Source organism: Mustela erminea, chromosome 6 (assembly GCF_009829155.1).
Source record: "Mustela erminea isolate mMusErm1 chromosome 6, mMusErm1.Pri, whole genome shotgun sequence".
In the NCBI taxonomy this organism is placed as follows: domain Eukaryota; kingdom Metazoa; phylum Chordata; class Mammalia; order Carnivora; family Mustelidae; genus Mustela; species Mustela erminea.
This window is the reverse complement of record NC_045619.1, coordinates 89,906,085-89,978,173: the sequence shown is the minus strand read 5'-3', so window position 1 is coordinate 89,978,173 and position 72,089 is coordinate 89,906,085. Positions and strand designations below refer to the sequence as shown.

Sequence of the window (72,089 nt, the reverse complement as noted above, 5' to 3'; positions counted from 1 at the left end):
TTTTCTTGTTCTGTAGATTTTTTCTACACCTTCTTCTACATTTTCAACTATTCCTTCCCAGTTTGCAGTATTTTATACTTAGCCTTTTCTTAAATTTTAGACTGTTGGCTTTAGCCTATGTTACTATGTTATTAAAATCCATTCAAATATATTTGGGGATCCTCTGATGTTAGTAGGTTCTTCATGTTTTTAGACATACAGAGGCTATATCCTATAGCCTTCTAAGTTTCCACTGACATAATTTTGGGGCAGAAATAATTCAAAATAGCTTGAGAAAGACTCCCTAAGGTTTATGAAGATCTGTTTATACTTGTTAAATCACTGTAAATCCAGCCTCTTTTTCACAAAGACTCTAAAATGGCTCATTAAAATAAAGATACATTATATGGTAATCTTCTGAATATTACTTTACTCTGAAAAGATTTCAATTCACTTTTCATCTTTCTGGAGTCATCAAATACCTTTAAAAAATCTAAGAAGAGGGGTGGATCAGTCAGTTAAGTGTTGGACTCTTCATTTCAGCTCAGATCATGATCTCAGGACCTTGGGATCCAGCCCCACACTGGGTTCTGTGCTCAGCATGAAGTCTTCTTGTCCTCCCTCTGCTGTTCCCTGCTTTCTCACTCTCATGTGCTCTCTTTCTCTCTCTCAAATAAATAAATAAATAAAATCTTCTTAAAAATCTAAGAAGATATCAGGGGAAATTATCAAATATATTCCAACTCTTATGTATACATAACTACAAAATTAATATGTAAAATAACCTTCTCTGCATTAGTCATTTTGTCTGTGGATAGACTAAATTATCATCTCAGAAACCACTCATATGTGTAAGCCAAATTTTGTGGTCCTAATTCATAAAGCAGAGAATCCAGACAATTCAATGAGCTTTTCACAATCTAAGCCACTTATAAACTTCTTATAATCTGGCTCCATAACAGGTATTTCCAACTTCAAGTCTGACCCCTTCATCTCCTTCAATTTGTACCCAACTTACACTACTCCCACTGCCTGAATGGATCTTGGAGTTTCTTGACTCCCTATTGTTATTCATGCCTATTTTATTGACCTGGGTATCTTTCCTACCTCTTTATTTTCACTTCTGTACAGGAATTACTTAATAATACCATCATCAATATGCCTAAACTCTTACCATCATGTTTTCACTTACCACTGTATCAAAATGTAACCTTAATATGAATTTCATTCTATAGAATTTAAAACCCAGGTACTTAGCTAGATGTCCTATTAGCATTTTGAACAGCATCATGCCCACCACTCTTGCCCCCACCCCTGTTTAATACTGATTTCATGGCACTGAAATGAATATGAAAGAGAAGAAGAAAACAAAGACTAATTGTTTCCCCCAAAGTAATGTATTTTCATCCATCTAAGACTTCGTATTGACATGATGACCATTGAGAAAAATCATGAAAAAAAAATTTAGGTTGCATAGGATAAAACCAAGAAGTCATCCTGATGGCAATATTAGTGATGAGATAATAAACCTGTGCAAAAGATGAAAAGATGTTACTCTCATGTGCTCACTCCCATCTATCAAACAATCAGGCATAGCCCCCATTCTCTGCCTCCCTCTCAACACACAGACACGCACACACACACACAGAGTCTGCATTAACTAATGGTGACAGCTTTTAATGAGCTCTTATCCTAATTATAAAATTACTATAAATAATAGCACAATATTTTCTATTATACAGGAATATATTTTTAATGCAGTTCTTAAAATCATCATCAAGTTCATCCTTTTAAGAAATGTGATTGTCCAGATTTGGAACCCCTCACCTTAACTTGAATATGACAAAAACAAAAACTACATAATTATCTTCTTCTCCTGAATGTTCATATTATTAAAGTTTCCAGATTTGTTTTTCTACAATGTTATTTTAATCATTTCATTTTTTTCTTTTTTTGTTTTTGGGTTTTTTTGGGGGGGTTGTAAAAAAATTTTATTTAAATTCCAGTTAGTTAACATACAGTGTAATATTAGTTTCAGGTATACAGTACAGTGATTCAATACTTCCCTGTATCACCCTGTGCTCATCACAACAAGCATACTTCTTAATCCCCATCACCTATTTCACCCAATCCCCCACCCACCTCCTCTTTGGTAGGCATCAGTTTGTTCTCTATAGTTAAGGGTCTGTTTCCTGGTTTGCATCTAGCTCTCTTTTTTCCCCCTTTGCTCATTTGTTCTGTATCTTAAATTCCACATATGAGTGATATCATATGATATTTGTCCTTCTCTGAGGGACTTATTTCACTTAGCTCCCTGCTCAACAGGAAGTCTGCTTCTCCCTCTCCCTCTGCCCAGGCCCTCTCTCTCTCACACAGTCTCTCTCAAATAAATAAAAACAATCTTCAAAAAATAGTGGGCATCCCTATCTTGTTTCTGACTGTAGAGGAAAATCTCTCAGTTGTTCTGTACTGAGGATGATATTAGCTGTGTGTCTTTCATATATGGCCTTTATGATGTAGAGGTATGTTCCCTCCATCCCTACTTTGTTGAGGGTTTTTATCAAGAATGGATGCTGTTAACAAATAGCATGGAGGACATGGGGACTTAGAGTGGAGAAGGGAGTTGGGGGAAATTGGAAGGGGAGGTGAACCATGAGAGACTATGGACTCTGAAAAACAATCTGAGGGTTTTGAAGGGACGGGGGGTGGGAGGTTGGGGTACCAGGTGGTGGGTATTATAGAGGGCACGGATTGCATGGAGCACAGGGTGTGGTGCAAAAATAATGAATACTGTTATGCTGGAAATAAAATAAATAAATAAATAAATAAATTAAAAAAAAAAAAAAAAGAATGGATGCTGTACTTTGTCAAATACTTTTTCTGCATATACTGAGAGGATTATATGGTTCTTATCTTTTCTTTATTAATGCATTGTATCACATTGATTGATTTGAAAATATTGAACCACCCTTAAAGCTCAGGAATTAAACCCTTGATTGTGGTGAATAATTCTTTCAATGTACTCTTGAATTTTATTTGCTAGTATCTTGCTGAGAATATTTGTATCCATCTTCAGCAGGGATGTTGGCCTGGAATTCTCCTTTTTAATAGGATCTCTGTCTGGTTTGGAACCGAGGTAATGCTGGCCTAGTAAAATGAGTTTGGGAGTTTTTCTTCCATTTCTATGTTTTTTTTGGGGGGGGGGGACAATTTGGGAAGAAACTTTTTTTTAAATGTTTGGTAGAATCGCCCTGTGAAGTCATCTGGCCCTGGACTTTTATTTGTGGGGAACTACTTGATTACTGATTCAATTTCTTTGTTGGTTATGGGTCTACTTAAATTTCCTATTGCTTCCTCTAGTTTACATATTTCTAGGAATTTAGGCATATCTTCCAGATTGCCCAATTTTTTGGCATGTAAGTGTTCATAATATTCGCATAGTTATTTATATTTTCTATGGTGTTGGTTGTATTTCTCCCCTCTCATTCATAATTTATTTATTTGGGTCTTTTCTCTTCTCTTTCTGGTAAGTCTGGCTCAGGGGTTATCAATTTTATCAACTCCATCAAAGAACCATGTCCTAGTTTCTTTGATCTGTTCTACTGCTTCTTGTTTGTTTGTTTCTATATCATTTATTTCTTTTTTTATTAATTTATTTTCAGCATAACAGTATTATTTTTTCACCACACCCAGTGCTCCATGCAATCCTTGCCCTCTATAATACCCACCACCTGGTACCATAACCTCCCACCCCCCTGAAACTTCAAACCCCTCAGGTTGTTTTTCAGAGTCCATAGTCTCTCATGGTCCACCTCCCCTTCCAATTGACCCCAACTCCCTTCTCCTCTCTAATTCCCCATGTCCTCCATGCTATTTGTTATGCTCCACAAATAAGTGAAACTGTATGATGATTGACTCTCTCTGCTTGTCTTATTTCACTCAGCATAATCTCTTCCAGTCCCATCCATGTTGCTTCAAAAGTTGGGTATTCATCCTTTCTGATGGAGGCATAATATTCCATAGTGTATATGGACCACATTTTCCTTATCCATTCGTTCGTTGAAGGGCATCTTGGTTCTTTCCATAGTTTGGCAACCATGGCCATTGCTGCTATAAACATTGGGGTACAGATGGCCCTTCTTTTCACGACATCTATATCTTTGGGGTAAAAACCCAGGAGTGCAATGGCAGGGTCATAAGGAAGTTCTATTTTTAATTTCTTGAGGAATCTCCACACTGTTCTCCAAAGAGGCTGCACCAACTTGCATTCCCACAAACAGTGTAAGAGGGTGCCTCTTTATCCACATCCCCTACAACACATGTTGTTTCTTGTCATGTTAATTTTGGCCATTCTAATGAGAATGAAGACACTTCAGTCCAAAACCTATGGGATAGAGCAAAGGAAGTATTAAGGAGGGAATTCACAGCCATCCAAGCCTCCCACAAAAAAATTGAAAAATCCAGAACACAGCAGCTGTCTCTACACCTTAAAGAGCTGGAGAATCAACAACAAATCAAACCAACTCCACACATTAGAAGGGAAATAATCAAGATTAGAGCTGAGATCAATGAGTTAGAAACCAGAGATACAGTAGAACATATCAATAAAACTAGAAGCTGGTTTTTTGAAAGAATCAATAAGATCAATAAACCAGGAGGAGTCAAGATGGTGGAGAAGTAGCAGGCTGAGACTACTTCAGCTAGCAGGAGATCAGCTAGATAGCTTAGCTAAAGATTGCAAACACCTGCAAATCCATCAGCAGATCAAAGAGAAGAAGAACAGCAAATCTAGAAACAGAAAAACAACCACTTTCTAGAAGGTAGGACTGGCGGAGAAGTGAATCCAAAGCAATGGGAAGATAGACCCCAGGGGGAGGGGCCGGCTCCCGGCAATCAGCGGAGCAACGGAGCACAAAATCAAACTTTTAAAAGTCTGTTCCGCTGAGGGACATCGCTCCAGAGGCTAAACCGGGGCAAAGCCCACGCGGGGTCAGCGTGGCCTCAAGTCCCGCAGGGTCACAGAAGGATCGGGGGTGTCTGAGTGTCACAGAGATTGCGGGTATTGGAATGGGGAAGCCGGCTACAGAGACAGAGCCGACAGTAAGCTCACAGCTCGGTGTTACCTTGAACCGGTCGCAGGCTTGGTGAGCTTGGAGCACGGCCAGAGGTCAGGCAGACGGGAGTTACTGGGCGCTGTTCTCTGAGGGCGCACTGAGGAGTGGGGCCCCGGGCTCTCGGCTCCAGCTCCTCCGGTCCAAGACCAGGAGGCCGCCATTTGTATTCCCGCCCTCCAGAAGTCTACGGAAAGCGCTCAGGGAACAAAAGCTCCTGAAAGCAAACCCGAGCGGATTACTCAGCCCGGCCCCTGGTAAGGGTGGTGCAATTCCGCCTGGGGCAAAAACACTTGAGAATCACTACAACAGGAACCTCCCCCAAGAGATCAACAAGAAATCCAGCCGAGACCAAGTTCACCTACCAAGGAGTGCAGTTTCAACACCAAGATGAGCAGCAGAATTCCAGAGGAGGAGAAAGCAAAGCACGGAACTCATGGCTTTCTCCCTGTGATTCTTTAGTATTGCAGCTAATTTAATTTTTTTTTCTTTTTCAATTTTTTTTCTTCTTCTGCTAAAATTTTTTTAACTTTTACCCTTTTCTTTTTTAATGTTTTTTAACTAGTTTATCTAATATATATTGCTTTTTCTTTTTTATACTTTTAATTATTAATTTTCATTTTTTAATTCTTATCTTTTCTTTTTTTCTTATTTTTTTCTTTTTCTTTCTTCTCTCTGAACCTCTTTTTATCCCCTTTCTCCCCCCTCACGATTTGGGATCTCTTCTGATTTGGTTAAAGCATATTTTCCTGGGGTTGTTGCCACCCTTTTAGTATTTTACTTGCTCCTTCATATACTCTTATCTGGACAAAATGACAAGGCAGAAAAATTCACCACAAAAAAAAGAACAAGAGGCAGTACCAAAGGCTAGGGACCTAATCAATACAGACATTGGTAATATGTCAGATCTAGAGTTCAGAATGACAATTCTCAAGGTTGAGCCAGGATAGAAAAAGTCATGGAAGATATTAGAGAAACCCTCTTGGGAGATATAAAAGCCCTTTCTGGAGAAGTAAAAGAACTAAAATCTAACCAAGTTAAATCAAAAAAGCTGTTAATGTGGTGCAATCAAAAATGGAGGCTCTCACTGCTAGGATAAATGAGGCAGAAGAAAGAATTAGCGATATAGAAGACAAAAATGACAGAGAATAAAGAAGCTGAGCAAAAGAGGGACAAACAGCTACTGGACCACGAGGGGAGAAATCGAGAGATAAGTAACACCATAAGACGACACAACATTAGAATAACTGGGATTCCAGAAGAAGAAGAAAGAGAGAGGGGAGCAGAAGGTATACTGGAGAGAATTATTGGGGAGAATTTCCCCAATATGGCAAAGGGAACAAGCATCAAAATTCATGAGGTTCAGAGAATGCCCCTCAAAATCAGTAAGAATAGGCCCACAACACGTCACCTAATAGTAAAATTTACAAGCCTTGGTGACAAAGAGAAAATCCTGAAAGCAGGCTGGGGAAAAAAGTCGGTAACATACAATGGGAAAAATATTAGATTGGCAGCAGACTTATCCACAGAGACCTGGCAGGCCAGAAAGAGCTGGCATGATATTTTCAGAGCACTAAACGAGAAAAACATGCAGCCAAGAATACTGTATCCAGTTAGGCTATCATTGAAAATAGAAGGAGAGATTAAAAGCTTCCAGGACAAACAAAAACTGAAAGAATTTGCAAACACCAAACCAGCTCTACAGGAAATATTGAAAGGGGTCCTCTAAGCAAAGAGAGAGCCTACAAGTGGTAGATCAGAAAGGAACAGAGACCATATACAGTAACAGTCACCTTACAGGCAATACAATGGCACTAAATTCATATCTCTCCATAGTTACCCTGAATGTTAATGGGCTAAATGTCCCTGTCAAAAGACACAGGGTGTCAGAATGGATAAAAAAACATAACCCATCATATGTTGCCTCCAAGAAACTCATTTAAGCCCGAAGACACCTCCAGACTTAAAGTGAGGGGTGGAAAAAAATTTACCATGCTAATGGATATCAGAAGAAAGCAGGAGTGGCAATCCTTATATCACATCAATTAGATTTTAAGCCAAAAACTATAATAAGAGATGAGGAAGGACACTATATCATACTCAAAGGGTCTGTCCAACAAGAAGATCTAACAATTTTAAATATCTATGCCCCCAACGTGGGAGCAGCCAACTATATAAACCAATTAATAAGAAAATCAAAGAAACACATCAACAATAATACAATAATAGTAGGGCACTTTAACACTCCCCTCGCTGAAATGGAGAGATCATCCAAGCAAAAGATCAGCAAGGAAATAAAGGCCTTAAATGACACACTGGACCAGATGGACATCACAGATATATTCAGAACTTTTCATCCCAAAGCTACAGAATACACATTCTTCTCTAGTGCACATGGAACATTCTCCAGAATAGACCAAATCCTCCGTCCTAAATCAGGTCTCAGCCAATATCAAAATACTGGGATCATTCCCTGCATATTTTCAGACCACAATGCTCTGAAGCTAGAACTCAACCGTAAGAGGAAGTTGGAAAGAACCCAAATACATGGAGACCAAACAGTATCCTTCTAAAGAATGAATGGGTCAACCGGGAAATTAAAGAAGAATTGAAAAAAATCATGGAAACAAATGATAATGAAAATACAATGGTTCAAAATCTGTGGCACCAAACAAAGGCAGTCCTGAGAGGAAAATATATAGCGGTACAAGCCTTTCTCAAGAAACAAGAAAGGTCTCAGGTACACAACCTAACCCTACACCTAAAGGAGATGGAGAAAGAACAAGAAAGAAACCCTAAACCCAGCAGGAGAAGAGAAATCATAAAGATCAGAGCAGAAATCAATGAAATAGAAACGAAAAAAAAAAAACACACACACAATAGAACAAATCAACGAAACTAGGAGCTGGTTCTTTGAAAGAATTAATAAAATTGATAAACCCCTGGCCAGACTTATCAAAAAGAAAAGAGAAAGGACCCAAATAAATAAAATCATGAGTGAAAGAGGAGAGATCACAACAACAAAGAAATACAAACTATTATAAGAACATACTATGAGCAACTCTACGCCAACAAATTTGACAATCTGGAAGAAATGGATGCATTCCTAGAAACATATAAACTACCACAACTGAACCATGAAGAAATAGAAAGCCTGAACAGACCCATAACCAGTAAGGAGATTGAAACAGTCATTAAAAATCTCCAAACAAATAAAAGCCCAGGGCCAGACGGCTTCCCGGGGGAATTCTACCAAACATTTAAAGAAGAACTAATTCCTATTCTCCTGAAACTGTTCCAAAAAATAGAAATGGAAGGAAAACTTCCAAACTCATTTTATGAGGCCAGCATCACCTTGATCCCAAAACCAGACAAGGATCCCATCAAAAAAGAGAGCTATAGACCAATATCCTTGATGAACACAGATGCGAAAATTCTCACCAAAATACTAGCCAATAGGATTTGACAGTATATTAAAAGGATTATTTACCATGACCAAGTGGGAATTATTCCAGGGCTGCAATGTTGATTCAACATCTGCAAATCAGTCAATGTGATACAACACATCAATAAAAGAAAGAACAAGAACCATATGATACTCTCAATAGATGCTGAAAAAACATTTGACAAAGTACAGCATCCCTTCCTGATCAAAACTCTTCAAAGTGTAGGGATAGAGGGCACATACCTCAATATCATCAAAGCCATCTATGAAAAACCCACCGCAAATATCATTCTCAATGGAGAAAAACTGAAAGTTTTTCCGCTAAGGTCAGGAACATGGCAGGGATGTCCATTATCACCACTGCTATTCAACATAGTACTAGAAGTCCTAGCCTCAGCAATTGGACGGCAAAAAGAAATTAAAGGCATCCAAATCGACAAAGAGGAAGTCAAACTATCACTCTTCGCAGATGATGTGATACTCTATGTGGAAAACCCAAAAGACTCCACTCCAAAACTGCTAGAACTTGTACAGGAATTCAGTGAAGTGTCAGGATATAAAATCAATGCACAGAAATCAGTTGCATTTCTCTACACCAACAACAAGACAGAAGAAAGAGAAATTAAGGAGTCAATCCCATTTACAATTGCACCCCAAACCATAAGATACATAGGAATAAACCTAGCCAAAGAGGCAAAGAATCTATACGCAGAGAACAATAAAGTACTCATGAAAGAAATTGAGGAAGACAAAAAGAAATGGAAATATGTTCCATGCTCCTGGATTGTAAGAATAAATATTGTGAAAATGTCTATGCTACCTAAAGCAATCTACACATTTAATGCAATTCCTATCAGAGTACCATCATCTTTTTCAAAGAAATGGAACAAATAATCCTAAAATTTATATGGAACCAGAAAAGACCTCAAATAGCCAAAGGGATATTGAAAAAGAAAGCTAAAGTTGATGGCATCACAATTCCAGACTTCAACTCCATTACAAAGCTTTCATCATCAAGACAGCATGGTACTGGCACAAACACAGACACATAGATCAATGGAACAGAATAGAGAGCCCAGAAATAGACCCTCAACTCTATTGTCAACTAATCTTTGACAAAGCAGGAAAGAATGTCCAATGGAAAAAAGACAGCCTCTTCAATAAATGGTGTTGGGAAAATTGGACAGCCACATGCAGAAAAATGAAATTGGACCATTTCCTTACACCACACACAAAAATAGACTCAAAATGTAGGTAGGACCTCAATGTGAGAAAGAACTCCATCAAAATCCTTGAGGAGAACACAGGCAGCAACCTCTTCGACCTCAGCCGCAGCAACATCTTCCTAGGAACATCACCAAAGGCAAGGGAAGCAAGGGCAAAACTGAACTATTGGGATTTTATCAAATCAAAAGCTTTTGCACAGCAAAGGAAACAGTTAACAAAACCAAAAGACAACTGACAGAATGGGAGAAGATATTTGCAAATGACCTATCAGATAAAGGACTAGTGTCCAAAATCTATAAAGAATTTAGCAAACTCAACACCCAAAGAACAAATAATCCAATCAAAAAATGGGCAGAGGACATGAACAGATATTTCTGCAAAGAAGACATCCAGATGGCCAACAGGCACATGAAAAAGTGCTCCATATCACTCAGCATCAGGGAAATACAAAGCAAAACCACAATGAGATATCACCTCACACCAGTCAGAATGGCTAAAATTAACAAGTCAGGAAATGACAGATGCTGGCGAGGATGCGGAGAAAGGGGAACCCTCCTACACTGTTGGTCGGAATGCAAGCTGGTGCAACCACTCTGGAAAACAGCATGGAGGTTCCTCAAAATGTTGAAAATAGAACTGCCCTATGACCCAGCAATTGCACTACTGGGTATTTACCCTAAAGATATAAACGTTGTGATCCAAAGGGGCACGTGCACCCGTATGTTTATAGCAGCAATGTCCACAATAGCCAAACTATGGAAAGAACCTAGATGTCCATCAACAGATGAATGGATAAAGAAGAGGTGGTATCTAAGAGGTGGTATCTATACACAATAGAATACTATGCAGCCATCAAAAAGAAATGAAATCTTGCCATTTGTGGCAAACTGGATGGAACTAGAGCATATCATGCTTAGCAAAATAAGTCAAGCAGAGAAAGACAACTATCATATGATATCCCTGATAGGAGGAAGTGGTGATGCAACATGGGGGCTTAAGTGAGTAGGAGAAGAATCAATGAAACAAGATGGGATTGGGAGGGAGACAAAGCATAAGTGACTCTTAATCTCACAAAACAAACTGAGGCTTGCTGGGGGGAGGGGTTTGGGAGAAGGGGGTTGGGGTTATGGACATTGGGGAGGGTATGTGCTTAGGTGAGTGCTGTGAAGTGTGTAAACCTGGCGATTCACAGACCTGTACCCCTGGGGATAAAAATATATGTTTATAAAAAATAAAAAATTTAATTTAAAAAGAAAAAAGATCAATAAACCACTGGCCACACTAATCCAAAGGAAAAGAGAGAAAGCCCAAATTAATAAAATTATGAATGAAAAGGGAGAGATCACAACTAACACCAAGGAAGTAGAAACAATCATCAGAAGTTATTATCAACAGTTATATTCCATAAAGCTTAGCAACCTAGATGAAATGGATGCATTCCTGGAAAACTATAAACTCCCAAAATTGAGCCAGAAAGAAATCGACAACCTGAATAGACCGATATCTAGTAACAAGATTGAAGCAGTGATCAAAAACCTCCCAAAAAACAAGAGCCTAGGAGCTGACGGATTCCCTGGGGAATTCTACCCAACATTCAAAGAAGAAATAAAGCCTATTCTCCTGAAGCTGTTTCAAAAAATTTAAGCAGAAGGAAAACTTCTAGATTCTTCCTATGAAGCCAGCATTACCTTGATCCCCAAACCAGGCAAAGACCTTACCAAAAAGGAGAATTTCAGACCAATATCACTGATGAATATGGATGTTAAGATTCTCAACAAGATCCTAGCAAACAGGATCCAACAGCACATTGAAAAGATTATCCACCATGACTAGGTAGGATTCATCCCTGGGCTATAAGGATGGTTCAACATTTGCAAATCAATCAATGTGATAGAACAAATTAATATGAGAAGAGAGAAGAACCACATGGTCCTCTCAATCGATGCAGAAAAACCATTTGACAAAATCCAGCATCTGTTCCTGATTAAAATGCTTCAAAGTATAGGGATAGAGGGAACATTCCTGAACTTCATAAAATCTATCTATGAAAGACCCACAGCAAATATCATCCTCAATGGGAAAAAGCTTGCAGCCTTCCCGTTGAGATCAGGAACAAGACAAGGATGCCCACTTTCACCACTCTTGTTCAACATAGTATTGGAAGTCCTAGCAACAGCAATCAGACAACAAAGAGAAATAAAATGTATCCAAATTGGCAATGAAGAAGTCAAACTCTCTCTATTCACAGATGGCATGATTCTTTATATGGAAAACCCAAAAAACTCCACCCCCAAACTATATCCTTTATTTCTGTTCTATTCTTTATTACTTCTTTGCTGCTGGCTTTAGGCTTTATTTGCTTTTCCTTTTCTAGATCCTTTAGGCGTAAGGTTAGGTTGTGTATTTGAGACTTTTCTTGATTCTTGAGACAAGCCTGCATTGCTTTATATTTCCTTCATATATATTTCCTTTGCTGCATCCCAATGGACTGTTGTGTTTTCATTTTCATTTGTTTCCACGTATTTTTCTATTTCTTCTTTAATTTCCTGGCTAACCCATTCATTCTTTAATAGGATGTTCTTTAACTTCCATGTTTTTAGTGGTCTTTCCATATTTGTGTGTGTGTGTTTGACCTCAAGTTCCATAGTAATACGGCAAGGAAATATGCATAGTATGATCTCAATCTTTCGTATTTGTTAAAGCCTGAATTGTGACCCAGGATGTGCACTGGGGAATTCTAGGGAATGCTCCATGTGCACTCCAAAAGAATACATATTCTGCTGCTTTAGGATGAAATGTTCTGAATATATCTGTTAAGTCCATCTGGTCTAGTGTGTCATTCAAAGCCATTATTTCCTTATCAATATTCTGCTTAAATTATCTGTCCATCCATTGATGTAGGTGGGGTGTTAAAGTCCTCTAGTATTATTATACTGTTATCAATGAGTTCCTTTATGTTTCTTATGAATTGTTTCATATATTTCGGTGCTCCCAAGTTGGGGGCATAAATATTTACAATTGTTAGATCTTCTTGTTAGATGGACCCCTTAATTATGATATAGTGCCCTTCTTCATCTCTTGTTATAGTCTTTGGTTTAAAATCAGGCATATTACTTAAACATGTTTTGATTAGATCCCATGACCTTTTCTTGTACTTTCTTTTGGGATAAATTTCTCCATGTTAATATTTTGTCTAGGTCTTCTTCTCTATGTTAGGAAAGCCTGCTATTCCCTGCTTCTGAGAGTAATGCATTTATGAAGAAGTTGTCATGCAGTGCCCTTGCCCTGGAACTTCAGGAAGTTTCTCTGGTGTGTGCTGTATGCACTCTGCTGTTGTGTTTTAGCTGCTCTCAGGTCAGTCCCCTACAGGGTTTCTCTTTACCTGTAGTGGGGAGTTTGGACCTTGTCCACTATATGGCAAGTTTTAATTAGGTATGTTTTGGTCTGCTTGTTAAAAGAAGTTAGTCCTGGGACGCCTGGGTGGCTCAGTGTGTTAAGCCACTGTCTTCGGCTCAGGTCATGATCCCAGGGTCCTGGGATCGAGCCCCAAATCAGGCTTCGTGCTCAGCAAGGAGCCTGCTTCCTCCTCTCTCTCTGCCTGTCTCTCTGCCTGCTTGTCATCTCTCTCTGTCAAATAAATAAATAAAATCTTTAAAAAAAAAAAAAAAAGAAGAAGAAGTTAGTCCTATTTTCCCTAGAGCTGAAGCTTTGCAACACTCTATGGTCAGTAGACTTTGTGGGTGTGGGAGGTTTGTGCTGGTCTTCTGGAGGAGGATCCACTGCTACTCTGACTGTCAGGCACACCTGCCCTGGTTTAGAAGCACCTGAGGGGCGGGGCTTAGTGAAAGCAACTCTAGCCTGCACTGAGGGTTCTGAGTTCCTCAATGAAGTCTGTCCATGCTGAAGGGGGGATGGAGGGTGTGGAATAGCATCAGCTGGCTCTCTCTCTTGTCCCTGGAAAGGGAGTTTACATCACCACTGTTCAAGAAGCCCTAACAGAAGAGTGAACAATCTCCCCTCATGTGTCCCAGGCTTCCCTCATATCCCTGCCTTCACCCTATGTCTGAACCACCTGTTCATCTGCATCACAGTGCTCCTGTGTTTTATCTCAGGCCCACTGACTGGTTTCAAAACTCCAAATTTAGGGACCAAGTGCACCACAGAATGGGCTGATCATCTGAGAGAGCATCTTACCCTGCTGTGACTGCTGCTGGTTTGTCCCAGAAGGGCAGTCGCACAGAGGCAGAGGGGCTTGGAGTTTGTGGTAAAGGGCAGCAAAAAGCTGGTGTCCAGGTTAGCTGCCTTCAGTCTCTCCTGATATGCTAATGAACTGGGCACCTCAATGGTGCCCACGGGCTCTTTGGTCCCCTGAGAGGTGGTGCTACCTCTCCCAAATGCACTCCAAGAAGGGGAACTGCCTGTCCCAGTGTGACCCAAGGCATCCTCAAACCACATTGTCTGCTACCAGGCCTCTGCCATCCTTCTCCACAGGAGCCTTACAGCACCCACCTAGCGATGGTGCAGACCTCTAAAGATTAAGTCTTTGAGCTCCACTGCTTGCAAAAGCGTGCAATAATCAGATTCTCTTGTTTTCCCCTTCACTGTGTTGGGGAAGTGTTTTTCATGTGCAATGCTCTATGTTCTGTTCTCTCGCTCTCTCCCCCTCTCCCAACTCCACTGTCTCTTCTCTACCTGATCAGGGCTCCTTCCCCCTCAGCAGCACCAGCGATTCTTCTCTCCCCCAAAATCTCATCTCTGCATCTCCTACCTTCCGCAGTGCGGTCTCCTTTCTCTCTCAGGTTGTGCAGTTGGTTCTCTCAGTCCTCAGATTGATTTCTTGGGTGTTCAGGATGACTTGATATCTATTTATCATTCTACTCTGTTTCTATGAGTTTGGTTTTTAAAATTTCACATGTAAGTGAGAGAGGAGTCAAGATGACGGAGAAGTAGCAGGCTGAGACTGCTTCAGCTAGCCGGAGATCAGCTAGATAGCTTATCTAAAGATTGCAAACACCTGAAAATCCATCGGCAGATTGAAGAGAAGAACAGCAATTCTGGAAACAGAAAAACAACCACTTTCTGAAAGGTAGGACCAGCGGAGAAGTGAATCCAAAGCGACGGGAAGATAGACCCCGGGGGGAGGGGCCGGCTACCGGCAAGCGGCGGAGCAAAGGCGGACAAAATCAGGACTTTTAAAAGTCTGTTCCGCTGAGGGACATCGCTCCAGAGGCTAAACCGGGGCGAAGCCCACGCGGGGTCAGCGTGGCCTCAGGTCCCGCAGGGTCACAGAAGGATCAGGGGTGTCTGAGTGTTGCAGACCTTGCGGGTATTGGAACGGGAAAGCCGGCTACAGAGACAGAGCTGACAGTAAGCTCACAGCTCGGTGTTACCTTGAACTGGTCGCAGGCTCGGTGAGCTCGGAGCGCGGCCGGAGGTCAGGCAGACGGGAGAAACTGGGCGCTGTTCTCTGAGGGCGCACTGAGGAGTGCGGCCCTGGGCTCTCGGCTCCTCTGGGCTGGAGACAAGGAGGCCGCCATTTGTATTCCCGTCCTCCGGAACTCTACGGAAAGCGCTCAGGGAACAAAAGCTCCTGAAAGCAAACCCGAGTGGATTACTCACCCCGGCCCCGGGTAAGGGCGGTGTCATTCCGCCTGGGGCAGAGACACTTGAGAATCACTACAACAGGCCCCTCCCCCAGAAGATCAACAAGAAATCCAGCCGAGACCAAGTTCACCTACCAAGGAGTGCGGTTTCAATACCAAGGAGGAAGAATTCCAGAGGAGGAGAAAGCCAAGCAAGGAACTCATGGCTTTTTCCCTGTGATTTTTTTTTTAGTCTTGCAGTTAATTTAATTTTTTTCTTTTTCATTTTTTGTTTTTTTTTTCCTCGCCTTCGGGTAAAAATTTTTTTTTTTTAACTGTTACCTTTTTCTTTTTTAACGATTTTTTACTAGTTTATCTAATATATATATTTTTTCTTTTTTACATTTTTCTTAGGTGTTTTCCTTTTTTTTTTTAATTCTTTTCTTTTCTTTTTTTTTTTTTTTCTTTTTTCTTTTTTTTTTCTTTCTTCCTTTTTGAACCTCTTTTTATCCCCTTTCTCCCCCCTCACGATTTTGGATGTCTTATAATTTGGTTAAAGCATTTTTTCCTGGGGTTGTTGCCACCCTTTTAGTATTTTACTTGCCCCTTCATATACTCTTATCTGGACAAAATGACAAGACGGAAAAATTCAACACAAAAAAAAGAACAAGAGGCAGTACCGAAGGCTAGGGACCTAATCAATACAGACATTGGTAATATGTCAGATCTAGAGTTCAGAATGACAATTCTCAAGGTTCTAGCCGGGCTCGAAAAAGGCATGGAAGATATTAGAGAAACCCTCTCGAGAGATATAAAAGCCCTTTCTGGAGAAATAAAAGAACTAAAATCTAACCAAGTTGAAATCAAAAAAGCTATTAATGAGGTGCAATCAAAAATGGAGGCTCTCACTGCTAGGATAAATGAGGCAGAAGAAAGAATTAGTGATATAGAAGACCAAATGACAGAGAATAAAGAAGCTGAGCAAAAGAGGGACAAACAGCTACTGGACCACGAGGGGAGAATTCGAGAGATAAGTGACACCATAAGACGAAACAACATTAGAATAATTGGGATTCCAGAAGAAGAAGAAAGAGAGAGGGGAGCAGAAGGTATACTGGAGAGAATTATTGGGGAGAATTTCCCCAATATGGCAAATGGAACGAGCATCAAAATTCAGGAGGTTCAGAGAACGCCCCTCAAAATAAATAAGAATAGGCCCACACCCCGTCACCTAATAGTAAAATTTACAAGTCTCAGTGACAAAGAGAAAATCCTGAAAGCAGCCCGGGAAAAGAAGTCTGTAACATACAATAGTAAAAATATTAGATTGGCAGCTGACTTATCCACAGAGACCTGGCAGGCCAGAAAGAGCTGGCATGATATTTTCAGAGCACTAAACGAGAAAAACATGCAGCCAAGAATACTATATCCAGCTAGGCTATCATTGAAAATAGAAGGAGAGATTAAAAGCTTCCAGGACAAACAAAAACTGAAAGAATTTGCAAATACCAAACCAGCTCTACAGGAAATATTGAAAGGGGTCCTCTAAGCAAAGAGAGAGCCTACAAGTGGTAGATCAGAAAGGAACAGAGACCATATACAGTAACAGTCACCTTACAGGCAATACAATGGCACTAAATTCATATCTCTCAATAGTTACCCTGAATGTAAATGGGCTAAATGCCCCTGTCAAAAGACACAGGGTATCAGAATGGATAAAAAAACAAAACCCATCTATATGTTGCCTCCAAGAAACTCATTTTAAGCCCGAAGACACCTCCAGATTTAAAGTGAGGGGGTGGAAAAGAATTTACCATGCTAATGGACATCAGAAGAAAGCAGGAGTGGCAATCCTTATATCAGATCAATTAGATTTTAAGCCAAAGACTATAATAAGAGATGAGGAAGGACACTATATCATACTCAAAGGGTCTGTCCAACAAGAAGATTTAACAATTTTAAATATCTATGCCCCCAACGTGGGAGCAGCCAACTATATAAACCAATTAATAACAAAATCAAAGAAACACATCAACAATAATACAATAATAGTAGGGGACTTTAACACTCCCCTCACTGAAATGGACAGATCATCCAAGCAAAAGATCAGCAAGGAAATAAAGGCCTTAAACGACACACTGGACCAGATGGACATCACTGATATATTCAGAATATTTCATCCCAAAGCAACAGAATACACATTCTTCTCTAGTGCACATGGAACATTCTCCAGAATAGATCACATCCTCGGTCCTAAATCAGGACGCAACCGGTATCAAAAGATTGGGATCATTCCCTGCATATTTTCAGACCACAATGCTCTAAAGCTAGAACTCAACCATAAAAGGAAGTATGGAAGAACCCAAATACATGGAGACTAAACAGCATCCTTCTAAAGAATGAATGGGTCAACCAGGAAATTAAAGAAGAATTGAAAAAAATCATGGAAACAAATGATAATGAAAATACAACGGTTCAAAATCTGTGGGACACAACAAAGGCAGTCCTGAGAGGAAAATATATAGCGGTACAAGCCTTTCTCAAGAAACAAGAAAGGTCTCAGGTACACAACCTAACCCTACACCTAAAGGAGCTGGAGAAAGAACAAGAAAGAAACCCTAAGCCCAGCAGGAGGAGAGAAATCATGAAGATCAGAGCAGAAATCAATGAAATAGAAACCAAAAAAACAATAGAACAAATCAACGAAACTAGGAGCTGGTTCTTTGAAAGAATTAATAAAATTGATAAACCCCTGGCCCGACTTATCAAAAAGAAAAGAGAAAGGACCCAAATAAATAAAATCATGAATGAAAGAGGAGAGATCACAACTAACACCAAAGAAATACAAACTATTATAAGAACATGCTATGAGCCACTCTACGCCAATAAATTTGACAATCTGGAAGAAATGGATGCATTCCTAGAACATATAAACTACCACAACTGAACCAGGAAGAAATAGAAAGCCTGAACAGACCCATAACCAGTAAGGAGATTGAAACAGTCATTAAAAATCTCCAAACAAACAAAAGCCCAGGGCCAGAGGGCTTCCCGGGGGAATTCTACCAAACATTTAAAGAAGAACTAATTCCTATTCTCCTGAAACTGTTCCAAAAAATAGAAATGGAAGGAAAACTTCCAAACTCATTTTATGAGGCCAGCATCACCTTGATCCCAAAACCAGACAAGGATCCCACCAAAAAAGAGAGCTATAGACCAATATCCTTGATGAACACAGATGCGAAAATACTCAACAAAATACTAGCCAATAGGATTCAACAGTACATTAAAAAGATTATTCACCACGACCAAGTGGGATTTATTCCAGGGCTGCAAGGTTGGTTCAACATCCGCAAATCAGTCAATGTGATACAACACATCAATAAAAGAAAGAACAAGAACCATATGATACTCTCAATAGATGCTCAAAAAGCATTTGACAAAGTACAGCATCCCTTCCTGATCAAAACTCTTCAAAGTGTAGGGATAGAGGGCACATACCTCAATATCATCAAAGCCATCTATGAAAAACCCACCGCAAATATCATTCTCAATGGAGAAAAACTGAAAGCTTTTCCGCTAAGGTCAGGAACACGGCAGGGATGTCCATTATCACCACTGCTATTCAACATAGTACTAGAGGTCCTAGCCTCAGCAATCAGACAACAAAAGGAAATTAAAGGCATCCAAATCGGCAAAGAAGAAGTCAAATTATCACTCTTCGCAGATGATATGATACTATATGTGGAAAACCCAAAAGACTCCACTTCAAAACTGCTAGAACTTATACAGGAATTCAGTCAAGTGTCAGGATATAAAATCAATGCACAGAAATCAGTTGCATTTCTCTACACCAACAGCAAGACAGAAGAAAGAGAAATTAAGGAGTCAATCCCATTTACAATTGCACCCAAAACCATAAGATACCTAGGAATAAACCTAACCAAAGAGACACAGAATCTATACTCAGAAAACTATAAAGTACTCATGAAAGAAACTGAGGAAGACACAAAGAAATGGAAAAATGTTCCATGCTCCTGGATTGGAAGAATAAATATTGTGAAAATGTCTATGCTACCTAAAGCAATCTACACATTTAATGCAATTCCTATCAAAGTACCATCCATCTTTTTTAAAGAAATGGAACAAATAATGCTAAAATTTATATGGAACCAGAAAAGACCTCGAATAGCCAAAGGGATATTGAAAAAGAAAGCCAACATTGGTGGCATCACAATTCCGGACTTCAAGCTCTATTACAAAGCTGTCGTCATCAAGACAGCATGGTACTGGCACAAAAACAGACACATAGATCAATGGAACAGAATAGAGAGCCCAGAAATAGACCCTCAACTCTATGGTCAACTAATCTTCGATAAAGCAGGAAAGAATGTCCAATGGAAAAAAGACAGCCTCTTCAATAAATGGTGCTGGGAAAATTGGACAGCCACATGCAGAAAAATGAAATTGGACCATTTCCTTACACCACACACAAAAATAGACTCAAAATGGATGAAGGACCTCAATGTGCGAAAGGAATCCATCAAAATCCTTGAGGAGAACACAGGCAGCAACCTCTTTGACCTCAACCGCAGCAACATCTTCCTAGGAACAACGCCAAAGGCAAGGGAAGCAAGGGCAAAAATGAACTATTGGGATTTCATCAAGATCAAAAGCTTTTGCACAGCAAAGGAAACAGTTAACAAAATCAAAAGACAACTGACAGAATGGGAGAAGATATTTGCAAATGACCTATCAGATAAAGGACTAGTGTCCAGAATCTATAAAGAACTTAGCAGACTCAACACCCAAAGAACAAATAATCCAATCAAGAAATGGGCAGAGGACATGAACAGACATTTCTGCAAAGAAGACATCCAGATGGCCAACAAACACATGAAAAAGTGCTCCATATCACTCGGCATCAGTGAAATACAAATCAAAACCACAATGAGATATCACCTCACACCAGTCAGAATGGCTAAAATAAACAAGTCAGGAAATGACAGATGCTGGCGAGGATGCGGAGAAAGGGGAACCCTCCTACACTGTTGGTGGGCATGCAAGCTGGTGCAGCCACTCTGGAAAACAGCATGGAGGTTCCTCAAAATGTTGAAAATAGAACTGCCCTATGACCCAGCAATTGCACTATTGGGTATTTACCCTAAGGATACAAACGTAGTGATCCAAAGGGGCACATGCACCCGAATGTTTATAGCAGCAATGTCCACAATAGCCAAACTATGGAAAGAACCTAGATGTCCATCAACAGATGAATGGATCAAGAAGATGTGGTATATATACACAATGGAATACTATGCAGCCATCAAAAGAAATGAAATCTTGCCATTTGCGACAACATGGATGGAACTAGAGCGTATCATGCTTAGCGAAATAAGTCAAGCAGAGAAAGACAACTATCATATGATCTCCCTGATATGAGGAAGTGGTGATGCAACATGGGGGCTTAAGTGGGTAGGAGAAGAATAAATGAAACAAGATGGGATTGGGAGGGAGACAAACCATAAGTGACTTTTAATCTCACAAAACAAATTGAGGGTTGCTGGGGGGAGGGGGTTTGGGAGAAGGGGGTGGGATTATGGACATTGGGGAGGGTATGTGCTTTGGTGAGTGCTGTGAAGTGTGTAAACCTGGTGATTCACAGACCTGTACCCCTGGGGATAGAGTATTATGCCTCCATCAGAAAGGATGAATACCCAACTTTTGTAGCAACATGGACGGGACTGGAAGAGATTATGCTGAGTGAAATAAGTGAAGCAGAGAGAGTCAATTATCATATGGTTTCACTTATTTGTGGAGCATAACAAATAGCATGGAGGACATGGGGACTTAGAGTGGAGAAGGAAGTTGGGGGAAATTGGAAGGGGAGGTGAACCATGAGAGACTATGGACTCTGAAAAACAATCTGAGGGATTTGAAGGGACGGGGGGTGGGAGGTTGGGGTACCAGGTGGTGGGTATTATAGAGGGCACTGATTGCATGGAGCACAGGGTGTGGTGCAAAAATAATGAATACTGTTATGCTGGAAATAAGAAAAAATAAAATTAAAAAAAAAATTCACATGTAAGTGAAATCATACAGTATTTGTCTTTCTCTGTCTGAATTATTTCACTTCACCAAATTCATAGAAACAGTAGAATGATTTTCAGGGGCTGAGAGGTGGGAGAACTGGTTGAGGGTGGTAAAAGGGTCCAAACCTCTAGTTATGAATAAGTTCTGGGGACCTATATAATATAGTATCTGTCTATAATTATAGAATTATATATCTGCCTATACTATATACCTGGAAGTTGCTAAGCAATAGATCTTAAATGTCCTCACCACCAAATAACAACAACAACAATAATAATAATAATAATAAAGTAACTATGTGAGCTGATGAATTTTTAATTATTTTTATTATGGTAATCATTTCATAATGTATTCATATACCAAATCATTTGATACACCTTAAATGTATGCAGTGCTATACACCTCCCATCCAAGTATTAACCAGGCCCAACTACGCTCAGCCTCCAAGATCAGACGAGATCTGGAGCATTCAGGTTGGTATGGTAGACCAATGTTATACATCGAACACATCTCTCAACACTAGAAAACACTGATAACAACAAAAGCCAGGTTTTAAATATTATGATAGAAAGTCAGTACAGTACATCTTTATTCTTAAGCTCTGAAAAACAATCTGAGGGGTTTGAAGTGGCAGGGGGTGGGGGTGGGAGGTCGGGGTACCAGGTGGTGGGTATTATAGAGGGCACGGATTGCATGGAGCACTGGGTGTGGTGAAAAAATAATGATACTGTTATGCTGAAAATAAATAAATGAAAAGAAAAAAAAGATTTTTTTAATTTTTTTAAAAATTTTATTTGACAAGAGAGTGACAACAAGAGCAGGAACACAAGCAGCAGGAGTGGGAGAGGGAAAGCAGGCCTCCCGCCAAGCAGGGAACCCGATGCAGGGCTTGATCCCAGGACCCTAGGATCATGGCCTAAGCCGAAGGCAGATGCTTAACCATGAGAACCACCCAGGCACCCCGAAAGTCAACACATCTTATATCACGTTAACATAGACACGTGTTCATAATGAAATAAGGAGGAAAAGTTCATGAACCATTTGCTTGCTTGCTTGCTTGTTTGTTTCTTTAAATGGAGTTGAATAATGGAGATTCTGTGTCTGGCAAATTTCTGAGATCATTGAAAAATTAACAAACTATGCCTAGCCTCTGATATATAAAATTTTTCTGAGCAATTTCTTAATCATTAAAATGTACTGCCAATTGTGACTTTCTAATTAATTTGGCCTTCATTGAACTTCACTCTGCCCATTTTCAGGGGTAGTAAGATTAGTAACATCTGAGGAGACCATACCTGTTTCTCTGAGTGGCTGCTTTGAGGGACTGTTCCTTCAGTGAACATACAGCATGGCCTTGGAGAGAGAATCTGGGCTCTCAATTCAGATGAATTCACCAAATACTCCTTTCAGAGCTTTTGTGGATGTCAGTAACATGATGAGGTCAAAAATCCACACTGTGCAGTTGCATTGTAACAAGCATGCAGTGTACTATATTGTTCAACATAGTATTAGAAGTCCTAGCAACAGCAATCAGACAACAAAGAGAAATAAAAGGTATCCAAATTGGCAATGAAGAAGTCAAACTCTCTCTCTTTGCAGATGACATGATTCTTTATATGGAAAACCCAAAAGACTCCACCCCAAAACTACTAGAACTCATATAACAATTCAGCAACATGGCAGGATACAAAGTCAATGTACAGAAATTAGTGGCTTTCTTATACACTAACAATGAAAATACAGAAAGGAAAATTAGAGAATCGATTGCATTTACTATAGCACCAAGAACCATAAGATACCTGGGAATAAACCTAACCAAAGAGGTAAAGGAACTATACTCAAGGAACTACAGAACACTCATGAAAGAAATTGAAGAAGACACAAAAAGATGGAAGACCATTCCATGCTCTTAGATCGGAAGAATAAACATTGTTAAAATGTCTATACTGCCTAAAACTCAAAAATTTGAATAAAATCTCTATATTAGGAAAGAAAGGGTAAAAAACCCTTTTTTTTCTTTTATTTATTTTCAGCATAACAGTATTCATTATTTTTGCACCACAACCAGTGCTCCATGCAATCCGTGCCCTCTCTAATACCCACCAACTGGTTCCCCCAACCTCCGACCCCCCGCCACTTCAAACCCCTCAGATTGTTTTTCAGAGTCCACAGTCTCTTATGGAAACCCTCCTAACAGACTGAAGCTTCCCTCCTAAGAACTGTGGTGTTTGTATGATTGAGCAGTATCCAGAGTGTTAAAGGAGTCAAAGACTGACCTTGCACTCTACCTTCAGTTATAAGTCATCGACTTGTTTTCAAATTAGCAAACCTGTCTTTCTCTCTGACACTCTTACTCTCTTACTCTCTTTCTCTCTCTCCTTTTCTTATATAACTTTGGAACTGTACTTGATTTTAGAGTCTGCACCATTCCAGCAGAGCAGGAGTCTACATGGAGCAGGTATATAAGGCTACCATTACATTTTCAGCAAAGTTTCCTTGTTTGCACTGAATGACCTATAAGTAAATAAATTTGTAAGTAGGCAAGATGCTACCTAGCATTGGGTATCATACTTATAGATAACATTTTTTCAGTTATCAAAGAATGAAGATATTGAGTATTTTGCTTATACTATTCCAGTTCTGAGCTACAATACTTCGCTGAATAATTAAAGTTATCATAAGTAACTTTAAAGAAGAACATTAATCTAATTGAATACAAAAAAACTTTCAAGGATTATAATTACAAGGGAGAAAATATATGTTTCAAGATACATGGAGTAACTGACAAGTGAAATTATTTTCTTTGACAAAAGAAAGACAAGAACAACTTTAGACTGTATCATTGCCTATGATTATTGAGGTTTGCAGAGAAAAATTCTTCAGAGGCCATGTATGTATTTGTAAATCCACAGTCAAGAACAAGTGGGGATCTGAAAGTTTTCTGACAGTTCTTCTAAAATTATGCTCTGGTGTACCATTAGATTTATCACATTAATTCATAGATTAGGGCTTCTATACAGGTAATCAATATTAAAGATCCATCAGGGAGAAAAAAATAGAACCACAGGAATAATATTTAGTTTGTTTTTATTTTAGTTTTAGTTTTGGTGGTGCAAAAGGTTGGATGTTGCTATGATACAAAAATCAAAGTCATCTTAAAATTATTTACATTAATAAAAATACTTTAAACATATAATGGAAGACTCCCACAAGCCAGAGCCAGAACACAGTCCATGCAGATGGAGCACTGGGTTTCCCAAAAAGACAAACAGGGTGTAGTTGGAGCCTGTAGGATGCACCACGTGGCTTCAGGATTGTGAGGCAGAAGTGCAGGTCCTGCAGAAGATGAACTGGGATGCACAGAACATTAGGAGTGTCTGGGAAAATGGTGGATTTAGGCCTGAGAAATAGGTGCCCAGACCCAGTCTTCCCAGAGAAAGCCCAATCTCTGGCAGGACCTCACAATTGGTGGTGGGATGGGATGGGCAGGGGTGCTGGGATGAGAAATACATGGGTGTCCTGGGTGCCAGAGGCCCCTAGTCCCAGATCATTGATAAGGAGTCTGGTGAGATCATCTACCAAGCAAGACCCAATCCTCATAGATACCTCTCCACCAACTCAGAATCATAGGCATCAGTCCTTCTCTCCCATGGCTCCAGTAGATGTGGGAAAAGGGCTTAAAGGTTGTGTAGCCAAGGGACTTGCAGAGACAGAAGGAGGAAATGAACTGTGCATATTTGGACCACAAACCTATAGCATTCCAGAAGGCCCAAAGCACCACGGCAACAACTACGTGGCTTCTGACATAGAATATGGAGGCCCAATCAGATCTCTGCCAAGTTCCAAACCATAGGAACCAGAAAGTGCCCAATCATTGGAGACCTCTAGGCCAGCAGATCATACAGCTGCAGGCAAAGGAAACAAAAAATTTGCATGTAGGTGCCTAGTAGCAGTAATAAGCAATGCCACTCCCATTTCCACACATTGTTTCCTGGACCCATGAATCCTGGATATGGAAAAAAAAAAAAAAAAACAGTATTCATTGGATGCTGATTCAGAGCATATACAGCTTTCTGGGGAACCTTGCCCTATTGCTGTGAGGTTCACTTAGCTGGTGATATAATGAGGTCTTCAAAAGGCCATTGCATCATTTTAATAGAACAGCTGCTTTAGGATGGTGAGAAACATAGTAAAACTGGAGAATTCCATGAGTATGGGCATATTGCTGCCTTCTTTTTGCTATGAAGTGAGTTCACTAATAAGAAGCAATGCTGTATGTAATACCATCATGGTGGACAAGGTGTTTTCTTTCATGAATGGTAGCATGGGTAGAAGCTTTACACCAGGGAAGATGAATTCATATATAGAATATCTATTCCAGTTGGAACAAAATTCTACCCTTTCCTTGATAGAAGCAGTCCATTTGTTGCCACCAGCCTGCTTGCTACTAGGTAGCTAGCTGATCACCTCAGGGAAAGGGACTATACTGGGACCCAATCTTAGTTTCTGCTGCTGGCAGATTAGGCATTCAACAGTGGCCTTACCAGATAAAACTTGGTGAGCAGAGGTCAATGTTGCTGAGCCCATGCATAACCTCCATCCCTGCCACCATGCCCATTTTGTTCTGAGATCATTGGGCAATGACAGAGGTCACTAGGGAAAGATGCTGACTGATATCCACAGAAAGGGTCATCCTATTCATTTGATTATTAAAATCTCCTCCGCTGAGGTCATCCTTTGGTGAACATTCACATGGAACACAAATATCTTCACATGTTTTGCCCATTCAGAGAAGTCTACCCACATACCTCTTCCCAAAACTTTGTGTCACAAATCTTCCAATCATGTTCCTTCTAAGTGCTACCATTTAGAGAAACCACTGGACACAGCCAATAAATCTGTATATAACTGCATCTCTTGGCCATTTTTCCTTCTAAGCAAAATGAGCAAACAAAGGCACTATTTGAAGTTCTGCCCACTGGGAAGATTTTTCTTCACCATTGTCCTTCAGGAATGTCCCAGAAAGGATCTATAGAACTACAGCCATCCACTTTCAGATGGCCCCTGCATATTATGCAGAAACATCTGCAAAGCAGGCCCAAGACTTCTTTCCCTTTGCCAGTTGATCATAGAGAACTCTTCATGAAGACAGAGGTGCAGGTTGGAAGAGGAAGGCAGGGTAGCAGGAGTGGAGAATGTGGGTGTTTGGCTACTTCTTCAGGTTACTTTCTTGTGCCTTCAGGGCCTTCTTGAGGCTACTCACACATATACTGCCTCCATCTGATGATGGAGTGCTACTGTGCACACTCAAATTTATAGTTTCTTGGGTCAGCCAAACCCCTGGTTCTTGATTGACAGCTGAGGTTGCATGGTAACTTGGGGGTTTATTGTCAAATGTTTAGTGTATACTGAGGTCCAGTAACAAAACAAGAGCTATTTCTCAAAAGGAGAACAATTATTTGCATAATATGGAAGGGCTTTACTTCAAAATCCTAAGACCTATCCTGTGACTCATCTATAGGGGCTTGCCAAAGGCTTCAGATGGAATCTCTATCTGCCACTAACCTTTCAAGCATCACTGGATCTGCTGTATCATGTGGTCCAAGGGGCAAGCAAAGCTGTCTGGACCTATTGCCAAGCTTTCTTGTTCTGTCTCCCACCCAAACTAGCAGCTTTTCAGGTCACTCTGTAAATGGACCAGGGTAAGAAATGCAGTGAGGAATAAATTGTCTCTAAAATTCCAAAACACTACTAGGTACAGTGCTTCTTTTCTGGTTTTAAGAGGGGCCAAATGCAGCAACTTATCCTTCACCTTAGAAGGGCTCTCTTCATATGCCCCACACCCTAGAAATTTCACTGATGTAGAATTTTAGTTGAATTTATTTCCTACTCTCTGCCATGCAAATGTTTTACCAAAAAGTTTAAACTGGTTCCTGCTTCTTTCTCACTACATCGAATCAGCATAATGTTATCAATGTAATGAAACAGCATGATATCTTACGGAAAGGAAAGGTGTTCAAGATTCCTGCAAACTAAATTATGACAAGGGGCTGGAATTGATATACCCTTAAGGTAGGACAGAGTATTGAACCTATACTGCTGGCCTTTCTAGTTGAAAGCAACTCTTTCCTGTGATCTTCACTAAGAGGTATCAAGAAAAATCACTTGACCTACCTGGATTTTTAAAAATAAACTTATCACATGGTCCAGGCTATGCTGCTTGCCTCTTCTACTCTAGTAAGTCCAATAAAGCTACTACTTTTTACAGCAGATCAATATGCCTAGTGGAGCCATGGTATGTCCCAAAAAGATTTCAAATAAAAAGAACCTTACATTTTGAAGAACGCTTTTTCTCCCTCAAAAATCAAGTACTTCTTTAAGAGAAAGTCTGTTGGGCTCTCATGGAGTCTGAACGCCTGCTCATAAAGCACCAAAAACTGGGAACCTGAGTTGCTCACCTAAACTGGGGATTTTAAGCTGAACTATAAAGTGGGCATTTCCAGAAGTACTCCATCATTACACTTTTTAAATTTTAAGTAAAAGTGATAATTAACTAAGTCTAACATCACAAATAATTTGTATCACCAAGTTATTCAGACTCCCAGCCTACGTACTTGGCCCAAGTGGTTGGCCCTTCCTTAACACATATCAATGAGCTTGTTGAGAAAAATTGAGGGGGAAAAAAAAAAAAAAAAAACTTGCTTTCCAAATGGCTTTGTCTTCTCAAGTACCTGACTCCTCAGGAAAAGGAACAGCTTTATAAAATGTTATTATTTACTGAAGATTCCATTCATCTTCATCAGAAGAGAAATCATTGTAAGATTAGCAAACTATCGGGGCACGTGGGTGGCTTCAGTGTGTTAAGCCTCTGTCTTCAGCTCAGGTCATGATCTCAGGGTTCTGGGATCGGGCCCCATATGAGGATTCTCTGCTCAGCAGGGAGCCTGTTTCCCCCTCTATCTCTGCCTGCCTCTCTGCCTACTTGTGATCTCTCTCTCTCTCTGTCAAATAAATAAATAAAATCTTTTTAAAAAAAGATTAGCAAACTATTATCAATAACACTTTCTCTGATAAGACATTCTACATTCTGAGCTTAAGACCCCACCAAACTAATTTTTGGCCTACCATCTCAATAGGCCCAGATAAAATAAGTTAAAATTACATCCTCTTTTACCCTATAGCATAAGGTTATACCTACAAAGAATGAGGAGTATATTTCTGTTGATAGAATGGCTACAAATGTTACTGATGCTGAAGATTTGACACTGCTTGTAAGCACTGCTAGTAAGGAAGAGCAAATGATGGATTGCTACTTCTCCTTCCGTGAAAGTAATTCACTGTGGGATGGTCAACTTAAAGGATCCTTAAGTCACTCGGGCTTGACCCCATATTAAAAGCAAATCAGACTGAAACAATGAAAGGGTGCATTAATGGGGAAATCACAGGAAAGCAGAATTAGTATAAAGATTTTTTCTTCCAAAGGACTTTCTTAAAGCTTGCTTGACATCCTTGTTTCTTAGAGAGTATATCAGAGGGTTTAACATGGGTATGACCAATATGTAAAATACTGAAGCCATTTTATGAAGTTCAGGATTGCTTGGAAGTGTGAGATACACAAAGGAGACAGCCCCATGGCTCAAATTTACCACTCACAGATGGGAGCTGCAGGTGGAGAAAGCTTTCTTCTCCCTTCACTGGAGGGAAACTTCAAGACAGTGGTCACAATGTACATGTAAGACACTATAATAACAACTATTGTAGGCAAAATGATGAAGGCAGCCAAACTGAAAGACACCATCTTATTGACAGATTGGAACAGGAGATCTTCTCGATTTGGTAAAAATCAGAGTAGAAGTGATCAATGACTCGGGAACAAAGAAAGACACTGAAAATGTTACGCTGACTTGGAGGATGGAGCCAAGCCAGCCACAGAGATAAGAACCAGCCACCAGCTGAGTGCAAAGGCGTTTTGACATGTGGACACTGTGAAGAAGAGGATTGCAAATGGCGGTAAATCAGTCACAGGCCATGGCTGCCAGGAGAAAAGCCTCTGTAACCATGAAAAAAAAAATGCATAAAGAAACAGCTGAACCAACAACCTACAAAGGAGATAGTCTTTTTCTCAGACAGGAAGTTGACCATGGCTTTCAGGGCAATAACAGTGGAGTAGGAGAGATCAATGAAGGAGAGGTTGCCTGGAAAGAAATACATTGGTGTGTTCAGCTGGGAGTTAGTTACAATGATTGCCATCATACTGATGTTCCCCAAAAGGACCATGCCATAGCCCAGCAGGAAAAGGAGAAAAAGGAGAATGTGGAGCTCTAGACGGACCCTGAAGCCTACAAGAATGAAGTCAGTTACATCTGAGTCGTTGCCTGCTCCCTTGTAGCTCATGCCAAGAACCTGCTAAGAGGTACAAGACAAGGTAAAAATTGAAACTTCCCGCTATCATAAATATCTTTTTTCTCTTGTGGAAGACATTGAAATTTGTGCTATCATCACCTATTGGCCACCCAATTGTATTAGGTGTCCTTTTCTAGAAGCTGAATCTAAGGCATGTTGTGATGTCCATCAGCACATAATATGTAGGTTACCTAACTCATAGTTTTCTAATGTGACTCTCCAAATCCAGTGCTCTTTCCATTATAGCACAAGTGACATCTATGCATAAAGCATTATTTCTTTATACCTATTTAGCTCTTCACTTGATGTTCATGGTGTTAAATATATCTGAAGGTTTTACAGATATATAAGTGTTCACTCTCATTTTTAATTATCATCTCAAATTCATTTTATTTTTGATAATGCTTCCAATTTAAAATAGAAGAATCTAATTAAAGCCTGATTTAAAATTCCATGAATAGACATTAGACCTGAATAGAGGTTAATATTTAAATAGTCTGTGAGAGTTTATGTTATCAAGAGATTTAATTTGGTATCCAAAATAAAAACCTTGAAAAATAGAATGTATCATAACCTTCTTGAAATGGGAAAGCTTAGACACACTACCAGGAGAAATCCATGGATTCTACATATCTGCACAAATCTGCCAAGAAGCCAATTTGATCTTAAATGTCTGTACAAGTGTTTAAAAAAAAGAAAAGAAAAGAAAAGGAAAGAAACTTTTAAAATTTGTTGATTAAAATTTGGGGTTGGGAAAAAAAATGTCAATTCTGAAAGTAATTTTATGATGTCTCCAATTAGACAGAGAACCATATACATATTAAAATTTTCTAAACAATTATTTTGCATCACACAGATAACTAGGCTGAATTGTTTGCCTAATAATTTTGGAAACTGTTTTCTCGAATACAGTGACACAGTTATTTGTTATTCAAATTTTAAAATCAGTTATGATTTAAATCACCCAACACTGGGGACAGGCTTTGTGGCTTATCAAAAGCACCAAATGATCTAAGAAGTATTTATTTTTGATTTAGCACATATGGTAGAATCAACATATTCTGCTCTCATCCTTCCTCAGGCAGGTGACAGTCTTCTTCATCCTCTGCTCTCATCCCTCAGCTCCTAGTGCTCTCAGCCCATCTTCCTCCTCCTTGCCACATAACTTCTAAAAATGTTAGCACCTTAGTGCACAAAAGGAGAAAACTGGCAGCAGTTTAGTGGTAGGATCCTTAGATCTCTTCTTTACCCCACTGCTCCCATGGCAAATGGAAATCCGCTGAAATAGTCCTAATTAATTTTTTTTTAAAAAAGCACTAAATGACCATCTTAACTTCTACAAGGGTGTTTACACTTAAATATTGTAAAACTAAGTTTAAAGGAATAAAGATTTAACAGGGGAATTTCAGGCACCAGACATCAGATATTAAAAGGGTCATAGAACAAGAAAAAGAGAAAGAAGGCCTTGTTGACACTACAAAATTCACATCATACACCTGGATATTTAGCAGTATTTTAGCAGAAAATTTTCTCTGTTTAATTATGGTTCTCCTTGTTATTAACCAAATTATATTATATTTTATGAAACTGTATCAGCAGGTATGCAGTAAGAGGAAATCATTGTTTTGAGATCATAGTTTTTTTTAGACAAATGTGTATTAACTCTTTCATTCATAAAGTCACTGAATACCATGGGCCATCTAGTGTACACCTGCCAAAATACAGGAATACACAAGTATCAGAAAGGAGGTTTTTCCCAAAGTATGAGTGCATTTCATATTCTTCTTTTCCTACCATTTCATTATGAAATAACCAGTAGGTTGTGATTTGCCCTTCAGGTAAAAGGACATGATTTTGGGAGGAGTGCATACTAATTACTTTTTGTAATTTGTGACAAGTAAGTTTTGCCAATAATAAGTTTTATTCATGAAGGCACACAGAATGACTAGTTATTTGACTGAAATAGGCATAAATATATCTCATCTTTGACCTGAATATTCCTTTCTTTACTTTTATGGAGCAATTCTCTAATGGTAGATGCAAGGATACAAAAGCTACTGTGTTTAATTCTAGAAATCCAAAAAAGTTTATGAAACTATGTAACAGAAGTGAAAGACAATGTCAAAATTAAACATTTTTTTAATTAAAATTTCACACAAAATGGAAAAGTCATGTTTTGAAATACATAGTTTTATTCTGTTTTAGATTAGTAATATTCCATTCTTCATTTAAGAGTATTTTCTTATTTCTTTAGTTTCTTCCTGATAATCTCCTGTAATTTTGTACCTTTGTAGAGACAAGAGGAGAAAGTAGGTGATCTAGTGAGGCCCCTTCCAACATGATGAATGTTTCTTTATAGAAACTGAAGTGAAAATGCAACTGAGCCTATAGAGCTGCCCTGCATGAGCATCCCTTTCCTGTACTGGGGTATCTCACAGGTCTTGGACTGAGGGAGATCATGGCGAATGAGAATTTAAGCAAGGCAAAGACGAAATCACCAGTGAATAGTGGAGTCCCTCATGGCCTGGGGAATGCAGCAGAGGAGTCATGGTGCCCTTAGTTAGCTCTACTGAAAGCATCTCTCGTTATTATAGCATGGTTGGGTAGAAAGTGTTCCTCCAAGAGAGGATAAAAATAAGTCAAGCCTAAGAGTTATTTTGTATCTAGTTGATACATTTCATGTTAATTTAATATTACAACAATGCATTTTATTAATCAAAATTATGTAGCATGTGACTCTTTTGGCTTTCAGGGTTCTCAATTTTTGTTCTTTTGTTGCATGTACTGTATGTTTAGAGGAGACCGGTTATATACTCAATATGGCTTTGCTGTGCCTTACACAAAGAGAAAATCTATTCAGAATGTATGTCACAGGGTGGGGTAACAGAGTCTCTACTGCACTGTTAAGTGATGGCACACAGAGCATGTCCCAGGACATTTCTGTGCTTAATTACCCAACCAAAGAGATCTAAAGTATGTATGTTGTACTGTAATAGGGGTTTATGCCTGGACAATTAAGTGTTTTATTTGTTTTCTGAAATGATGTGAACTTATTTTTCTAAACACTATGCTAAGTAAACTTTATATTTATTAAAAAAAAGTCAATTATGGGATGATAACAATGGCAGGCTCCACCTCGATCCCATGAGGACCATATAGAAGAGACAAAGAGAAGAAATTACATTTACTCCTATTACTCTCCTTGAAGCATCTCTGGGTCTTTAAAAAACCTTGTTTTAAGGTTGAGATAATATATTTTACATAATTTCCATTCATCATTTAATTTCTGCCTTCTACAGTAAAACTGAATTTATCTGCTGATGCTTTTACATGACAGCTCATAGTCTTATATTGTCTCGGTTCATTGTCCCTATTTTCTTACCATATCTTACTCTTTGCTAGGTGGTTTTTATTTTGCATATTATACTATAAAATATATTACAATGTTACTAGTGTATTCATAATTAAAATAAATAAGCATAAGTCTACTAATAAGTGTGACTATTTGAATATAAATGACAATTATCTCAAGGCCTTGTTGCCTCTGGTGGAATAAAACTTGGTTCTAGGTAGATTGCAAGTTTGTGGATCCAGATATAAGAAGGTACCCATTTCAATGAAATATAAGAAGTAATGAAAAAGTAATGAGCTTTAAGGAAATAAATATGCAGAACTATACCCATTCTTAGTATGCCTTATAATGAATTTTGGTTATCAAACACAGAATGTAATGCACAAGATAAAATGTTTAAATAAAATTTTCTTTAGCATACTTATCAGCTAGTTATTGCAAAAATATGGTATAAAAAGGAAACACATAACTCTAGTGTCATATAGCCTCAAGTGACTGGAATCATCAGCTAGGCAATTCAGTTGATCCTGGCTACGCAGTCTGGACTGCTGGTTGGTTGAGGATTGCCTTAGCTGGATGACTGGGGCAGCTTGTCTCTTCGCTGTATGTTTCCTGTCTTCCAGCAGGCAACACTGGGCATGCCTTACAGTAATGGTTGAGAGAAAAAAGTGAAAACAAATGCAGCTGCACTTTTCAGTGTAGTAATCCCTTTGGCAAAAGTGAGTGATATGCATGAATCAAGGCATGGGACCTGAGTGGAAAAGCACACAACTGCAAAGCATGGAGTATGTCAAAGGGAGGGGTGAAGAATTGGGATCATTTCAACATAGGGCTGTGTACTGAGATGGAGTCCCATTAGTCCTTTTTGAAAGGCTTTATCACAGGTCCCTGGCATATACTCCCTGTTAGAATGAGGAAAACTTCCAAGTGATTATCTGTTGGCTATTTTGAATTTTTTTTCCTTATAGCTATTAGAAATTCCATTTCTGCATTTGTTTTTTTCCCACACCGAGGCAAGTAATATTCCTTGAGGTTATTGGTGGTTTTTTCCCACCTTCTTGTATTTAAAGAATGATAGCCATACTTTGTCATCTAAATTTATTGTAAAATTGTCATGAGATTCGGTTTTGCTTACAAGATGCTCTACTTTCATGCGGCTATTTGGAAAGTCAACCATCTTGCTATTTATTTTCTACTCAACCCATCTGACTTTTGTCCCATATTTGTTTCTGCTTTATTATGGATTGAGTATTTTTATTGTTAAATTTGCCCCCTTTATTTACTTATCAACTGTAACTTTTTGTTTTGTTATGTTAGTGGTTGCTTTCAGATTTACAGTATACATTATAAACTTACCAGATTCTATCTTCAAGTAATACTATACCAATTTGTGCATATTAAAACAATTTTATAAAATCTACTTTTATTTCTCTCCTCCTAGTTATACATTATTCTCATACATGTTATAAATTTGGCCATACATTATAATCTTTTTATTTAAACAATTATTTTCAAATATATTTAAACAATAAGAAAATTATAAGATATTTACCCATGTAATTCCTATTTGTTGTGGGCTTTTATCCTTTTGCAAAGATCTATATTTCTCTCTGGAATCATTATCCTTCTGTTGAAAGGATTTTCTTTAACACCTCTTCTAGTGTGGATCTGTCAGTGATAGTATTCAGCAGCTGCATGTTTGTAGCTATCATTATTTCACCTTGATTTTTTTCTTCCTTTTTTTATAATTTTTTTATTAACATATAATGTATTATTAGCCCCAGGGGTACAGGTCTGTGAATCACCGGGTTTACACACTTCACAGCACTCACCATAACACATACCTTCCCCAATGTCCACAGCCCTAACCACCCTAACCCTAACCCCTCCCCCCAGAAACCCTCAGTTTGTTTTGTGAGATTAAGAGTTTCTTATGGTTTATCTCCTTCCCAATCCCACCTTCTTTCATTTCTTCATTTCCTACCACCTAAGCCCCCCATGTTGCCTCTCAGCTTCCTCATATCAGGGAAATCATATGATAATTGTTTTTCTCTGATTGACTTATTTCACTAAGCATAATACCCTCTAGTTCTACCCATGTCGTTGCAAATGGCAAGATTTCAATTCTTTTGATGACTGCATAGTATTCCATTGTTTATATATACCACATCTGCTTTATCCATTCATCTATTGATGAACATCTAGGTTCTTTCCATAGTTTGGTTATTGTGGACATTGCTGCTATAAACATTTGGGTGCACATGCCCATTTTGCAAGATTAAAGAATCATGGGGAGAAAGCCATGAATTCCATGCTTTGCTTTCTCTTCCTCTGGAATTCTGCTGTTCTCTTTGATGTGTGAGCTTGGTCTTGGCTGGATTTCTTGCTGATCTTCTGGGGGAGGGGGCCTGTTGTAGTGATTCTCATGTGTCTATGCCCAAGGCAGAATTGCACCACCCTTGCCAGGGGCCGGGATAAGTAGTTTGCTCAGGCTCACTCTCAAGAGCTTTTGTTCCCTAAATGCTTTCCATAGAGTTCTAGAGGATGGGAATGAAAATGGTGGCCTCCCAATCTCCAGCCCAGAGGAGCCAAGAGCTCGAGGTGTGCTCTCCACTCCTCAGTGCACCCTCGGAGAAAAGCACTCAATCACTCCCATCTCCCTGGCCTCTGGTCATGTGCCGAGCTCACCCAGCCCGTGACCAGTGTGTCTGTCTCTGGCATACGGCCCTGTTCAGAGTCTCCAAACCCAGAAGATCCTGCTGCTCTTCCTGGGGGGGGGGGTCTCCCCAAATCTGCCACTTGTAGGGTCCCTGCTCAAAGAGCAGTGGTCTGACTGTGCCACAGATCACAGTTTAAGGTAACCCCAGGTTGAGAGCTCACTCCTCAGCTCTGTCTCTTTAGTTGTCTTCCCCACTCTGATACCTGCAAGCTCTGTGACACTAAGACACCCCCAATCCTTCTGTGACCCCATGGGACCTGAGACCATGCTGTCCCCATGAGGGGTCCACCCCCACTTAGCCTCTGGAAAGATGTCCCTCAGTGAAGCAGACTTCTAAAAGTTCTGATTTTGTGTTCCATTGCTCCACTGCTTGCTGGGAGCCAGCCCCTCCCCACCATGGTCTATCTTCCTGTCACTTTGGATTCACTTCTCAGCAGGTCTTACCTTTCAGAAAGTGGTCAATTTTCTATTTCTAGAATTGCTGCTCTTCTTCTCTTCAACCTCCTGTTGGATTTGTAGGTGTTTGGAATGGTTTGATAAACTATCTAGCTGATCTCCTGCTACCTGATGTCTTCTCAGCCTCCTATTCCTCTGCCATCTTGACTTGACCTTCACCTTCCTTTTTTGAAATATATTTTCACTGGACATTGAATTTTAGGTTGATAATGTTTTTCATTTGACACTTTAAAAGACTTTTCTCCACTGTATTCTCACTTGCATTTGTTCCCGTAAGAAATCCACTGTCATTCTTATGTTTGTGCCTCCATTTGTAATGTAAGGTTTTTTTCTTTCTGTTTTTAAGATATTTCTATTATCAGTGGTGGTGAACAATAATGATCATGATATTTCTCAGTATAAGTTTTTTCATGTTTTTATGCTTAGAGTTTGTTAGAAATCTTAGAGGTGTGAGTTTCTAGTTTTCACCAAATTTATATAATTCTAAGACACTGTTTTTTTAAATCTTGTTATTGCCTGCTCCTCGTTCCTCAGGGACTCAAATTACATATATCCTAAACACTTAAAGCTGTCCTACATATTATTGATGACCTTTTCAATTTAAAAAATATTTTCCCTTTGTGTATATCTCCTATTGCTACGTTTTTAAATTCCCTAATCTTTCTTTTATCATGTATAATATGCTGTTAATCTCATCCAGTGTATTTCTTATCATAGACATTGTAGTTCTTATCTTTAGAAGTTTGATTTGGGTCTTTTAAAAACCTTCCATGTTCCTCCATAACTTTTAGAATATATAGAATTCAGTTATAATTGCAATGTCCTTGTCTACTAATTGCAACATCTATCTTAGTTCTGTATAAGTTTCTGTTGATTGATTAGTCTCATTATGGGTCATTCTTTCTCCTTCTTTATATATCTCTTAATTTCTTACTTGATGCTGGATTTTTTTTTGCAAATATTTTATTTATTTGACACAGAGAGAGAGATCACAAGGAGGCAGAGAGGCAGGCAGAGGAAGAGGGAGAAGCAGGCTCCCTGCTGAGCAGAGAGCCTGATGCAGGGCTCGATCCCAGGACCCTGAGATCATGACCTGAGCAAAAGGCAGAGGCTTAACCTGCTGAGCCACCCAGGTGCCCCAATGCTGGATATTTTTTTATTACTATAAATATTCTTGAGCTTTTATCTAGGATGTATTTAGTCTTGTTTTTGTGATTTTGCTGTTAAGTTCAAAACCATGTTCAGTCTGGCTAATTATTCTCCACTACTATATGAAGACCTTCCTAAGTATTCTAAGCAATGCCCCATTAACTATGAGTCCTCATGTGAACAGGCACTATGCCAGTACTGTTTAATACTGAGTACTACTTCTGAAAATCCTATTGGTTATTTTTTCCATATGCATATGCTAATCAATATTCTCTTGATTACTCTGCATGTATCTGGAGAATCTCTCTGTGCTCTTCTCATCTTTCTAGTACTCTGTCCTACAAACTCTGTCCTTAGTTTGTCTGAACTCTCAGCTCTATCTTTAACTCATTGAACCCACCAGGTTCTGCCTCAGTTTTTTCTTCCTGCACCATGAGCTTAAAGCTCTCTCAAGCCAGTAAACTGGGGCAATCTTGTAAAATTCACTTTGTCTCAGGGACCACTTTGTTTCCTTACACATTAAAAAGTATTGTTTCAAAGAATTTGTCTGAGTATTTTGGCTGTTTCAGGTGAAAGGCTCTTGTTACTTTATCTTGACTGAAAGCTGAAGTTAATGGACTTTAGATTTTTTTAAAAACCACCTGTTTTCATTTTTTTAGGTTTGGGATTATTATAGATATTGAATGGATCCTAAAGGAATCTTAGTTGAAGAACTCACTACTGAAGGAAAAAAATTATATAATATTATAGCCCATAAATCAGAGCATTGTTTAAGAAGTTTAGCAGAACTAATTCACACTGCATTTACAATGAAGGTATCCTTAACAAACAAGCCAAGAGCCTTCCCATTGGGGTTTATTACATTCAAGTTATGTGGGGTTAGTAATTATTTTTTAATGAAATTTGAATTAATTAATTCTGAAGTAATTTTTTTTTAATCCTTTTGTCTTGGTGCCACATAAACATATCCAGGTTTAGTGATTTTTTTTTTGTAACTACCAATGTTTTTATTTTATATTAACTTTTAGTATAAAACCTGTAACTGAAAAAGAGAACAACTGTTATCCAACCATGAGACATGCAGGGCTTTTTGGTCTGTCAATATGTTATTCACATAAGCTATTGGAAATAGTTTTTTTAATATGTTAGCATTGAATTATTTTTGAACTGATTAAAAAAGACATAATCAAACACCTTACCATTTCAGCATTTTTAAATACCTAATTTAGGTATGACTAGAACAGGTTCCAGAACTGCTAGAGTGAAGATAAGAAAGAGAAGGAAAAAATAAATTAATTCATCCATATAAAAAATAGTGAGCAAAAAAGGTTTATTAAATAATATGTCTAATAAGACTCAATATTTGATGTCCAATATGTTGTCATTTAGCAATTACTAAGTCAAAATTACCTGCTTTAACCTTAACTATTAACCCTAGAAAGTTAATTCCCCTACACAAATTACAACTGCATAAGGATTTTATTACACTGTCACTGATTCTGTCACATAAACCTCAAAAATATATATGTTATCAGATGCAGAAAATAAATGGAATTCAGAAGGATGTGTTGAAGAAATGAAATCTTGCCATTTGCAATGACATAGATGGAACTAGAGGGTATTATGCTGAATGAAATAAGTCAATCAGAGAAAGGCAATTGTCATATGATCTCTCTGATATGAGGAATTTGAGAGGTGGGAGGTGTGGGGGGTAGGGAAGAAAAAAATGAAACAAGATGGGATCAGGAGGGAGACAAACCATAAGAAACTCTTAATCTCACAAAACAAACTGAGGGTTGCTGGGGGGTGGGGGATTAGGGAGAGGATGGTTGGGTTATGGACATTGGGGAGGGTATGTGCTATGGTGAGTGCTATGAAATGTGTCAGCCTGATTATTCACAGACCTGTACCCCTGGGACAAATAATACATTATATGTTAATAAAAATAATTTTTTAAGAAAGAAGGATGTTTTGAACGTTAAGAAATATCATAACCATCTTAATAGAAAGTTCTATCAAAATGAGAAAGGAGGTTTTCAACTTTTTAATTTTCTAAATTCATAAATAATTAGTCCGGGAATTAATTAAAATTAAAATGGTCAACCCACCCTGCTTCTGCCAAAACTAATTGACACACCACTCTTGATTACCCACTTGCCAGCTATTCTTATCTTTCTTCCTTTTTTTTTTTTTTCAATTATTGGATAACTACCTGTACTTTATGGGGCCTTCCATAGAACAGCTAGCCTTCCAGAGGTGATTTCTTGATGTAAAAATTTCATTATTTCAAGCCAATTGTGATCATTTGTAATTTCATTTGACAGTGATTGGTTTATTCTTAGCATATGATACAACTCCATCCAATAAGACTTAAAAATAAAATTCACACTATTACTGAAAAAGTTTTTCTCAGTTTCATAGAGGGGTGTATTCATATTATTATGCTGAAAATTAACAATTAAAGGAAAAAACATTAAACATTTTTTTCTGATAATAACTCTATTCAGAAAAAAAACTATGTTATCAAAAAAAATAGCAGCTAATAAATGTAGGGGACCTTAAGGAAATAACAAGAGTCATCAGTGCATACTAATGCCATTAACTGAAAGAATGAAATAGAACTAGATATTCACATGGTATCAAAGAATCATACCTAAATTATTTGTGGTTGTAAATGGGGATAAAAACCCTCCATATAATTTTGCATTGGCAAGATCAGCTGAAATCACTTTTATCCAATGGTAAAATTTTGCATCCCTAGTGGGGTACAACTTAACCTGATATATCTGTAATAGGATGTAACAGGAATATATCTCTGTAGTATTCTTGCCAAAAAAGTTTAAATTGAACTGAGCCTTTAGTTCTAAATTCCAGTTTGCAAGAAACACAAAAAGCCAAAGAAAAGTTAACTACCACCCCAATGAAATAATAAGACATATCCACATGGGTCATTTCACACAAAAATGAGCCTGGCCTCAACAACAAATCAATATCATGGAAAAAAGTGCTCAACTGATCTTTGCTTTTTAAAAAACTGATATACAACCAAATATAATGAGTGTTCTTTGATTTACTCTTGTTTTTTTTTAAAGATTTTATTTACTTATTTGACAGATAGAGATCACAAGTAGGCAGAGAGGCAGGCAGAGAGAGAGAGAGGAGGAATCAGGCTCCCTGCTGAGCAGAGAGCCCGATGCGGGGCTCGATCCCAGGATGTGGGGCTCGATCCCAGGATGCTGGGATCATGACCCAAGCTGAAGGCAGAGGCCTTAACCCACTGAGAAACCCAGGTGCCGCTACTCTTGGTTTTAACAAGGCACTCACAATTACATATTTCAAAAAATCAGGGATTTTTATTGTAAGAATGTTAAGTGACATAATGAATTATTAGTGATTCATTTAGGCATAAAAGGAATTGAAATATTAACTATCAAACTAGCATGATGAGTATAGAGATGTAGATTTTACGATTTTTCTATTTTATTACTCTCTGTGTATTTAGAAATTTTTATTAAAAAGAACCTGTTTGTTAAAGGCCTAGAAGATAGAGAATTAATTTCTTCCTTTAGATAAAATAATAAATTAACACCTGGAAGTGTTAATTTTCATCATGTGACCATAAATGACATTGCTGACCTGTGAGGATGGCAGAACAGAGGGATATGGTCCTTGTGCCACTGAACCCATCCTAGAATCAAGGTATCTCCAGCAACCTTGTTATATGAAATAATAGACCCTTAAATTTTCAGCTACTTTCAGTGAGTCTTTAGTTACATGCTACTGAATGCTTCATATTTGACTCAGCACATATGACTGGAAAGAAAGATGGGAAAGAATGATTTGAGTATTTATTTTTTCCTAAGATTTAACTTATTAATTTGAAAGAGAGAGGGAGAGCATGAGTGGAAGGGAGAGGGGCAGAGAGAGAGGGAGAGAAGCCGACTCACCACGGAGTGGGGAGCCTGACATGGGGTTCAATCCCAGGACCTCAAGATCGCAACCTGAGCCAGACACTTAGCCAACTGAGCCACCCAGGTGCCCTCAAGCTTGTAATCTAATAAAAATGAGACTGCTTAGAAATAATTGAAACATTAACAAAGTCAAAATTGGAATCAGTGAGGTTGCCAAATGAGTATACTCGACTCCTAATAAGTAAGAGTAGCATTAAATTGGGGGAAATCCATATAAAACCTGAAATTCATACATACACACACATTAAGACTCAAATCTACTCAAAATGCTATCCTGTTTTTCTAAAAAAAAATTAAAAATTAAAATTAAAATTTTAAAGGAATAGGATAGTGTTGATCTGGAATTCCAAACCAGTGGAGCTGCCTGTTGAGGACTCTGTTTTCTAACTTCACCAAACAAAGACTGCAGACTCCTCCTTTCTCTTTTCTACTGGCTGAGCCATAGCCAAGTTATTCTTAGTTTTTTTTTTTTTTTTTAAAGCCACCTTGAAGATATTTGCACATTAAAAAAATCTTCTTAAAGCCCAGCCAGAAAGAAAGAAGAATTTGGATATTTGGAAATATCTAGCCATGAGTTCCTTTAGTTAGTAAATGCACTTTCAAAGTCAGAATAAGGTTTCTATCCTTAAGACTCTACTTAAAAATGAATGATTTTGACTACAATTAAAACTTTAAAAAATCTACATGACAAAATAAACTATAACAGCATTCAAAGACAACCAACAAGCTGAGAGAAAATGTTTACAATGACCACAATCATCAAAGGATTAGTATCCAGAATACATAATTATTTCAAATAAATTTATAAGAAAAAAAAACAACTAAACAGATAGTAGGTTAAGTATAATAGTCAATTCACATAAGATGAAACTTAAAAATTTTAAATTGCACTCAATATCACTAGTAATCAGGTAGGTATTAAAATCCTTACTTTTTCACACCCATCAAACCGGCAGATGAGACTCAAGAAAAAAATGAAAGGTCTTAAACTTGAAGTGTAAAATGTCACAACCTACCTGGACAACCATTGATGAATACCTAAGAAAATGGAAAATACATACATTGCATGACCCAGCAATTCCACTTCTAGGCATAAAGCACCCCAAATAAGCTGTCAGGCATGGGCACAACAGACATATATGTGAACATAATTCCATTTTTAATAAAAAATGAAAATAAAATTGTAATCATTATGAGGTTGGATAAGTGATGTATTGATCTATATGCTATTGTTTTATAATGAATAAATATATGTGTGTATATACATCTATTTATGTATATTAGGGTGTATATGTCTTTTTTTTTAAAGATTTGTTATTTATTTATTTGACAGACAGAGATCACAAGTAGGCAGAGAGGCAGAGAGAGAGAGGAAGAGAAGCAGGCTCCCCGCTGAGCAGAGCGCCCAACAAAGGGCTCCATCCCAGGACCCTGGGATCATGACCTGAGCCAAAGGCAGAGGCTTTAACCCACTGAGCCACCCAGGCGCCCCAGGATGTGTATATCTTGCAAACAATAATGAATGGTGAAAAGAAATTAAATAATATAAATGGAAAGATATAATTTTCATAAGCTGTTAATTATGCTAAGTATATTATGTATTCTCTATTGATCTGAACATAAATAGCAAAAGCAAAACCCTATGGATGGAAGAGAGGATAAATTGATAAAGATATAAGATTTTAGTGACATAAGTATCAATTTATTGTTTAATTATTTTTAATTAACATATAATGTATTATTAGCCCCAGGGGTACAGGTCTGTGAATCACCAGGTTTACACACTTCACAGGACTCACCATAACACATACCTTCCCCAATGTCCATAACCCAACCACCCTAACTACCCCCCTTCCCTGGCAACCCTCAGTTTGTTTTATGAGATTAAGAGTCTCTTATGGTTTGTCTCCCTCCCAATACCATCTTGTTTCATTTAATCCTTTCCTACCGCTCAAGCCGCCCATGTTGCCTCTCAACTTCCTCATATCAGGGAGATCATATGATAGTTGTCTTTCTCCAATTGATTTATTTCACTAAGCTTAATACCCTCTAGTTCCATCCACGTCATTGCAAATGGCAAGATTTCATTTCTTTTGATGGCTGCATAGTATTCCATTATATATATATATATATGTTTCTTTCCATAGTTTGGCTATTGTGGACACTGCTGCTATAACCATTCGGGTGCATGTGCCCCTTTGGATCACTACATTTGTATCTTTAGGGTAAATACAGAGTAATGCAATTGCTGGGTCGTAGGGTAGCTCTATTTTCAACTTTTTGAGGAACCTCCATGCTGTTTTCTAGAGCTGTTGCACCAGCTTGCATTCCCACCAACAGTGTAGGAGGGTTCCCCTTTCTCCACATCCTCGCCAACATCTGTCATTTCCTGACTTGTTAATTTTAGCCATTCTGACTGGTGTGAGGTGGTATCTCATTGTGGTTTTGATTTGTATTTCCCTGATGCCGAGTGATGTGGAGCACTTTTTCATGTGTCTGTTGGCCATCTGGATGTCTTCTTTGCAGAAATGTCTGTTCATGTCTTCTGCCCATTTCTTGATTGGATTATTTGTTCTTTGGGTGTTGAGTTTGCTAAGTTCTTTATAGATTTTGGACACTAGCCCTTTATCTGATATGTTGTTTGCAAATATTTTCTCCCATTCTGTCAGTTGTCTTTTTGTTTTGTTAACTGTTTCCTTTGCTCTGCAAACGCTTTTGATCTTGATGAAATCCCAATAGTTCCATGTGTGATACCACTTAGAATAAAGTGACATCAGCCAATCCTAAACTTTGCCTCCCGACTAATCTCAAAATCTCATTTACCACTTATTTTTCCTTTGTGTTACAGTCTGGAGGAGTAATTTCACTACATTCCTGGATGAACCATTAAGTGGACAGCAGCCTCCCAAAGTCAAAAACTTCCTCACACAAATCAACCAACTGTTCTTGACAGAAAATAGCCAATTTTGCCCAAAATGCAGCATTTTTTAAGACATGGTGACTTTATATGGAGCAAAACACTGGCCAGTGTCTTTTCCTCTGAAAGAGGCCACTGGGGCTCCAATGACCAAGACCCAAACATGAAAGGGGAAGCTACACTGTTCTTTCTTTTCCAGAGCCCTACTTCAGCTTTTTGACATTGAAGAAGAAAGATACGAGATAAAACTGATATGCGTAAATATAGTACCTATATTTCTTTTATTTTTAATTTTTTATTTTTTATAAACATATATTTTTATCCCCAGGGGTACAGGTCCGTGAATCGCCAGGTCCACACACCCCACAGCACTCACCAAAGCACACACCCCCCCCCCAATGTCCATAACCCCACCCCCCTTCTCCCAAGCCCCCTCCCCCCAGCAACCCTCAGTTTGTTTTGTGAGATTAAGAGTCACTTATGGTTTGTCTCCTTCCCAATCCCATCTTGTTTTATTTATTCTTCTCCTTCCCACTTAAGCCCCCATGTTGCATCACCACTTCCTCATGTCAGGGAGATCATATGATAGTTGTCTTTCTCCGCTTGACTTATTTCACTAAGCATGATACGCTCTAGTTCCATCCATGTTGTCGCAAATGGCAAGATTTCATTTCTTTTGATGGCTTCATAGTATTCCATTGTGTATATATACCACATCTTCTTTATCCATTCATCTGTTGATGGACATCTAGGTTCTTTCCATAGTTTGGCTATAGTACCTGTATTTCTAAAGCAATATTTGCACTGTCTCTATATAAGTGCTCATTGCATAAAAGGCACTCAATACATGTTAATTCTGTCCATTATTGTTTTATTTTTATTTTATTTGAATGCAGTTAATTAACATATAGTGTATCATTAGTTTCAGTGGTAGAGTTCTGTGATTCATCAGTTGCATATAACACCAGTGCTCAATACATCACGTGCCCTCCTTATGTGTGTATGCATGCTTACAGAGTAATCAGTAGAAACAAGCTCAAGAATAGAAAATTCTAAAGTTTTTAAATGTTAAGCAAATGTCTGTATTCCTTTAAGGGAAAATAGTATTAAAATATTGTATTAAATCAGAAATTTTCCAAACTAATGCATGCAGACAAGCAAAAATACCACGAGATGGCAGCACACTCCTGTGATAGCGCCACATAGGCTTTCACTTGTCAGTAGTCAGAAAGAAAACATTGAGTGAGATGTTCTCATTAAATCCTAAGTATTTGGTTTAGGAAGAGTTTCAGGATCAATTTGGTACATGTTTCCCTTCATCTTCCAAAGAGGAAAACAAATTCCTGGAAAATTAAGGCATTTATTCAAAGTCTAACAAGTAATTCATTATAGAACTGGGATCACAACCTTGAACTTGCAGCTCCCAGGGCATGCTCCTAAGGACATCAAGCCTTAATCTCGTCCTTTTCTTACCTCAAAGTCTTTCAATGACCGTTATGGTTAAGAGAAATCACGCGATGGAATAAAATATGGAAACTGAGCAGCAGGCAAATTTTCTATTGGGTCCTCCTGCTCCTTCTCCAGTCCCAGCCCTCCCCTGACTACCAGCCCATTTCCTAGCCCCTCTCTCAACAAAATGAGAGAGACTCTGGTATCTGTTAAGGCTTCATCGTTTGGGGGCTGAACCTCATTTGCTTACTTAACTATAAAATGAATGCTTATTGCTCATATTAAAGTAATATTAGGCTATAGAAGTAGACAAACCTTGAAATTGACTTTACAGTCAGATTCTCCTTCAGGCTAAACATAGTGTGATGACTAACCTTCCTGGTTTGCCTGGGCCTAAGAGTTTCCCAGAATATAGGACTTAACTTCTAAAGCGGTGAAAGTCCTACACTAGGAAAACCAGTAAGACTGGTCACCTTAGCTCCTTAACATGGGACTGGGGCTTTGTGGTGTGATGAAAGATGTGATGAGCTAGAAAAAAACACAGTGTCTCACCATCGTCTTTTCTCTCTCCTGTCATCTCTCCCTTCATTTCAGTCAGCTGCGTAAAATTGCCTTACGAGAGGCACTAAGCTGAGTCCCAGGAATTTAAGGATGAACCACTAGGAATGGGGTAGCAAATACATGCACAAATGGGATCCCTGGGTAACATTTTTACCATACGTGCAATGGGGAAGCTCCCACACCAACCTGGTTTATTTTATCACGCCAGTAAATCAAATATGTATGCACCATCTTTATCCTGTTTTCAAATAAAACTTAGGCATTTTCTTAAAACTAGAATGTGTATAATAATAACCAACTTCTGCCGAGTGCTTATCAATTTTCTGGAATTCTGTTGTTTGACTCTTAAAATAACACTTTGAGGGAAAATCTTAACTCGTCCTCATGCTTCAAACCAGTGAATTGAGACTTGAGGAAGGTAAATAACTTATCTCAGACCATACAATTAATTGTGAGAAAGGTAGGTTTCAAGCCCAAATCTGTTGACTCTAGAGCCTATGCCCCCCCACTTGGCTACACCATTTTTTTTCTCATCTAGAGAAGCACTTGCTCTGTCTAGAACTTACCGCATTCGTTGAAGTGTTCTGTATCTGCTCTGTCCGATAGAGGAACCACTCGCCACATGTGACTACTGAACATTTGAAATATGGCCTATGTGACCAAGGAACTAAATTCTAAATTTTACTTCATTTTAATTTATTTAAAGTTAAAGCACTGCATGTGGCTAGCAGCTGCCACACTGGACTACAAAGGTCAAGGTACGTATTCTAACATGTGGATACAGTAGAGTAGATTCATGCAGTATAATGAAATGAGAAAGGACATTGGAATGAGGATTTCTGTCCTTAAATCCCTACCCATGCCGCTGAACCAAAGGAACATTTTTCTGCTTTACATCTCTGTAAGTCTCATTTAGTTGACTCATGTAAAAAAGGGGTTAATCATAATTATGCCAGACAGTTGTGAGTTTTAATAGATATACAAAATACTTGACACTAATTCCCATTCAGCATGTTTTATTTGTCATTTAAAGATCTAAAATGGTTGGGAAGGAAATTTGCATAGGCTCCACTAACCATTTCCTCCAATATTTGAAGGTTCATGTCAGAAAACTCTTCTGTGTCTCTCCCATTGAATAGAATTCAGTTTCTTTCATTAAATTCTCTCTTAGAATTGTTGTTGGGCTAAAAATTTGATGTAAAGTACTCCACAGTTATCTCAATGACCAAAACACAGTAACATGCAATGAAATCTCTTTCCCCCTCCGCTCCCTCAGGACTTAGCATAGTTTATCTAAAAAACCACAAAACACCCTTGATGGAAGGTATGGGAAAGGCTAGATAAAATAACCTGTCTAATTCTGTGAGGTCCAAGGATAATTGAATTTTTACTTCAGGTTCAGGCATGGTCAAGAAACAAGTGCTATACCCTTGTTTGATAAGTGATTATAGGTTAGAATGATTGAAAAATAGTGTGATACAGTGGAAAGTTCCTGGAGGTTAAAGAAGAAGTCAGAATCTGATTTCATTTTGACCTGGAGTTGTTCTGTGGTCATTTTTCATTCTGTACCTCAGATTTCCCAGCTAGGAAGTGGGTAGAACCACCTTAAATCTCCTTTAGAATTATGTAAGGATTAAGGTCCTTAATTATACAAATCTTCCTATTAGTGTAACTTACACTTTCATATTAATAATCTCCCTTGACCATCTATCATCTATCATGAAAGTGTAAAGCACTTTGATGAACTATAAAGCACTAAGCACTAATCACAATATTAGGTAAAGCAGAAAATACCATCTCTATTTTACCAATCTAGAAATGGATGTTCAAAAAAATCAAGTGACTTCCCCAAGCCACAGTCAAGGTCAAGATCCTTGACTACACATTCCCTGACTTGATTACTCTTTCAGAGAAAAATGCTAAAACCAATCCCCATTGTGTTGAGTGAAATGAAAATGTTTAGCCTTTTACGTAAGTGATATGACTGGTCCTTCAAAAGAAGTTGCCTGAAGGAAACGTGTCATGAGACAGTGGATTGGGTCTGGTGAGGCGATTTGGATGACTTGGTCTCTTGGTGCCACTCTTTCCTGTTCTTTCTCCCAAACTCTTTCAAAGAGAAGCTGATGGAGGAAAGGCATCCTTCCCAGCTGAGGTTCAAGCTGCTGCTGTCTTGAGCAACCACTAGGCGGCCACCCAGGCTAGCCCTGATGAGCTGGTATAAAGGGCTTCCAAGCTGGAGGATTTCCAGAGTTCATGGCCACAGAGGGAGGGGCTAGCCCCAGGGCTGCACGTGAGTGAACATACTCCTGCGCATGATGGTTAAGCCCTGAGACTTCCTCACTTGCCCAAAGGCAGCCTTGGGAAAGAAAATCGTAGCAGACCCCTTGACTGTCCACAGCCTGGTCATCCCTGCCACTTCAGGGCCTTGGACTCCCATGAGTTCAGATCTCAGTGGCCCTTTAACCTTCTTCCAGCCATGAAAGTTGAGCTCCCTGGAATCCTTACTCCAGAGCTCAGGTGTTAGGTTAGGTTCTTAGCCTCAGGGGCTGAGGGAGACATCAACTCTTTCCCAGCACCTGTTAAATCGGAAAAGAACGCTGTTCCTAAAAAAAACTACAAAGGGAGGCTAACCAGAAAAATCCAGCAGGGGCAGAGTAACCAGTGCAGAGATGCGCAGGGATGGCAGGAAGAGCAGAGGACAAGTCATGGCCCAAGGAAGAAGCTTGTTAGCCTGTACTGTTTTCTTACTCTAATTTGCAAATGCCTGTCTATAAACAACCCCTGGTATTTATATGCCCCTTGGGTCTGTTCTTCTACCCTTAAGAAGGTCTGCCACACACACACCATTCTCAGATCCCCCTCAGTGACTCCTTCCTCAAACTGTTGCTGCTGGGAAGCCATCTGTCACCGCCCACAGGCTGTAAACCTCTCTGGAAAGCTGAATCCCATCACGCTGGGGCCCAGGCCCAGGGATGGGAAGCCGCAGCCACAGCAGGATTTATGCTAACTGGGGAGGGACATCAGGTTTGGGGGGGGTGGGGAGGAGTTGAGGCAAACTTCACAAAGCAAAGAAGATTCTAGATATTTACTTATAACTCCAATAAATATTTATGGAATAAATTTTGTGAGTGAGGCACTCTTTAAAGGTTAGTCCCTGTTTTCCAACAATTATAAATGATGCGCTTAATGAAGGAGTTAGAAAAGACTTCAGAATCTGTAACACTACCAATCAATCAATACATGTTATAGATCATTGAGTCAGACCTCTTTAATGTTACATATGACTAGAGAGCAAAGATTGAAAGGTTCGAAGGTACTGAAATTCATACTGTATAGATGGGGAATCCCTTATAGTTTCTCAATAAGTAAATGTTCTAATAAGATGTCAAAAAATAAACAGAAGGCAAACTCAAGGAGGGACAGGGTTATTTTTTGTCTAAGAGTCGAGTTCCTCAAATCAAATCAAATCCTCAAATCAGATCAAATCCTCAGCTGCCTGGGTCTATCCATTCACTCACCCTCTGATCCAACTCTCAACCCCCCTTGTCACCCATATTGCCCTGGGTCCTGGGCCTATCTCGCCCTCAAATTTACACAAATGTCTCAGATTAGCAGGAATGTCCGAGATTCATATTATCAAATTTTCCCCTAATAAATACGTCAATTTTGGATCTTAAAAAAAAAAAGTAGTCACACAGTAATTTGTATTTGCTTTCTTTGCAAAAATTTGGGATGAGGAAGTGAAAAATGAAGGCTAAGGACAAGGTACATCTAGAAAAATTTTGAAAATGCAACAAGATGTCTGGAAGATATAGACAGATACAGATACAGATGACAAATTACAAATTCATTTTAGTTTAGTTTGAAAGTAATAAGGGAATATTGGAAGCAAATAGATGAAGCCTAAAAACAATGATCAAACCTCCAGATGTTTTCCCTGCACAATACAAACATTCTTGTTCTTTGAACATCACTGAATAACCAATTTCAAAGAAAAAATAAGGGGTGCCTGGGTGGCTCAGTGGGTTAAATCCTCTGCCCTTGGCTCAGGTCATGATCCCAGGGTCCTGGGATCGAGCCCCGCATCGGGCTCTCTGCTCAGCAGGGAGCCTGCTTCCCCCTCTCTCTCTGCCTGCCTCTCTGCCTACTTGTGATCTCTGTCTGTCAAATAAATAAATAAAATCTTTAAAAAATAATAATAATAATAATAAAAGAAAAAATAAAATTTCATCCAGCTCCATCCAGCAGAACAAAGATTAACAAATGGCCTACACATGTATATGATGTTTGGTTTGCTTGTGAGATTCTTGGTGTAATAGTAAAACAAATGGGCACATGGGTGACTCAGTCAGTTAAGCAGCCCACTCTTGGTTTCAGCTCAGGTCATGATCTCAGTGTCCTGGGATCAAGCCCCAAGTCAGCCTCCAGGCTCAGCCGGGAGTCTACTCCAGGATTCTCTCCCTCTCCCTCTGCTTCTCCAACCCCCTCCCACCCCACCTCCTGCTTGTGTGCTCTCTCTCAAATAGATAAATCTTTTTTTAAAAATGAGGTTTTCTTTATTCCACTTTCACCCTAATACCCTCATATAATTAACATATCAATATTTAGCATAGTTGGATATGAAGCTGCCTCTGTCAGTTCTCAGGACTCTAGGAATCCAGTGGTGTCCCCAAACAGAATTGTCTGTGGCCTACAAAAGCAGTGGTGTTGCTGCTCCCTCATGCTTTATCACCCTAAGCCTCTCTCAATCCCTCCTGGTCTCTCTGTTTTCTTGTCCCATTCTCTCTCGGGCATAAGTGAACAGCTAGAAACTGTCCTGCCCAATCCCTGTCTTCGCTGGAAGAAAATGAATATGGGAGCAGAGCTGTTCCCCCTGGGGCTCCACATGACTGATTTCCATAGGAAACAATCAGCGGGACTCTGGCCCAATTGTGTGTGTGTGTGTGTGTGTAGAGACTGGGTGAGAGAGAGGTGGAGGCAGCCCTGGAGAGGGGCTGCCCACTGCTCTAATGAGAGGCAGGCCTGTGACTGGGATCGTGACAGATGGGCTATGAATACCAGACTGGCACCTTGAAAAAGTTTCTCAGGGGCCTGCAGAGGGGCAGGAGAGGAGTCCAGTTCTGAGGACAGAACATCAACAAGCCATCTCTGCCTCTGACCCCACTCCCCACCTACCAAAGAAACCTAGATTGATCTAGGCAACCCCAAACCCTATTCAGAGAAAAGACTGTCCTGAAAGAATGAACAAAGATGCCTGTGGGATGCCTTGGTTTGCTAAGAGCACCCTCTCCAAAACAAACCATTCCTAGAGCCAGGATACCAGCCACTGGAATCTTGTCACTTGCCTAGGCTAAAATGCCAGGGCTTCTCTGTCACCAGCAGGATCAAGTCCACACCTTAGGCAGGCACCCCTCGGTTGTAGTTTTTCTGAATTCATCCTTGACCGACCCTTCCAAACACACCATCCCCAGTACTACACACCAATCCCTCAGAACAGGCCTGATTCCCAGGACACTCCCATCACTTTCAGGCTTGGCTATTCCATTTGTGTGGCATGCTTGCTTCAACTTTCACCCCTTAAGGTAGAGTTTAAGTGTCTTTATAACAGACTCTGCCTTCTCTCTATACAAACTTCCTTTCTCTGTGCCATGCAACACTAGGGTGATGCTTTTAAATGAGCAGATATCAACTATTTTGTGGCAATGTAATATCTGTCTCTCCCTACACATAAAATGCACAAGATGTTACTACTTGAAGGACTGAACAACTTCTTGTGCTTTTTATTCCAAATCTAGATCCTGGTGACCCTTTTAAAGTGTGTATGCCCTTGATAATGAACCATGTCTGGTTCTGATGCTTGCTCTGTCAATGTATCCCAACTGTGATGTTTACGTTTCTGGTATACCTTGAGCTTTTTTTCTTGATAGCTGGACCTGCTGAGCCCTTAGGCCATAGAAACCGGTATAAATAGACCTCTAGTGATAGTGGTGGGGCATGGGGGAGGGGAAGCATTCTATGGTCCCATGATTAGGTTTCTGTCCTTTGGTGAACCTGTGCCCTGCACTGTGAACTTCACAGGAGTTCTCAGGCTTTTTTTTTTTTTTTTTCCCTCCCCCTTCAGGTGGGACCCAACAGCTGGAGCTGGCTGGAGTTGGGCATTTCCCACCCATCTCTAACTAATTTCTCCAGAGGGCAAGCCTTCTTTTCCAGAAGAACAGAGCATTCTGAAGTATTTTAGAATTGTTTCTTTCCCCTTCCACTGCTTGAAGCACAAGGAGATTTTTCTCAGATATTTACTGTGAGAACCTGGATGAACGCCTAGAGGTAAATCTCACAAAATTATTGTTCTTCCCTTGCTCCCTACCAGGACTGGGTCCCCCTGGAGATTTTAACTCTCAGAGTTGTGCCCACCGGGCCTCCAGGAATTTGTCATTTGCAGTTCAGTTTTCCCCACCCCGGCACTGGTTCCCATAGTGGGTTTTGCTCACGACTCTCTGCACTGAGAAACACAATGATCTGTATTCTTCTCTCCAGTTTTGGTAACAGTGATTGGCCTTGTGTCCTCCCCTTTCTTACAAATCCAAGAAGAGTTGTGGCTTTTTCGGTCTCTTTATCTTTTTATATGTTAGGATGAGTGGCAACTTTCAAGTTTCTTCTTTTCTGTGTAACAGGAAACCGGAATTCTGTCTGTGGATTTAAATTTTTGGATCTTGACCATTTCTCAAGATTAGAGATGTCCTTGGAACATAAATTTTGTGTTGTGTTCTTTTAAATTCCCTTGACCTCCATATCAGGTCCACATAGGACAAGGAAGCTTAAGAAATATATTTGTTGGGGGCACCTGGGTGGCTCAGTCATTAAATGTCTCCCTTCAGCTCCGGTCATAATCCCAGGATCCTGGGATGGAGCCCTGGATCAGGATCCCTGCTCAGTGGGGAGTCTGCTTCTCCCTCTTCCTCCACTTGCAGCTTCCCCTGTTATGCTCTCTCTTCCTCTCTCTCTGTCAAATAAAAAAATTTTAAAGAAGAAAAAAGAAAGAAATATATTTGCTTACGGACTACCATTTGGTTGCTCCCCCCATGTGCCAGCCATTTTACACATTTCTTTCAAAACCATCCTCTAAGGGGCACAGCTTCTTCCAAAGTACAAGTAAGGAAAACTACACCTCAGGTATGGAGCTCGCCCTCTACCACACAAACAGTAACACAGCCCAAGTGCTGTTGGAACCCTGGTCTCACCCTAAAACTTAGCCTAACCACCTCATCTGCTCACCAATCTCCTGAGAAATCTGTTCTATGTTTTCTGCTATTGTGTTTTTTCTACGCCTCTGAGAAAAAAGTAGGAAACACAAGTATTTTGCGGAATTTTCTGACCTGCTTGGATAGTGTGTAATGTAAATTTGAGAGGGGAAATAAATGGGGACAACATGTCCCACTTTCAGACGAAACTCATTTTCTGCAGATCAGTTGTATTTTACATCTCAATTTTATGAGATGTTAAAAAATAATAAAGGGAAACTGAAAAATGAACTAATGGTACATAGGGAGTACAATGAAAAGAATAATGTGGGAGTGAGTGATCCAACATACAGCTTTGTTATCCAATATCCGGATCTGGGATCATGAACACTCTGCTGAATATCTCACAGATTCATTTTACGCAACAGTAAAATGGAAAGAATTGAAGTAGATGAATTTAGAGTCAATCTAGACATAACATTACATTAGGTTCCAGCCTATTTTATTCTGGTGTTTCACAATATACAGTATATATACAATATACTGTGATGATTTAGGCAGGGGAGCTTGGAAGTGCCTGACCTATATACAGAAAGCACCATGTAGAGATCTTGTGAATGACAACATTAACAACTGCTCCAAATCCATGGAGGGTGTCAGAATGTAGGATTGAGGTTGCCGTTGCGTTTCAGAATTTAAGAGGTGGAAAGGAACTGGTTCCAATGAAAATATTTCAGGTTTGGCTTCTATGAGGAGGGGACGGATAAGAGGAAACTGGGCAGAAAGAACAAAAGCCCAGAAGGAACAGAGGAAATGTGGACAGAAGGAGAGTAAGTTTTATTTCAGAGTTGCCAAATACCTATAGATCCAACATCCCTGTGCCCACCCCCACTTCTCAGGATGGAAAAAACATCACTTTATGAAAAGAAAAAGAAATCCCCTCACTCTAGAGTTTTTGAAAAGCAAAGATAAATAAAGGAGGTTAGATCCTCATCTGAGCCCGATTTTCTGCAAAGCTGGCTGCATTAGATGCTAATCCCTCAGGCCCTAGGGGACTGCTGCACTCAGTCTATGACCCCTAATCCCCTCTTATAGGTCCCCTAGAGTAAGTGATACTGTGCGAACTGCCTGGATGGGACCCCGGCCACATCTGGTCCCAGGACCCTCTGCTCTGCATTGAAATAGAAAGATGGATAAACAATTTGGACTTTGTCTCATTCTCCCTTTGAAGGGTGCAAACTTATTACCCGAAGTGCTGAGGCCCTGACTCAATTAGTCCGCTAATGTGATTATATGCTAATCTGGGTTTCATTTTGCATCCGATTTTCATGTTATTTGCTTGAATTTAAAATAAGCAGAAGCCCCCCTGTGTATGGTCCCCACTTCCTAATAGAGCATGAATTCTTACACCTGACATGATCCAGGTGTTCTTTAATTCCAGTTAGATCAGGCTAATGTGAGAGCCTGTGTAAGAACACAGGTCCAGCTCTCCTTTTTGACATTTTATAAATCCTCACAATATTCTTGGGTTAGACCCTAACATGGATGTAGCCACTGAAAGAAGAAAGAAAAGTTTTAGTCACTTAAAAAAATTTTTTTCTCCAGAGAAATCTGGACACATGGTAATGATTTATAAACAACTTTTTTTTTTAATTTTTTATTTTTTATAAACATATATTTTTATCCCCAGGGGTACAGGTCTGTGAATCACCAGGTTTACACACTTCACAGCACTCACCATAAGTGACTCTTAATCTCACAAAATAAACAACTTTTATATGTTTCATTTTGCTTCTCTGTTTTTAACATTTTCTGATGATAATGGTAACATGCACAGCAAATACTTATTTAGCACTTGCTTTACCACACAATATTTTTGTAAAAGATCTTTGAAGAAGATAAAATTATTATACCTGTTGTTTTGTAATAAATTTATTTATTTATTTTTAAATAACCTCTAAGCCCAATGTGGGGCTTGAACTCATGACTCTGAGAATAAGAGACACATGCATTACTGACTAAGCCAGCCAATATGCCCCTATTATCCCTGTTTTAAAGGTAAGGAAACTGAGGCACAGGGAAATCCTGCATTCTCAAAATAATATTACTGGTGGGAGGTGGGGCTGGGTAAAGGATGCTTATATTACTTGTTTAATGAAAGTTAAAAATTAAAAAATATAAAGAACGTTACTACATTGCCATATAAATGGATGAATATCAAGACAGTTGTAACTAAGTTTATACCGAATTTCAAGAAAACCATAAATTGTTGTGGAATCTCAGACTCATACTTTAAATTATAACATCTGAGATAAGAATAGCTATAGTTGGATGAGGGGCAAGAAAAGAGCAAAAAAGAAAAAAAATACTTTACTTTTTAAAATTTACTTCATTTTTGAATTGGTTTGCTCATTGTTCCCTTTGGAGAGGGAAATTAAGCAAAGAGACTTAAAGAAGAGCAGCAAAGAATTTAAAGAGAACAGAGAAAGCAATCTCTCAAATATGCATTTATTCTTCTGGGTAAGCCTCTATTTAGTGGCTATTATGTACTAATTAAACATGGGCTCAGTGCAGAGGATATAGAGGTTAGTAAAAATAATAATAAGCCCAGAAGTCAAAGAGCTGATAGCATAGTAAAGAAGATAAGAAAAATGAGTGAAAAGCACGTGTGCAAATGTTTCTAATAAGGCATAATATGACAGATTTCCAAAGTATAATGAAGGCTTAGGAGAGAAAAACAGATCACATCTCTCGGAGACTTCGGAGGGTGCATTCTTAGGAAGTGTCAGAAAGCTGGACTTCAAAAGACTGGTACAATTTTGGACTACAGGGGTAAAAGAAGAGAGAAAGTCCTGAAGCTCTTCATCAGAAATTGTAGGAGTTCCAACAGAATGTTCTTTCTTGAAATCCAAAGGACAGGCTACTCCATTGACTAAGTCTGTACCCTTTAGAAAGGGAAGGGAGGAGGGTAGAGAGATGAGGATTCCAGAGTCTTGGATAGAGAAGAAAAAGGAGGAGTCATAAAGACTTTGGAAACACCTGAGTTCTACCAAAGAAATGAGGGTAAGAAAACCAAAGAAAAATTTCTTCCCTTTGGCCCAGTCCTGAAAGAAAAAACAAAATCTAAAAAGCAAATACTTCTTTCCTTAAAAAAAAAAAAAAATCAGGGCACCTGGGTGGCTCAGTTAGTTAAATGTCTGCCTTCGGCTCAGGTCATGATTCCAGCGTCCTGGGATAAAGCCCTACATTGGGCTCCCTGCTCCACCAGAGACCCTGCTTCTCTCTCTCCCTCTGCCTACCACTCTGCTTACTTGTGCTTACTTTGTCAAATAAATAAATAAAATCTTTAAAAGAAAAAGAAAATTTCCATATGAATTTTTTAAAAAAAGAAATCATTGGTATGGGTATTGTTCTTTCCACATTGCATTCAGTAAGGTTTTGCTGGGCCCCTAACGGCAGACCTTGCTAGCACAGATGGGGCCTTTCAGCCTAGCCTGAGATTCTATTCTCTGGCTAGCACCAGACTCCAGCCAACACAAAACTCCCCTCTAATTGTAATTGAATCCACACTTTTATAGTTCATTACCTCTTTGATAGATTAGATTAGATTAGATTAGACTGAAGCTCTGGCCAGCCCAGCCATCAGCCCAGGTTGGAGCATAGAGAACAGAAAAGGAGGAGGGCTTGAACAGGAAGAAGGCACCTGACTGAATGACCTGTTCTTCTTCCCAGCTACTAACACATTCCTCTCCCCTCCAGTCTTCCCCTGACTCACGCCCCTGCCCAACACAGGCACATATGCCCTTTAGGGATTAAAGGCTGAGACTCTTTGTAAAATCAGATATTGAAAGAGATGCACAGAACCTTGAGATCATCTAGCCATAGCCATTTTGTTTTATAAATGAGAAAACTGAAATACAGAATCAAAAAAAAAAAAGATATTCCCAAAAGGCAAGTAGCAGAGACCCCAGGTATCATGGCCATGGAAATGCACTACTGAGATCTTCCAGAGGAGATCCTACTGCAGAGAACAGAGTTGACTAAGTGCCCGAGCTAAGTGCCCACAATCCACCATTGTGCCTGCCACATTCCCCCATGCTCCCAGTTAAGCACAGTCTTAGTCAACCACAGCACAAGCCCTACAATGTGCAGGACTCCTCCAACAGACAATTTTGGCTTAGGGACCCACCACTGACATGGCCAAAACTTTTCCAGACTGTGCTGCAGTCTGAATCTCTTCCTGCAAAATCCTCCTTCTTTCCCCTCTCCTTCCCTGGTCTGAGGAATCTCCCTTCCTGCTCATGTTCCCTCATCTTTATTCTTCACAGGCATTTCCTCCCTTCGAAATCTTTTTCTTACTTAATCATATCTTAGCATCTACTTCTCAAAGATTCCAAACTAACAGACTTGGTCTGTTGCCTTACAGTTGAGTGATACCCTCTTCCCCACCCAAACATAATTGTGTATTTTTTCAGTGGTTCTATCATAAAAAGTCCTCTCTGTAAACTTGTTTAAAATCATCTTTGCTTCTTTCATACGTTGTTTCTTAGAGTAAGATTTTGTAGTCACAGTGGTCTTTATTTTGTTATTTCCCAGGGTCACATTTGGGATGATTTCAAATAAGTCTTCCCTAGACACAGTGGAGAAGGACAGCTATGAAAGACTTAAACGTTATGCGAGAGTATTGTTCAGAACTCTTGTTGGGTCCTTTCCGGGGCGATATCAATCCTGCTCATTTCATCCCTATAAACTCCATAATAACACACACTGTCTTCCAAAGAGCACTGCCCTGATTGCAATTATTGGAGGGATTGGGCCAGAATTTAAAGAAAGGATTATTCCTGTACAAATTCTGATTAAAATGAGCTCCCTCAACCTCAGCTGAAAAGATTAACAACTGCCCAATCTCTTACAGCCAGCAAGTCTTCGTAAATAACTCTCAATCTCTCTACTGTGAGTTTATCTGCCAAGGATTAAACTGAGAGGCTGCTCCCAAAACCTGTATTAAAATAACCACAAAATATAGCTTCTGGTTTCTGGCAGCTGTTGAGCTCAAAGTGAGGGACCTAGAAATCTCTCTCCAAGCATGCCTAGGGAGATGTCAGTATGGGGCATGGTGGGAGGAGAGTAAAAGGGGGTTGCCTAAATTAGAAGGTGCCTGGAGGGACATGAGCTGTATTTAGTTACTGGATATAATCAGAAAGATCAGGAGAGTTCCATCTTCACATTGTTTTAATGGAAAACATCCCAACATAATAGAAAGAGTAGGAAACTTGTACTCAAAACTTGTACTGAGTTCAAAGTCAAGGTTGGTCATTTGTGCCTCATAATGCCTAGTTTTTTCATCTGTAAAGGGAACTCATACTGACGGTATTACTTGTCTCACACTGAGAATAAGATATGATTTCTGTGTTAGGCTTTAAGAACTAGAACCTGCTTATAGAAAAGACCATTGAGAGTCATCAGTATCTGTTTTTCTGCTTTCACCTAGAATCTAAGGTGAAACTGAGCATGTGATTTCTCAACATCCCTCACAGCTATGAATGACTATGTGACTAAGTTCAGTCATCGCTATATGGTAATTTATAGATCATATTCTTTAAAAGAAACCCTGTGTCCACTTTTTCCTCTCTTCACCCACAACCACCTCCCCCATCACTACATCACTAGCCTTCCTTCTGGCTGGAATGTGACTGATGGTAGAAGCAAAGCAAGAGAACCATCTTAGAGATGAATAAAAGCTGCATTTTTAGGATGGGGGGTAGGGAGGGATCTTTTTTTTTTTAAGATTTTATTTATTTATTTGACAGACAAAGATCACAAGTAGGCAGAGAGGCAGGCAGAGAGAGAGAGGAGGAAGTAGGCTCCCCGCTGAGCAGAGAGCCAGATGTGGGGCTTGATCCCAGGAACCTGGTATCATGACCTGAGCTGAAGGCAGAGGCTTTAACCCACTGAGCCACCTAGGCACCCCGGGGGGAGGATCTTTTGTCTCTGATAACTGTGTAGTTATGCTACTACTTCTGATCACACTCTCTAGACTTTTTATAAGCAAGAAATAAATGTTTATCTTATTAAGCCACAACTATTTAGGATTTATTTGCTATAGTTATTGAACTATTATCCTAACTACTATACTACTCTATAAATATAAATTATTACTATTAATAATGTTATTATATAGCTGTATATGAACAGGGGTGTCACAAGGTGCTTTGACCTACATGGTCCTCAAGTAGACTTCCACATTTTAGACTCTAAGTTCAACAGCTTCCATAAACAAAATGAGTGTTTTCATTTTGTTTCTGGTTTAATCCAAAAGAAAATTTAATCGTATTATTTTAAAGTGAACCTGCATCTTAAGTTCTATCTCATTAGATGGGGGCGGCCAAGTTCTTCTACCTCATCCTTCATCTGAGGTCTCCAGGACTACTTTTTTTTTTTTTTCCACAAGTAGTTGAGATCTTCGATTCACAAAATCCCTCCCTTTCATCTCTCATTTAACTATATGCCTCTTTCCTCTTTCCTCGGTCCTCCATTAAAAGGTTTTCCAAACTTCTGTCCATTTTATTCTCCCCAAACATATTTTTCAGTCTGCTAAATGAATATCCTCAGTCTGAAACACTAGGTAATATTTTTTGAGTTTACTATCACTGGAGTTCTTACCAAAAAATGCATATTCCAGAGTAGCCATGCTTACTAAATGAGAATCTGCTGATATAGCTTTAAAATCTGCATCTTAGCAAGCTCTCTCATCCTTCCTCTTGCCCCCAACACAAGCACAAATCAAGCAATTTTGATGCATGCTAAAATGAAGCATCCCTGAGCTCTTTGAAAGGCATCCATAAAGCATTACCCATTTTCTATTATCTAAAATTAAAAATGCTACAGAACAATCTTGGGAGAAATTATTACAGTATTAGGACAGGAAAAAGACTATTTCAGAGAAGATGAGCATGGTTTCATTATCAACAAATTTCAAATTTTTGAGCTTATTGAATCATATCTACTCACCCTTACATTAAAAATGTTCATCCTCACATCTAACTTTAGTGACTGCTTTGGAAGTTTTAAAAATGGTGTTCCTTAGAATTTAATTTAATGTAGTCCTTAGAACTGACTGAGGACAACAGGTTACTCTTTGGGATTTAAAGGAGTAAAGAGTTGCTCTCAGACCAAAGGATGCAATGGAGAAAGTATCGATGCCTTCTGGACCTGTCCTCAGAGGCAGATGCTATTTCCTCTACAAGTATAACACTTTTGCTGGCAAAGGAAATCTCCCTCCAGGGCAGGCTAGGGAGGACAATAGAGCCACGTCACCACCCACCATCTGTCGTGAAAACAGACACCAGCTGACAGAGAAGGGAGCTCAAAATCCTGCTCCCACCCCCACACCAACGTCAGCAACCTCACTGCCTGACCTCCTGAGAGGGGGGCCGGGAACAAGGTAGGGATTAGCCTGAGGGGCCTATAGGGATCAAGTTCGGGGTCACCCTGCCCAGATTGCTAAAGTTCTCTCATCAGGGCCTCTAAGTCATCGAATTTTCACTCTTATCTGTGAGATGAAGGGGAAAAGCCATGGCAGGTAGGCAGAGATCAGTGTCCAAAGAGCCCAGAAAAGCAATCCTATTTCTGTGTTGCCAGTCTGCTCTGTCTCTAGACGTCTTAGGCCCCAGAGGACACAGAGACGCAGAAAAGGCAACCTGGATAACTGGAAACAGAAACAATTCAATACTGTTCTGTCGAAGCAGTAATCGGAGGAAGAGTGGAGGGTGATAGAAGTAGAATTCCCAGAGTAAAGGTGACTCCCTGGACAAGGGGCATTCGGAGCTGCTCCGGAGGGGAAAGACTTGGTTTTTCAGTAAGTATTTTATGCATTATTGTCTAGGGAATAGAGTCAGGAGTCCTAGGTTCTGCCACTGACTTAGGTACGGCCAAGGGCAAGTTCCTTCCTTATTAAAGAACTTGGTCTCCCCATATAAAATTGTGAGGCTGGACAAGGAGAACTCTCTGATTCAAGGTGCCTTCTCTGATTCATGAGTGACACAGACAAAGGTTCAGATAAAAGCTCCCAGGATGCAGAAAATGCACTTGAACTGTCTAAAATAGAGCCACAGAGTTCCCAAATATGAAGAAAATAGAATAATTCTCTCAGTATAACAGGATAACACCTTAATTTACAAAGTATACCCTGATCTGATGAGAATAGATCTTCACAATAGATTTGTTATTCTTTCTGTGCTAAAGGATGCTTAGGAAGAATAAATGACATGGCCAGAGCCACAAATGACTGCAAAATGGAGCTGTGTCTAAAAGCCAGCAGGACTGACACCCAAAACAGGGCAAATTCCATTAAGTCATGGGTTATCTGAGACCTTGACCAGGATGGCATTAATGTTCCCTTCCACTTAACTAAAGCTTAGACAGACTTCTTCCTGATGCTAGTTCCCTGATCTCCCTTTATTTAGAGCATTTCATTTAGAAAACTTGTAATCCTAAATTCTTCTCTGCCCTTTGAGATGTAAATATATTTGAAGGCCCAGTTTTACAATTTAAGACTATATTTCTTAAGGATGTGGGGACCATCTCTTTGAAATTAGTCACCAAGGAAGACCACACTTCTATTTTCTAGTCTCTGTAGGAAGGTAAGAGCCTAACTTCAATGGGAAACTTGCTTACTCCAAGTTGCAAAATTACCTACTTTCTTAGGGGTATGAGAAGCTTATTTTTACTATGGATAAAGCTTCCCCTTTATGCCTGCCCATAACTTTCCACTAGATCATTCCAATGTTTAAAAAAAAAACCTCCCACCCTTTGTTTTAGCAGAGTTCAGGTGGCAGTCCGGCCTCTCTCCTCTATTGCAATCACCTTGAATAAAATCTTCCTTGTCTACTTAATTTGGTCTAATGCAGTTTTTGCTTTGACAACCTCCTCAGCACGTTTGCTGCAACTCACTTTGTTTCCCCTACTTTGGGTTTATAATTTGTTGTGCAAACCAAATTTGTGATTGATTCAAGTTTTTCATTTATTGAACAAATATTTATTAAATATCTACTACCCATCAGGCATTAAACTAAGTCCTGGCTTGGCTATTTTCCATTAAAATATAGTGTTGTATAAGTTACAGTGGTATAATCTATGACAGAATTTTTAGAAGTTAGACCAAGAGTTTCTCCACTCAGCCCCCCTTAGCAATGCCTAAAAGACCACTTTACCAATCATCTACTGAACTCAAAAACTGCATATTACTTCTCTGCACCAGACTTTGTGCTAGACCCAGAGAGATACAGAGATATTAAAAAATAATAATAATGATAAATTATATCTCAGCCCTCACTTTACTCCAAGGAGAGAGACTAAATGCTAAATGGATCACAACAACCTCTTCATTAATAGCTAACAGAGTGAATTTCATTCTGCAAGTGGAGGGCCCTATGTACACAAGCTGTTCCAAAGCCTGATCACTAAGAATTCAGTGAGGACAGAGCATACACACACACAAAATTAAAATATTAAATGCAGTCTTGGATAAACATCAAGTTGTTTACCTCACAGAGAGTTCAAGTGTTAGACTAAGATTTGGAAATAAGCTGAAGGAGTCCTGAGTTTAAAATGAGCACAGTGCACAAGGAGTAGGTTATGCCCTCCTTTATCAATGACTTTATAAATGCACCCCTTCCACAGAACCTGCAGAAAATGGAGGCCCTGGGAAGAGCAATGTTGATGTCCATCCTGCTGCCTCCCAGTTGAAGCTGTAGGCATCATGTTGGAGCCTAAAGACAAATGAGTATGCAGCTTTCTGTTCTGTTTTCCCTAATCTAGTTCCTTTGGATGACCCAACTTTTCCTTTCCATTGGGTTTCCAAGTGATTGAGAGAAATTTACTTTTAAAAGAATGTGGGAAGAGAATTTTATAGCTCCATTAGGTATCTATGTATACAAAGGCTGTGTTCATCAATTAAATTTCAAATAAACACAAAAGGAGACAGAAAATGAGAATATTTCCAAATACAAATGTTTCAAAGTACTCAGTACTATAAGAACAGGAAAAAAACAAAATGAAACAAAACAAAGAAATAAACAGGGATCAGGAGGTTCTTAAAGAAACACCATTGTTTAACCCATAGTGAGAATACAACGTTCCCCAAATTATCCCCAAAACTCACATCAGTGCTGTAGATTTCTCTCTTTTACATATGAGGGTTAGAAAGAACATGAGATTTTGTACCTTGATACAAAAAAAAATCCAAAGGAAGTATCAGATTAGTGGAAAAAAGTGGCTAAGAATCTAGAAAGACCTATAAAATTAGGTGAAGGTAAATGTAAGGCCATGGAAGGTATACAGAACTGATTATTTAGGGACCAGTAAGAAGGAATATGAATATGTCCATAGGGTAAACTTCAAAAGATTATTCATTTTAAACAGAAAGAACAAGCATGATGTATATACACATACACACACTAGCTAAGTTCCAAACTGAGTCAAAATAAAGGATTTATAATGACTTTCTAAGATTCCAGTAGAACCAGTAGAACCTTTACTTTGCTCATCACCACTATGAGTCATAGTAATGATAGGTTACCAACTATCTGTTATATATTTAGTCTATTTAAACATCATAACAGCTGTTTAAGGGAGGTACTATTCTTGTACATATTACACAGATGAGAAAACTGAATCCCAGACATGTTAAATAAAATGCTTAAGATTAAAAAATAGTAAAGGACAGATTTAGGATTCAAACCCTGGAGTTCTAATGTCAGATCCCATGACAAGGCTCTAAATTAGGTCTTATAGAAATGACCATCACTCCTCGCTAATCTTCTGATTTTACAGAATGGATGGAATTAATCGGAAGAAAACATTCACAACAACAAGTCTAGGACTGCCTACTTTAACATATGTAGTTTCACAGTAATAGAAATCACACACAGATATCACCTCCTCTTATGACCTCATATTTATTTACTTTTTATTTTTTTAAAGATTTTATTTGTTTATTTGACAGAGAAAGAGAGACACACAGCAAGAGAGGGAACACAAACAGAAGTGCCAGAGGGAGAAGCAGCCTGAGCCAAAGGCCTGAGCCAAAGGCAGATGCTTAACAACTGAGCCACCCAGGTATCCCAGTCTGTCAGATTTATGTCTTGTATGGTACTACTTGTTGGGGGGACATAGCTTACGTGCTTTCTCATTTATCCTACTTTGTACACACACACACACACACACACACACACACACACACACACATACACACTTCTTTTAAGGGAAATAAATTTTCTAGTAAAGAAGCAAATTGAAATTACCAAATTCAAAAATTAAAATACGCCAAAGCATGAGAACGAAAGACACAGATAAACGTGAGAGAAGACACCTAGCTTACAGGCTCCTATTCATAACTATTGCATCCTTCATGCTGCTATTACTTTCACTGTGAAGCCCACAGATGCTCAAGCTCAGCAGAAACTGCATGGGATGAGTCCTGGAACCTTCAGTCTGTACCCAGCTTTACTACTCATAAGATCTATAACATTTGACAAATAACCTAAACTTTCTGTATCTGTTTCTTCACTCCTCAAATGTCTCTTGATCCTAAACAGTATGCTCCTCCATGGGAAAATTCACAATTATGGGAGATAGGGTATTAATAACTAGGGGAAATTACTGTCATAGCAAACTATGAGTAGTTTATCCATAACTTTGATTGTGATTCTGACAGATGTAGTCGGATGCCTACCCAATTGTCATTCCCATTTCCCTTGGTCCTAATCATGTGAGGCTACCTCAGGGGATACAGTAGAAATACAAGGAATGAGTCTCTCTTCCAGCCAGAGACCAGGCAGATTATCCGATTCTAACTAGTAAAACATAAAAGGAATTCTGCTAGGTCAATTCCTGTTAGAATTTTTTTCTAATGACGAGAAGAAAGGAAAATAAAGAAGAATGCTGTTCCCCACCCATGCCCCCTTTCTTTCCAGCTTTTGGGGGGAATCGTGGAGCACATAGTACTTAGACCTGGGCCAGCCATCTCATGATCATCCTAGCAACAGAGATTTGATGAAGACCTACCATGTGTAAAACATTTGGATTACTGAGGATTAGAAAAAAAGTAGGTCAGAGAGGGGATTATGGTTCATCAGTACCATGAAACTGATCATTATTTGTGCATACTTAAAGCCTGCAGAATTCAGTCGGTGGCTGAATATAAAAATAAAGAGCTGAACCACTATATTGTATACCTGAAACTAATATAACACTGTATGTTAACTATGCTGGAATTAAAATTAAAAATGAAAATAAAGAGCAATTTTTGATATATACTTCAAGGGGGAAAACAATCACACTTGCAGAGTAGGGAGTTTTAGGATCAGTCTGAAGAACAGAATCTATCCTTATCAAAAAAAAAAAAAAAAAGAATATAAATTTCCCACTTGTCCACAACTGCCTACAAGAACTAACTAGTCCGGGACGCCTGGGTGGCTCAGTGGGTTAAGCCGCTGCCTTGGCTCAGGTCATGATCCCAGGGTCCTGGGATCAGGTCCCGCATCAGGGTCCTTGCTCGGCAGGGAGCCTGCTTCTCTCTCTGTCTCTGCCTGCTTGTGTGCTCTCTCTCTCTCTTTCTCTCTGGCAAATAAATAAATAAATAAAATCTATTTAAAAAAAAAAAAAAAAGAACTAACTAGTCCTTCCCCACATGGTCTTAACTGAGGGAAAAGAAGAGAATAGAATGGGGAGAAAGCAAACAGGGAAAACATTTTCTATGCCCACAAAACATGTTAATCTAAACACGTTATCATTTTTAATTTTCATAAAGTTCTGAAAGATTGTTGTTTTCCTTATCCTATAATTAAGAAGTTAACACCCAAAGATATTAAGTCAATTTTCCCAAGATCACATAGCAACAAAATTAGAAATTAAATCCAAAGGCACACCGCAGGATTTTTCTTACCCATCATGTTAAACCACGAGAATGATTCTCCAAACCCTACTCCTCATTCCACCAACTCCCAGCCCTCCAAGTTGAAGGAGGATGACACAGTTTACAGCCATTATAAGCTATAAAAATCTTTTATTCTAGCTAAAGAAAGACCATTCGTAGGTATCTGATCCAGAATTGGGCCTGCCACTTAGTACTGGTAGGCCTTAAAAGAGTATTCTTTGAAAATGTCTTATGTTTGTTGAGAAGGTAAAGCAAGATATATAATAATATAATAATCTAAACAGGAAAGTTCAGTCCAAAACAGAAAACATATGAATTCTCTTTCTTATGACATTGGCCTCTACTCTGAGAATCCTTGTTTGTCTTAGGAAATTGTGTGTGTGTGTGTGTGTGTGTGTGTACATTTGCACACATATGCAACTTATATGGTACTTATCCAACAGCTAATTGCTGATAATTTGAATAATTAAAATGTGTATCATAAAAATACTCCTGGAAAAACAAAAGATTTTTTTCTCTGGAGTGCTGTGCTACCCTGAATACTATCAAAGATGTCCACAAATTCACTTACTGGAAAACTTAAGGGTAATGGTTCAGTAAAATAGAATTGGAAAGTTATACTTGTAGGTGAAGGAAATGAGTCCTTACTGAGACCAGCCCTTACTGATAGGAAGAGGACTAGCAAGGAAGTAAGAAAATAATGGACTCTCATAGACAGAAACAAAGCAAGGAAAAAGTTTAGGAACTAGGAACATTAAGAAGGGGCATTTGTTGAAGTGCTTTGGAGTATTTTCTCCATGGTCTAGAAGAGCATGCATTTATAGTGGATAATTTCTTTTTCCCCCTTTAATATTATAGTTCTCTTAATTTATCTAAACCTCTAAGGGGTGCTTTTAAAAGAAATGTGTTTAGGAGTAGCAGAAGGGTGTAGTCTGTGACAAATTTGTATACTTTCTGATATCAGTCTGGAGGAATAGCATCAGGTAATGTCCGTGAGTCCCAAGCCATGGAATGAGAGATGCCTACTGCAAAACTGGGATGACCTGGAGAGAGAACATAATCTTAAGGAGCAACTTCCTGAAGGATGATTATATAAGAACATGAAGTAATCCCTTCTACCTTCATTTTCTATATGTCCTAGAAAAATAAGGTATTTTAAAGGGAAGAAAAAACTGGCACTTGAGTGATTTTATTGGTTTGATCAGCACGTACACTAAATTCTGCTTCCCAGGGCAGAAAGGAGTTAGAAAAGCACCAAAGAGATCAGGTGCCAGGGAGAGCTCAGAGATGATAGTTAGTGGTCTCAATTGTTCGTTTCCACTGTGTATCTTTCAGGGTTGTTACAAAGATAAAATAAATAGAAAGAGAGGATGATTCCATCAAATAAATGAAAAGAGAATGGACAGCATTAGTAAAAACAATTCAAATGGAACTAAAGATTAACCCTACTATCTATCATTTACTCAACAAGTATTCATTGCACACCTACTAAATGCCAAATACTATGCAAATGCCTGGTAGTACCAAACACTGTTACTAGTTTTTGCTACATAATAATTAATATGGTTAATTATAAGCAATCTCTTGCATGCTAGAAATCAAAGTGTAATACAAATATTATTGATACAGGAAAGTAGGTTACTTAGAAGCAAAGAGGCAGCTAGAAACTGCATTACAATCTTTTCTTTGAACCTTGGACTTTTACCCCTATATAACTAGCTTCCTATCCCTGGAATACTGATCATCCCTGACTACCTAAAAGAGCAGTTTTTTCCCCATCCTTCCCTCTGACCTCATCCATATGGAGATAGTGATCCCTCCTCTGGGGCCTTCAGATGAAGATATCTCAGGTCTGTCAGCTAGAAAGTTATTCCCTGATTCTGACTTCAGTTCTCCTCCTATAATGGAAATACATCCCCCCTCAGATTGTTCCCGATGGAGGTGCTACACAATGAGTTAACCTCCTATAGTAAACATTCAGGAATGAAAAGAACTAGCATAGGGCTCCTTGCCCTGAGCAGATAATTTTCTGGGTTTCCCTGATATTTATTATTCACCACTCTCCTTTTAATTTTTTTAAAATAAACTTTTAATTTCAGAAATTTAAACCCACAGATAAATTGTGAAGATAGTATAAAAAGTTTCCACATATCCCACACCCAGTTTCCCCTGTTATTAACATCTTACAACATGTACATTTGTTATGATTATATGGTACAATTGTCACAATTAACCAATATTAAAACACTATTTTTTTTAGATTTTATTTTATTTTATTTATGTACTTGAGAGAGAGAGGGAGTGAGCACACAAGCACAGAGAGTAGCAGGCAGAAAGAGAAGCAGACTCCCTGCTGAGCAAGGACCCAGATGCTGAACTCCATCCCAGGACTCTGTAACCATGATCTGAGCTGAAGGCAGACAATTAACCAACTGAGCCACCCAGGTATCCCTATTAATACACTGATATTAACTACAGTCCATGCCTTATTTGGATATCCTCAGTTCTCACATACTGCCTTTTTTCTGTTCTAAGATCCCATCTAGAGTCCACATTATACTTAGACATCATAACTCTGTAAGCTCCTCTTGGTTGTGACAGTTTCTCAAGTGTTCCTCATTCTTTTTTTTTTTAAGATTTTATTCATTTATTTGACAGAGAGAGAGATAATGGGAGAGAGCAAGCACAAGCACGGGAGCTGAAGGCAGAGGGAGAGGGAGAAGCAGACTCCACGCTGAGCAAGGAACCCTACATGGGGCTTGATCCCAGGACCCTGGGATCATGACCTGAGCAGAAGGCAGATGCTTAACCAGCTGAGCCACCCAGGCGCCCCTGGTGTTCCTCATTCTTGATCACTTTGACTGTTATGCACAGTCTCATCCAGGTTTTTTTTTTTTTTAAGATTTTATTTGTCTATTTGACAAAGACAGTGTGAGTGTGAAAGAGAGAGGCAGTGGGGGGGCGGGGTGGGTAGGGAGGGGCATAGGCAGAGGGAGAAGCCAACTCTGACTCCCCACTGAGCAAAGATTCTGGACTGACTCTGGGCTCCATCCCAGGACTCTGGGATCATGACCTGACATGCAGAAGCAGATGCTTAACAGACTGAGCCCCTCAGGAACTTCTTTGCCAGGTATTTTGTAGAATGCCCCTCAACTGAGATTTGTCTTATGTTTATCTCATTATTTTTTTGGCGATTTTTTTGTAGGAAGATCACAATGATAATGTGCCATTTTCAGACATCACATCAAGGGGAGGTTGATAGAATGACATTTTTTCACTCTTTCCACAATGTACTCTTTGAAAACCAGTCACTAGGTAGAGACCACACTTAAGGAGTAGGGAGTATGTGCCACCTCATTGAGAGCAAGGTATCCACATAAATTATTTGGAATTATTCTGCATAGGATACTTGTCTATCTGTAAGTGTGCATATATTCTTTTTTGAAGTTTTTCTTTAAATTCCAGTTAGTGAACATACAGACCTATATTAGTTTCATGTGTACAATATAGTGATTAACACTTCCATAAAACACTCAGTAGTCATCACAAGTGTACTCTTTAATCTCCATCATCTATTTCCCCCATCCTCCTACCCACCTCCCCTCTGCTAACCAGCAGTTTGTTCTCTATAGTTAAGAGTCTGTTTCTTGGTTTGTCCATCTCTCTCTCTCTCTGTTTTTGGTCCCTTTTTATCTATTCAATCATTTGCTTGTATCAATATGGAATCATGGATTTTTACTTTATCCCTTGCACAATTCTCCCTTCTTAGTCATTTCCTTAAAACCCAAAGCACTGATCTAAGGCCTTTGGGGTCTACAATAGCAGTTTTCAAAATGTTCTGTAGGAGTGCCCTCAGCAAAAGACGGTAGGAATGGACAAGAGAAGGTAAAGGCCAAGTAGAAGGGATGGTAAGTTAGTTAAAACTGCTTACTTATATATGAACATTTAACAAGAATGTGCCCTTTTGCCTTTTTCCTCAACTTTCTTTTAGTAACAGCAACAACAAAGCTACAAAAAAATGTAAATATAACTGGTTAGGATTTCTCTTCAATGGATGTCATCTAATGAAATGTTTTTGTTTTCTAAATGAATCAGGAAATGACTTGCCCAAACTAGTTAGGTAGTAGAGCTGGAAGTTGGTGATCTTCCTTCTAATCCCCATGGCAAGATGTCAGTTTGCTGTTTCTTTCATTGAAACAGCTCAGAAAGAAAATTCCAGCCCAGATCATGTTGGTGGACTCCTACAGATTTGTGCTACAAATTAGTTTTAATACCACCTTGAATTTCTCTAGAAATATGCACAATTATTATTTGATGCATCTTCTTTGTCATTGAAGAAGAGGAACTCATGTTTCCCTCCTCTGTATTCCAGGTATGGAAATTGAGGTATAAGAAAATGATCTCAAACAATTAATATCAGCACTTATTGATAACAGAATTTTTTAAAAAATGGAAAGCCATTCAAGGTAATTACAGATATGCAGGTCTAACTCATTTGAAGAAAGTCCCAAGGTATAATCCCTCATTTTAAAAAGGAAAATAAGGAGAGTTTGTTTAGGAAGAATCTGCATTTAAAAATTTTTCTAGTACAGCAGTTATTCCTGGCTAGGGGAGCAAGAAATAGGAATATTTTTCCTTCTTCCCAGAATGACTAGCTTCTAGCTATTATCTATCTTTACAGAATATATTCTCTTGTCCCAGGGACTCGTAAATTGTCTATTTCTCAGCTGTGGGTACAATTCAAATCTGAGAGTGGAATCTGAACAGTTGATTGTATAAACTCTGAGTGAGGCAGCAGTCTTCCCCAGAGAAAAATTATTGAGGAATTACTAATTAGTTGCTTGGCTGTCTCCTTGAGCCAACATGAATATGCAGGTGAGACAAAGACCCTACAGTCCTCTGATAGGAACTGGAAAAGTTTTCCAAGAGATCATGCCCAATGTCCTATTTTCTTGATTTCCAGCAGGAAAAGTAATGTGTTCAGTGCACCTTCCTTTCCCACATCCCTCACACCCCCCAAAATTGCCCATGACCCTGTGGTGACAAACTGAAATGAGGAAAAAGTTACTAAGTCTCCAGTCAAGACTGAAAGTTTAAGGTTGAGTCCTGACTAACAATCTTAATCACATACATCAGTACTTTGAAGAAGTTCAGAATTAATAGTTTATAAACCAGACCTATTTCAGGAATTGAACCCATTTTTGTGTCAACTTTGCCAAGTAAAATGACCTGTGGGCTTCATAGTGCAAGATTAAGGGGTAAGATGAAGCTAGGACAAAATGAAGTGGATAAACTTTTCATTTAATGGAAAAGTTACTTCTCTAAGGATGGGGAGAATAATTTGCTATTTGACATTAGTATTGGTGTCATTGGAGGGGAAGATGAAACATGATTATGAAGAATTAGAATGAAGGGGGCGCCTGGGTGGCTCAGTGGGTTAGGCCACTGCCTTCAGCTCAGGTCATGACCTCAGGGTCCTGGGATCGAGTCCCACATCAGG

General features: G+C 39.1%; 1 pseudogene; it reads right to left on the bottom strand.

The window, feature by feature from the left end:
• Positions 1-28,876: 28,876 nt before the first annotated feature.
• On the bottom strand, positions 28,877-29,831 carry LOC116593560 (annotated as a pseudogene).
• Between the last annotated feature and the right edge of the window lie 42,258 nt (positions 29,832-72,089).